Genomic DNA, 72,089 nt, shown 5'->3' with positions numbered 1-72,089 from the left:
GGTTTGCAAAAGGACCAGATAATAAACAAGTATGTATTCCTTAGCCAAACAGCCTTTGAACAATCACCCAGCTTGAGTCCCAAACACAGCTGTGAACAATATATTGATAAATGGGCATGGCTGTGCTCTAGTAACGGTGGTTGGGATTCTTTGTTTTTTGGTTTTTTTTTTTTTTTTGTCTGAGATTGTTAAAACAAAACAAAACAAACAAACAAACAAAAACAGAAGGTGAGTAACATTAACCAATTTACTGCCTTTTGGTCCAGATGAAAGTTTTCTACTCAGCCTCTCAGAGGTTGACCGTGAGCCCCTATTGCAGAAGACACCACACACTTAGAAGACAGGACCTATACCATTTGAACTGAATCTCACCTAAAAGCCTCCTTCCTCCCTGTGGTCTGGCTTCCATGGTGCCAGAAGATATTATGCCAGCTACCAAGGAGGGAAGCAAGTAACAATCCTACCCAGCAGCAACACCCATGAAACAGAACAATGACCGACACGGCAGGATATCTACAAAGATGCAGCAAGTGGCACTCACGTGTGGGGTAACCAACAGCGCTCCCATCAAACTCAAGGTCCACCTGACAGGAGGGAACCATGCCTGGTACTAGACATCTAGCCAGCTTCCTTAGGCTACTGAGGTCATGGATCTTAGAAGAGACTCCACTACCACCACTTTCCTTGCCCAGCTACATTCTATATCTTATCCTCACACCCACAGGTAAGTATAGCTACCACTCCTCATCCAAGAAGCCCCTTTACAACAGATGGAGACCGTCCCAGAAAGCCACAAGTGGATACAACACAGAGATCAATGGATTGGGGAGCCCAGCCTCCAACAGATATATATCACACCACCACTTATTGCTCAAGGGACATTGTAAAAGAGGGAATGGAAAGATTTTAAGAGTCAAAATACCAGAGAGTCTGCTGTGAAACAGTCTATCATATAAATGGATGCATAAGAAAGATCTGAATAACAGAAATATCAATAGACTTACTAATGCAGAAGGGGGGATATCTCACAAGGTCACACCCCAGGATGAGTTACTACAAGCAAGTGACTGCTGGTGGGGGGTGGGGTAGGGTTGGGGGTGGGGTAGGGTGGGAGAGGTTGGGGAGCTAACCTGTCCCTGATATGAGCCTCCTAATATATATATATATATATATATATATATATATATATATATATATATATATACACACACACACACATACATATATATATAGTGTGTGTGTGTATAAAAAACAAGGATTGAGGAAAAGACTATCAAAGGGAAAAGAAACTGTAGGGAGGGGACTTAGGAGGGACTTGGGGGAAGAAAGTGAAGAGTTTACCTCTTTTTATGCAATTATATTTTAACTAAAATGTATAAAAATAAGATTAATTAGTTAAACAAAATTGGCTTCATCACAGTGCCATATCTTCTGTCACACTTGCTCTTGAGCTATTTGCTACAGTTCAGCATCACTGTTTCTGTGGGAGTGAAGGACATGTGCACACGAGACAGGAGCCCTCCACTGCTTTCTTGGGATAGGCCGCCTACACGGACCCATCCATGGGCTACTGTCCCTCTATTTAACACAGAGAGGAGTTAGTAACATTTCAGGTGCATGTGTCACAGACTTGCACATCCTAAGGAGAGACCCTCTCTGCCCTTAGCTCACATGTCATCTTCACGAGGTCATCTTACCTCGAGAACCTGATGGGGAGTTTATCCTGTTGTCTAATGTGTAGAATCACACACTCTTGCCTTTGTGAATTCCTTTCTCCTTTATTCATGTTTGTATCATTAAGTTATTTACATGGCAGCGATTAATTAATTGTTAATGATATCCAGAAAGCCATGCAATTCCTTTCAGCAGCCGTTCATAACTCAATCCAATGTTTTGTGTTTACTCTGACTCAGATGTGCCCTTAATTGAGATTTGCTGTAACTTCCTGCCGTGATGACTCAGCCCGTATGGAACTGCCACCCTATTGTTAGCTTACGAATGAGAGGAAGCCTGAAGTGTGACTCAAAATGCAAATATTAGCCTCATTTCTGTTACTTTTTTTTTTCATTTTAGAGTTTAAATAAGTGAGTTAAGTTCTTTTCAACCCTGTCTCTTTGTGAATAAAACAGAGAAAATAATATTCCCCCTGCTTACTTCACAAGGTTAATTTAATTGTCAAACATGGGTATGTAGTTTCAGGTTACTGTTTGCAAGTGTGCAATGTATCATTTTATAGGAAGATTTTCACAATATACTGAACAGAGAAAAGCCCTTGGGATCTGCCCTTGACTTCTCTGCCTAGTACCAGTTCCTCCTTATTATTAAAAATTGTGATTCATCTCACCCACTCCAAGGCCCGGGAGACACAGTGGAAAAGGAAAAGAGAGATTATAGGAGCCAGGGGCCAGGAGGAGTGCTAGGAAACACTCTGCCTCTGTGGTCACCAGCACAACCCAGCAACTACGGTCAACTGCACACTTCTCTTGCCCTCTGTATTCACATACCAGATAGACATCTTAACCTGAATGTGGAATACAGAACAGTATTTGTAAAACTATCCCCAGCCTGGTTAGTGATTTCCCAAATATTGAGCCACCCAAAACTAAAAGCAGGCATTTATTCTAAATCTTTGTCTTTTAGTTCATTTTAAAGCTGTTCTCTACTCTCCCAGCCTACCCTTGATTGCCCTGGCTTAAGCTCTTGCCATCCCAAATCTAGATTACTGTGGTGCCTAGGCTCTACCTTCCTCCCTCCTTGACAGCACCCTTTCCCAGGTAATTCTTCTACTAGGACCAGAACAGCCTTCTAACGTGCAGATCTAATCACAGTAAACTCAAGAATCAAGCAAATTCAAGATTTTGAAAACTTGCATGCTGTGCTATACTTACCCACCCCAACCTTGCCTGTCCTTTCTCTCCTCTCTCTCCCTCTCCCTCTCCTCCCCTTTCTCCCCCAACCACCCCCCCCCGCCTTCTCTCCTGCCCTTCAGCCTGTGTCTACTATACTGAATTACCCCTCGGCAAACCCTCCAAGACGTCTCCATGCTGTTGTCCAGCATGTTCCTCCTGGGATATGCTCCCCATCTGATGACTTCCTGCCTTCTCTGTAAGAGTCAGCGCAGGAGCTCTCTTCCCAGTGAATCCATGCCGGCTCCTAGCCCACAGCATAACGTCCCCTCTGAGCCTCCGATGGATGTCCCAGATGCATCTGTCCCGTTGTTCATGGATTCCTTATGTATTCACCGAGCCTCTCATGAGGGCTGAAGTCTTATTCAACACTGAGGTCCTGATAACTTCCAAAGAGCCTAGTTAGTTCTCAGATGCTTGTGAATGATGAAGGGGTGAGTGAAGAAATGAACTGTAGCAACATCACATCATGGAAAATAGCACATAGTAGTTGGTAGGGAAAGGCATTTTGTGGCTGTAATAGTGTTGAAAGATGGGAAATACAACCATTTTCTCTGGCAGTTAACATATTTTACAGCAAACCTTTTCTGAACTGTTAAAAGTTAAATTCATCTCCAGGAAATCATGACTGCTAGTGTATAATATGTCACAAGGAGAATACTTATCATACACATGAAAGCACACATGTGGGATAGTGTCATTTAGAAGCCCGTGCCCCTCTGTTCTTCCAGACCCACATTCACAGACTTCTAAACGAGCATTCTGGCTAAGGAGCAGCCAAGACACAAAACTGGGATGTTCTTTATAGTACAACAAGTCACTTCCAGTCAGGACCTGCTCTAGCCCAGCTCAAAGTCAAAATAGTCAAAGAAAGGCTGGAGGCGGCCAGGTCTACCTGACCAGGCATGATGAACAGTGTTTTAGATGCAAAGGTCCCCACTAGAGGCCATGTTTACTATAAAGACAGAGAGTAAATTCTACAAGTGCCCATGGTGAAGCCAAAACAGGTCTTGGGACACACACTTAAGGGAGTGAGAAATATAAGCTAGAGCCTTTGGGAAGCCCCAAGGTGAGACAAAGGCTAAAACCAAAGTCCACTGAGAGAATCAACTATAGGTTTAAAGTAGTCACAGGGGAGCAGGCCAGAAGCAGCAACAGCAGCTTTCTTAAAGGTTAACTTCACACCACAAGACAATGGTGGTACCATATTGGTCCCGCAGCAATGGCTTTCTTAGTGTGGATAGATAAAGAGTGTGTGCTGGATATTTAGAGTGTGGGTGCCCCGAGTCACTTCTCCATATACCTGGCAGCAGAAATAGATGAAGGTGACACTAACTCTGCCCCTGACTTTAAGAGGCCACAAAGCTCAGACTTGATCTCACATCTTCTACAGGCTGCTGTGAGGTCCCAAGTGTCTGAAAGCCATGTTGTTGACATATCTGAAGAATGAACATGTAAAACAGATATAATGGAGAGGTGCTAAGGATGGAGACTTAGGAGCAACCTTTAACCCTTGAAGAAAAGGAGACAACTGAAGTCTAAATGGGTAGCCGCCTTTCATTAGATGAGGTTTCCCCTCCTCATTAGGTGCGGAGCTCAGTGTCTGCAGGCTCGAGTCCATTGACACTGGACCCCTCCCTAGTAGCCAAGGACTGAAATGACAGGATCCTGCTGCTGGTCCAAAGAATGGGGTCTAAATGATATGTCTGTCTCTAGGTGGAGACATGGCATTCTGAGCAGCCCAGAAGGTCTACCCAGCCTTAAGATAAGATTACTGTGCAGCCAGAGGCTTCCTGGAAAGAACAAAGACAAAGACCCAACCAAATTTGTCTACTCAGCTCCTGGACAGTCTATTCTATAGACTCTAGAAATACTCTAAAGCCTTTAGATTGTAGGTTAGAACACTGGTCCCTTTGGCCACAGTCCCTTACTAGCCCTTAGGAATGTTTTGGTCTGCAATGTCCCTCTGGTCATTACCCAAGCTCACCTATCAGGAGTGTGTTATCCTCTCTTCTGCAATCAACTCTGCCTGTCTCCAGTCTGGGCATCCTGTAAGTTCTCTGGGAGGATATCATAATGACAACACAGCAGAGAGGAGTCTAGAGGGATAGTCTGGTGATACTTAAAAGTACAGAGTCTGGAGAACACTGGCAGATGCTTGAGACTGGGTGACCCGGACTCTTGCTCTCCTAGTCTCACAGACACGCACAGGATGACCAGATTGCATTCTGCTGTTCCTTTATTTCTGAGAGGGAGGTAAGTTCCTAATTTCAATCCTTACTGTCATCCTCACCCCTGCTGCCATTTGTTTGGAAATCTTTTACACTTGTGGTTATGTTTCTGGTCAAGGGGAGTAGTTTAATGTGTTGCAAAACTGCACACCTAAAGCCACCTACCCTCAGGGTCTTAGGAGTCATTTTCTGCGTATCCCAGTCCTCCGTTCAGTGAAGGAAGTAGGAGCCTAAGAGGAAGTAGGAGCCTAAGGCCAGGCTAACTCGTGAGCTGAGAAGTCAGCACAACCCTGCTTCTCCCAGAGGGCTCAGTTTCCCTTGAAACTAAAGTTGGAAATAGCAAGCCACTTAGCCCTGCTCTCTGCAGGATCCCAGAATAGCCCCGCTAATTAGCCTGAAGACAACCCCTGCTGTTTGTCTGTCACAAAAGCAAGTGGAAAGCCCTAAAGAAGAGTGCTTATTTAGAGGTAAATAGCAAGGGAAGACAGGAAATGTTTGATCTCATATATAGATATGGCCTTTGCGGTCCCCAAGTAATTATTTTTGGTTTTCTTCCTCCTTCCTTCCTTTCTTTTCTTTTCTTTTTCTAAACGTGCATTGAGATTTGCAGGTTAGTAAGAATGAACGATAAAATTGAGTACTAAACCCTAAAGTCTCTCAGGGGATAGAGTCAAATAAGAGAAAGCCGAAGAAGGCTTGGTGCTGCTTTCCCTGCAAATTTAGACTTGGGGAGTTTTGTCAGCCCCTCTGTGACTATCTGACTTTCTCTCCTAATACCTATTAACTGAGAGGGAAAATCACAGTTTGGGTCAAAGCCTATGATTTTCAGAGAAGAGATCACACCAACTATGAGAGAAAACTCCAGATGCCCCGCATATTTCTTCATCCCAAAGCCGTCTCCGTCTGGGTTCCAGACTCTTCTGAAACACAGTTTCTGTAAGGTACAAATGAACGGGCCTGACAAAGACTGACAGAGATTTCATTTAAAAACACTGTCATACACGGAAAGGTGGTGGCCCAATTGGAGAGGATGTTTGATCTTCTTCCAAGTTTCCACGGCTGCAAGGCAGAGACGAATAGTAAATCATTCTTTATAGTCCGTCCTCCTGCTCTGAAGGAACCAGGGTTTTGAAGGCCTGTCTTTCTTTTCTTTTTCTTTCTTTCTTCTTTCTTTCTTCCTTTTTCTCTCTCTTTCTTCCTCTTTCTTTCTTCCTTTCTTCCTTTCTCCCTTCTTTTCTTTCCCCCTCCCTCCCTCCTCTCTTCCTCCCTCTCCCGCTCCCTCCTTCCCTCTCTCCCTTCCTTCCTTCCTTCTTTCTGTACAATAGCTTCATGACATCGGCATGCAGCTTATGAGATGGACCAGGAGAAAGTCCCACACCCGGAAATAATCATCTCTGAGTCACCACAATACATCACAGGCATTAAGGAGACTGAGGGCTAAATTAGTCCAATGGTGCATCATAAAAGTTATGTGAGATGTCTTAAACGGAGGTAATGCTTGGCTCGTTATACTTAAAGGCAGGGGTTGATAGGCCCCATGACCCTTCTACAGAGCAGCAGCTTCACTCCATGTCTTCCCCTGTTACCAAACTAAGCAGTGTGAATAAAGCTATTGTCCAAGGTTACTCAACATAAACCGACTTTTCTTGGTACCTACAGCTCACTGCAAAGCCCAAGGCTAATGGAGTCTAATATCTATCCATTGCTCAATAGCTTTGCTGTGCCCATGTTTGCTTGTCTAGTTTTGGAAGAGTAAATCTGCGTTTCCCTCAGCTCGTCGTCTCGTTCCGCATCCCTTTTCGTCTTGGGCTGTGATCTTTATCTCAGAGACCCTATTGGCTTCTCGTTGGGTGTTTTCACCTTTCGGAGAGGCCACCTTCATTCACTAGTATTCTAGTCTAAAAGGCACACGTGCTCTCAAGGCAGCTGTTTCTATTGCGTTCAAAAATAGGACAAATTCTACCAGAAAGAAAACAGCGTGGGCACCGGAACGTTCTTCTCAGTAATAATAATATTTAACGACTTGGAGGATGAAAGAAATAGATCCCCTTTAGCATCCCAGTTCAGACTTTCCCTTTTTACCAAGTCAGTCATCTTGTGCTCAGAAGCAACGAGAACGAGGCACTTGCGGAGATTACATTTTAAGCACCATAGAACAATCTACGGTAATTTGGCTATTTTCAACTACTCTCCAAATAACAATATTCCTCTAACACAGAAGCTGAGAGCTTATGAATTCTTTGAACACACACACACACACACACACACACACACACACACACCTTCATGCACTCTCTCACCTTGTATTAAAAGCGCAACAGAAACAAAAGCAGAAAAGACCTGAGACGACACTAGAAAAATGTTCTCCACCATTCAGAAACTCCTAGAAGAACAATGTGACTATGATGTGTGTATGCAATAGCCTTGCAGTACAGAGGTAAAGCATCTGCATTTAGAACAGTAAGGCAAGGCTGTAATTCTATATTCTATGTTGTATGAAACTCTATAAATTTGAGCAAAGTCAGGTTTTGGTTTTGGTTTTCCCCTTGACTCCACCTAGTCCTATTCCCAGGGATGAGACAGTATCAAAAGGACCTGATGGATAGAAGAGGCCAGCAGGAATGAAGGAGAACAGTTATTCTAAATCCTCAGTGTTCCCTGCAGCGTCTGACCGGTTGGGGCTGTTTTGGTGAGTAGAGTCTGCCCCCTGGTGGAAGTAGTGAGGGACTGCTCCGACGGCCCACCAGAAGCTTGACCAGGTTTGCACTGCTGGTCTTGTCCTCTGTCCCACTCCATCCTTTTCTTCTCCTCCTGTTTGTCTTCCCTCCCTCCCTTGCATCTGCTCTCCCACCACCTTTGTCTTCCTAAGTGCAATTTGGCGGCTGTGATGGTTCAAACTGATGTAGCTGCTCTTTCTGGGAAAGATTCTCAATTCTGTTTTTCAAATCCAGATCATGAGGAATGAGCTAAAGGACAAAGACTCAGCATACATCTTTGTAGATGGTGAGTCCTGAGTCCCGATCCTTAAGTGCTGCTGGCCTTGGCTCAGTCCCTGAAGTACTCAGCATACATCTTTGTAGATGGTCCTGAGTCCCGATCCTTAAGTGCTGCTGGCCTTGGTTCAGTCCCTGAAGTACGATATGGACAGAACAGGTTTGAGTGGTGGCAGAAATCTGGACATGGGTGCAGCTCTACAGAACCTGGGAAGCAGAAAGACAAGGCAGGTTCTCTGAAGACTTAGGTAGCCCCTGTGATGGGCTCTTTCAACTCTTGAGGGGTCACGACACACAGGTTGAGAACCCCTGCCCTAGAGGCTCCTAAACACCTATTTCCCTGCTGGGTATTATTTTCATCTTCTTCTTCTACGCAGAACGCTTCAGTAGTTTATCCCTTCAAATATCAAACGTGGGCCATTTTCAAGTCATGATCCAGCTTTCCTGAACATTCAAGTTTTCCAGTATTGATCTTAACACCTAATACCAAGTGACTCAGGCATTCAGGACCCTCCCCCCCCCCCCCAGCACAGCCATGACAGCCTGCTCTACTTTAGCCTCAGTTCTTTCCTGTCTGTTCCCAAATAGCCATCTTTCTCCTGTTTTTGTGTATCTGTGTTTGGTTTGGTTTCCATATGCTTGTTTCTCGTGCCTGTTTTTGATTGTTTCCTAGCCCGGAGTAGCCAGGCTCAAGGTCCGCTGTGACCTTTTGTAAAGCTTTGCCCCATCTACAGGGCCTTTTTATTTTTATAAAACTAACATCTTCTCTGGAATTAATTTGCATTAGCATAAAAAGCAAGACACGCCACTCAGGGGGTTTAAGTCAAGGGCATTTTCATACCTATATGAAAAGCTCATATTGAGATATAATACATATATTTTAATATGATTGTAATTTATGGGAGCTATTAATCTTCTATGGCAGAAGGTGGGGTGAGGATAGAGAGGGTGACGTTTTCATAAACTACCAAGGAAGGGTTCAAGTGCCTTATGCTACTGCCAGAATCGTGACGTGGAGTTACGACCCCATAACTCAAGTTTTGCCAGCTCTTGTCATTCTCTAATGGATATATTGGAAATGTGGCTTTCCGCTCATTCCTGGATATCCTAGACCTTCAGGTCTCTTCCACACACACCAAGAAGACCTTAAGTACCACACAATCTGCCTCGTGTTGTAAGTTATTTGAACAGTGTTTCTTTGGGGAAATGCCGAAGGGGGGTTCTTATGGCTTTCTCAACCCAAAGGTTATAGAGATCTGCAGTGGGGAAACCCACTTCTGCAGCAGCAGGCAGGAATGCCAAGTATTCGTTGCTTCCAGATCGGGCAGCCTGTCTCATTCCCAGGGGCAATAATACATGAAGTGCAAAATAGCCAGTGGTAGGGAGGAACTAAACACTACCGAAACAATGCATCGAATGGTGAGTGCTCACCTTTCACACGGAAAGGTGGGATATCATTCGACATACAATGCATCAGAGCTGGAAGCATTAGGACCCGAGCTCTGATCGCCGTATACCTCACATAAACTGTAACTCCAGTACTGCGGGATGAAATTCAGCAGACAGGGGTTCACTAGCCAGCCACCCTAGTCAAAACAAACAGTGAGGTTTGGTGAGAGACACTGCCTCAGAAACTAAGGTGGAGAGTAACTGAGACAGCTACCCAACTTTGACCTCTGGCCTCCACGGATTTATATATGATGAGCACACACAGGTGCATATAGGCCTATACCAAATGCACACAAAACAATAAAAATAAAGAAAAGTAAATAAGTGAAAATGTCATCCACAAATTGCCTGCAGTAGAATCACCCAGCATAGCATGCTTTGAAAATGCAGAATTCAGGCTGCAATACAGATGGACGGTCAGAATACTGCAGGCAAGATCTAGGAGTTAGAATGTGTGGTCTATACTTGGAGCCATTCTTATCCATCCCACAGATGAGGGCCTCCCTTCTGGTGCTTCTGGCTCTTCTTTGCTGTGCCTGCCTTACACAGAATCAAAGAAGAGCTAGATGTTTTCTGCCATTGTGCTTATTGCACTAAAACCCCAAAACCCATGCTCCCGAGGGCGTGGCAGTGCCCCCATGCTGCCCCTGGGCCCTCCTGAACTGTCCAGCATGGCTCATCTTGCCCTTGTGAGCCCTGAGAACATCATATCTTTCCCTCTGCTCTCCAGCACAACAAAATGTATCTCCTCTATGCCTGCTTTTCCTGGGGATTTACTATAGCTTAGTTAACCGTTAATCAGTTTAATGTACTTGCTGATCCACACCGAGGGACCAAAATGGGTCTTTCTACATTTGGGGCTGAGGTAAGGACCATGTTCTAGGACCACTGAGATGAGGACACTCAGCCTTCTTAATAATCCCAGTCAGATCCAACCATCTTGTTATTACTAGGAGGTCAAGTTCTATACAATTTTATTTCTGAAATGATTTAATAGTCCCACATTCGTCCCCAAAGTTGTCCTTGGACGACTGAAGGTGTTCAGGGCTGGCAGAGAAGGTCCTGCCTATGTCTCATCCTGCATGTTCTCCTACTTCACAACAGAAAATGAACAGTGTGCTGGCTAGTTGGTTTTGGTTTTGTTGTGGTGATGGTGGTGGTAGTGGTGGTGGTTGTTATTATTGGGTCTTAGGGGGTTGGGTTGTTTTGCTTTGTTTTGTTTTCTTTTTGTCAACTGGACACAAGCTGGAACCATTTGGGAACAGGAAATTGTAGTTCAGAAAATGTCCCTACCAGCTTGGCCTGCAGATGAGTCTGCCTTTTTTTTTTTTTTTTTTTTTTTTTTTTTGATAGTGATGTGGGAAAGCACAGCTCCCTATGGGCGGTGCCACTCTTGGGCTGGTGGGCAAGCTGATCAAGCCATGAGGAGCAAACCAGTCAGCAGTGTTCCTCCATGGCTTCTGCTCTGGTTCCTGCCCTGAGTTCTTGCTATGGCTCCCATGCCCCACCCCTGCCAGTGATAGACTTATAAGCTATAAAGTAAAATAAGCCCTTTCCTCCACAAGTTGTTTTGGTTGTGTTACTTGATCTGAGCAATAGAAATCCTGACTAAAATGCTCACACTAACCAGACCACATATACTTATGTGGTCATCTAGGGCATCCCATCCCAGTGTTTTACAGAAAGGCAACAGCTCTGAGAACAAGAGACTTTTGTGTGGCAGAGATGAGACCAGATCTGAGACCTCAGTACAGGACACCAAACAGGAAACCAAATGAGCTTTAAGATGCCCTGAGTATGTATGATTGATTGATATATAATATATCAATATCTATATCTATATATACATATACATATATACTTATTCCTGGTCCTTAAGATAGTTCCACTTTGCCTGCTCCTATCCCTTGAAGTTCTCTGGATCTTTTTTCCTAAGTTCATATCTCCCTCTGGGTAGTTTTTCCCAGGTGTCTATTTTGAGATTAAAAGCATCCACTAGGGATGACACAAGATGCCTAGATGCTCTCTGAGCAAAGCTTACAGCCTGTGTTTCCTGGCCCTTATCTGTGCAGTCCAGTGCTATTGCTGTGTCTCTGCCATCTTGTCATCTGCCTGCCTAGAAGATGCAGCTAGCAGTGCCATTCATGAGGTGGTGGCACTGCAATCCAGTCGGCATCACACTAAGCCAGATTCTAGCATGGATAATGAGAGGGGTTAGAAAGATGAGAGTGGACTGTCAAAGTCATGACCAGTTCCTCCAGACAAAAGGACAGGAAACCCTACAGGTCATGTGGCAATATACTCAAGTAGCTTTTCTAAGTATTCTGTATTTAGCTCAATTCTTAGCCATTTGGTTACCTCAGAACATGGCAAGAGATCCAACAGTTAGCCCTTGTGTGTGAATTCAGGGCATACTATTTTTTCTTTTATTAAAAATATTTTCTCAACATAACGCATCCTAACTATGGCTTCTCTTCCCTCTACTCCTCCTACTTCTTCCCCACCTCCTTCTGGATCTGATCCCTTACTGCCCCTCATTAGAAAAAAAAAAAAAAAAGAACAGACTTCTAGGAGATAATAATAAAATAAAAATAGGATGAAACAAAACTCTTCTAACAAGGTTAGACAAGACAACCAGAAGGAAAAGAGCCTAAGATAAAGCACGGGAATCAGAGACTGACTCTTTCATACACTGAGATCCCGTACAAACCTAAACCAGAAACTGTTATATATATGCAGAGGGCTCCGTGAAGACCTGTGCAGGCCCTGTGCACACCGCTTTAGTCTCTGTGAGCCTGTAGGAGCTACGTTCACGTTAATTCAGAGGGCCTTGTTTTCATGGTGTCCTCCATCCCCTCTGGTTCTTACATGCTTCCCTTTTCTCTTCCATGGGGTTCCCTGAGCACTAATGAGAGGGATTTGATAGAGCCATCCCAGCTGAATATGCCAAGGTATGTCTCTGTCTCTCTGTATCTCTCTCTCCATCTCTCTCCATCTCGCTCCATCTCTGTGTGTGTGTCTCTTTCTATTTCCCTCTCCCTCTCCCTCTCCCTCTCCCTCCCCCTTTCTCTGCCCCTGTAACATCTGGCTGTGGTTCTCTGTATGTGTTCCCATCTGCTGCAGGAGGAAGCTTCCCTGATGATAGCTGAACAAGGCACTGAGCATATTTGTCTTCCTGGATCTGGGAAGCTCAGAAGTTTTTCTAGATCCATCCATTCGCCTGTAATTTTTATGAAGTCATTTTTTAATGGCTGGGTAATACCCCAGTGTATACATGTACCACATTTTCTTTATCCATTCTTCTGTTGAGGGAAATCTAAGTTGTTCCCAATTTCTGGCTTTTATAAATAGAGCAGCAGTGACCATGGCTGAGCAAGTGTCTTTGTGGTAGGACGAAGTGCCCTTTGGGTATACACCTGAAAGTGGTATAGCTGGATTTTATTGGTTCTTAGTCTTAGAAAACTCTTGAATTCTAGAAAATGCTAGTTGAAATACAGTGCATGTGTTCTTTATCCCAAGCCAGTGGAGGAAAGCTAAGGGCTGGGTCTGCTATCAAATAAGATGCAGCAGCAGCAGCAGCAGCAGCAGCAGCAGCAGCAGCAGCAGCAGCAGCAGCAGCCATGTGTATTTGAATGTGCAGAACAAGCCTGAGAACATTTGGTAGCTTACTAGTGTGCTTGGTCTATTGTGCATCTTGTTGTCTCCGGGAGCCTTAGACAGGAGTCCACCTACTTGGGCTGGCTCAGAGCAGTTGGAAACTTCTTCCATAGGTAGGAAAGGGTGTGTCTTCAAGAGAACAAAATCTCTGGACCTTTCTACTTAGATCCCTCCAGGCAGGTAGGAAATCAGGTTTATTTAAGCAGATCTTGCAGATGCTTCAAAACTACCCCCACAACCTGGACCTTGTTTCTGCTTTATAAACCTTCAAGAGTTCAGCTGTTTTCTATCTTCTCACACTGATTGCTGCAGAAAACAAAAGTGAGATCACTGGCGACACTCTGGCGATTGTATCTTTGGAGGTGAACTACAGAGTGTCACATTTGATTATTTGTCTGAATTAGTTCATTCTTTCTATAGTAAAGCTTTTCATCAAATGCCTTAGTCAAACTTGGCAGAGCCCTAAGTTTGGCTTTGTTTTTTGAACTAGGTAATGAAAGTTTCATTCATCTTTCCCCTATCCTGCTCCCTAAACCCAGATATTTAACTTGCCTCATCCACTCAATAGAAACCCACTTATAGCTCCATATATGAAGGGCAGTAAGCAAGACATTGGGCAGCTGCCTTAAGAGAGAAAAACACTGCTATTGTTTAAAAGTTGACCAGGCGTAGCGGTGTACACTTGCAATCCCAACACTTGGGAATTGGAGGCAGCGGGGATCAGCAGCCCAAGGTCATTCTCTAGTACATAGCGAGTTTGAGGGCAGCTTGAACCTCATAAGGTCCTCGAAAGAAAGAGAGAGAAGGAAGGGAGGGAGGGAGGGAGGGAGGGAGGGAGGAAGGGAGGGAGGGAGGGAGGGACAGAGAGGGGCAGGAAGGGAGGGAGGGAAAGAGAGAGGGGAAGGAAAAGGAGGGGGAGAAATGGGGAAAGGAGGGAAGGAGGGAAAGAGAAAAGAAATTGAACCCAAACTCACGTATTTCCTTTTCTTATCTTTATCTTGGTAAATATCTCAGGATGCCGCAGTCTTTCATGGCCTTAACAACTAGAAACACACAGGCCAATTATTTTGTAGTTTATCTCCCAATTTATCTTTGTCTCATGTTTCCTCAAGGTTGGATTCAAGAGATTTTCTTTTCTTTACAGAAATCCCACAGAAGCGGTGAGTCCCTCTCATTATCCCACCACTGGGCAGCAAACAGCCCCCATTGCTCCTCACAGGTAATGGCAGCCGATCCTTTCATTAAGGAGCAAGGCTTCTCCGCGGCAGTTACTTATTTTCCTCTCTGTGTACAAAAATATCTTATAGAAAGAAAATGAGAGATGGAAAGAGAGGTTGCTCCTAAGCAATTTCAGAATCCATGGCAGTGATGTCACTGGGTCAGATATGGCCTCTAAAAGCATTCTTTCTGTCCCTTGACGTGTGTCATGTATGGGAATGAGTAGTCTTGCTAGACTGTGAATGTTGTTCCTTGATTCTTATCTCTTCCTTTGGGTCCAAGCTGACAACGTTTATACTCTTACAACATTCTCAGAACCCCTGCAGGCTGCCTGTGTGTCTCATAGAGATCCATCACAAGACAAGAGGGTCCTTTACCGATAGTTCCCCTACCTCTATTCCTGGTTTCTGCATATGTGGCTTAAGGGATCCCTGGGTCTCATCTAATCTCATCATAGATCTCTCTCTCTCTCTCTCTCTCTCTCTCTCTCTCTCTCTCTCTCTCTCTGTGTATGTGTGTGTGTATGTGTGGTATATGTATATGTTTATGTATGTGTATATGTATGCGTGTATGTGTGTGTGTGTTTGTGTTTGATTACATACTCCAGTTTTTATGTCTTTCCAAACCAATAACAAAAAGTAATCCAGACACACCCATGGTTTGTCTTTAGGCATACTTTCTAGACAATAAACAGAACTTTAGTGTCTTTTTGAAATATGGATTTCCCAACTCCTCAAGGCCTAATTCTTCTTCTAAATAGTTCTTCCGTCAATAGGTCTGCTTCCTTTCACACCATATTATTAGCAGCAGGAAGAAATAAGATTGTGCCCTCAACTCTGCCTTCATTGCTAAACTGTCTTCTACTGTTTGTGTCTCTTCTGCCTTCCAGTCATGTTCTCCTTACTGTCTTCTGCATTCTCATCGGACGTGATTCTAGAATATATGCTTTTAGCAGCTGTCTATGTATGATGCTTGAGGAATTTTCTTAAATCATAGAGGTTTAGCAATTCTTTCACAACTATCACAGGCACTCTTTAATACAAATATTTCTACTGCAAGGCAACCTAGGCTTCCACTATGATATTCTTCTAAATTCTTCTCAGTGGCGCTTTACGTACAAGAATGAAGACCTGAGTTCAAACCTCCAAAACCCAGATAAAAAGCTGAGGTTGATGCACATGTGTGCACACACACACACACAAACACACACAAACACAAACACACACATACACACACAAACATATGACCTCTTTCTGCACCCTCCAAGCCTCTTCTTTCTCCTTTGGCTTCTATTTCCACCCGCACAGCCTTGTTCTCATCTCCTGTTTTCTGCTTGCATAGACACTGGGGTTGTGCCAGAACTGCCCCGCTAAGCCAGGAGCCCCTGCCCATATTAATATCCTTAACCAAATCTGCAAATTTCCTTTTACCATGTAAAACAATGTAGTCATGGTTCTGGGAATTAGGACGGAGATATTACTCCCTCTTCCACAACCACAGGTCAGTCTGCAGACCATAATGATATAGGCAAAAGGCTTTAAGCTGCTCCTCTGGTCTCCAGTATCATTGCCAGTTGTCACATGGGTAATGTCCCCATGTACCTGCCCCTTTACTAAGCTGGAGGCAATTCAATGTCTATTCTACTCACAGGCAAACACATGGCCTGAAAGGGCCCTGTTAGTCCAGAGTGAGACTGGCTGAACTTGACTTGGAGCACCATTCCTTAGGTTTTGTTTTCAAACAACTATCTCTTTAATCACACGTTCAGTCTCTGCTGATTTTCTATCTGGCACAGCTTATGCACCAGCAAGAGAAGAGACTGAATCTGCACATCAGAGTAAAGTTGCTGTGCTGGGGGGTGTGCTTGTCAGAACAGTTCAGAGTCAATCATGCCCCAGGACCCTTGTTCCCAGGATGCCCCCTCTGGAAGATGTATAGCCCATCTGACCTGGCTTCGCTAATGGGAGAAGAACATTTTATGCCCACTAATAGCCAGAGTAAACCTTAAATTTCCAAAAGGTCCACATGATTCGGTTCACTCTTTGTCTTTTTCATCCTCCAGGGGAGGCCAAGACAAACTCTCTTTTGGGACAGCCATGTGAAGTGACCAAGCTCCCTTATAAAACATGTGTGGACCAGGAAAAGGTCATTCTGCATGATGAACTGGCAGTCACTATGCCCTTAATTCAAGCTGCCCTTTCCCTCTGGCTTTGCCTGTGTTTCTGTTGGGCCTGCCTCAGAGAGGGTGTTTGATGGTCCTGAATGGGAAAACCCCCTCCAACTACTTATCTGCAGGCATTCACAGCAGACGCCTATAACATTATGGGTCATGCACTGAGTCACAGAAACCTCAACAACGTTGTAACAACTGACCCAGAAGTCTCCTCAGTCAAGCCTTCCCTATTCCCAACTGCGTCCAAATCAGTGATTTGTTTTAAATTCAATCACTACAGACTAACTGAGTTAGGCTCTACATCAAGTCTCCAGTCCCTGCTGCTTCCCATTTGGAAGAAGAGAGGTCAGATGCTAGCAAAAGAAAGTATGTGGGGCTGGGGGTGGGGGCGCATGGCACGAAGAAGAGTTAATGTGTAACCTTTGATCTTACCTTCCAAGCCCTCCCCTAGATGGTAGCACTGCCTTCCTCTCCTTTCTGATGATCTACTCAAATACCCTGACAAACACAACCCAAGGAGTTTATTTCGGCTCAAGGTCCAAGGCACAGGTAGGGAAGTTGAGGCAGTAGGAGCTCATCTCATAGCATCCACAATCAGGAAACAGAGATCAGCACAAGCTACTTCTCAGCTCCCTTTCTCCATCAGTGCAGCCCAGGATGTCCTGCCCACAGAATGGTCCAGCCCACAATTCAGGTGGCTCTCTTGCCACATCAGTGAATGAAGATAATCCCCACTGGCATGCCCAAAAAGACTGCCTTCCGAGTGCCTCTAGGTTCTGACACTTTGGCAGTTGACCCTCACCACCATAAGTGTCTGAGGGAAGTCAGTTCTTCTTCTCTCCCATGCCTCGAGGTGTCCAGCAAGGACAAGGCACAGGCTCTCCTTTTCTCTACCTCTCTATAAGATCAACCATGCTGTAGTTCTACTGAGCTGTTTTTCAGACCCCTCAAGACCCTGTCTTCAAGCAAAGCACCCAGGCTCTCAAGACACAAATTGAGTTGTGGCCACGCCCAAGTTTGTGGTTCACTACCCGTGCCCTGTTAGGTGAGGCTTCTGAGTGGCTTTTCTTTCTGAGCACCATCCTGCCTGCCCATAGATGGCTTCAATGTGTTCATCTCATCTCCAATGATGCTCTTGGTTCTTGTAAAGCTCTAGATGCATATCCAAGTCTCCATGGCTAACATTGATTGTACCTTCTCTCTCAAGAGCCACAGATACGTCACCTATCAGCTGGGGCCATAGATACTTGCCTTTGTCCTCATAAGATCCTTCCTTCTGCCTTCTGACATCAGAGAATGAATGTTGGCCAAGACCCACTGTGCTGGTTTGCTTAGCTCTACTCGTTGGTACCCTCAGCCCTTAACTGAATTCAACTCAACTCATTTGTTAACAAAGAAGACAATGGGAAATCTTCCTTTTTCCCTGTCTTCCACACATATACCCCTCCTCCGCTACCTGGGCATGGCCATTGGCGCTCAGATCTCAGGGAGTTTTTTTGTCTCTGTGAAGCTAGCCCTTCCTCTACCAGAAAGCCACATTTTCACTATCACCACATCCTTACTAGCCAAATTTCATAGTCTCAATTTGATTTTACCTTATATTTCAATTATTTTCTTTTATTTTATGAAATCGGAATTATACGAATTCTCCTCTACCCTATCCCCTTCAAACATTCCCATATGCTCCTCCTTTCTCTTTTTCAAATCCATGGCCTCCTTTTTCATTAACTGTTGTATTTATTCATTTAAAAGATGGAGTCAGCAAGAGAGGTGCTCACTTAGTATTGCGTCTGTGCCAGGCACTGTGATAGAAATTTTATATTTCATATAGTTCACCAATCCGTTTTCCATTGCAATAACAAATGCCTAGGCCTGGATAATATATGTATTTAAAATATTTATTTAGCTGCCAGAGAGAAAAATCCACAACTGAGCAATCCCATCTGTTCAGTCTCTGGTGAGGGACTCATAGTATACAATGATGGGAGGAAGTATCGTAATAAGCAAGAGGCATCACATGGTAACAGAACCTGGAGGACGAGAAGCACCAAGTCTTGCTCCCTTATGAGAACTAACCAGGGTCCCAGAAGAACAGCACTAACTCCACCCGAGGGCAGAGCCACCACCACCCAGTTATCTTGCACAAAGGCCTTCCTCATAAAATTTTTGCCACTTCCCAGTGTCACAACATAGGGTACCATGGTTCCAACACATGCATTCTTGGGGACACACTTGAATCGGATCCAAATAATAGCACCATCTTATTTGAACCAAAATGATAGATTATCTTTTTATTCTTTAGGCATACTTAACTGCTTCTAACATTTCAACATGGTTTTGAAAAACATATCATATGTTTCTCATTGTGATCAAATGATAGTAGACATCTGGGGAAAGAACAGGACTTCATAACCTGATTCCCAGCAAATTCTACATGCAGGCCTTGGTTCCATTAGGTTTGCAATATCATTTGGAAAAATGAGGTTAATTTCGCTGCAGATTTAGCAAGAGTGGGAACGACTCCTCAGAAATGGTATGCCAGAGCTTTGGTGGTAGAAGGTTCTTAGTTTGTACTTAATTGAAAAGGCAAGACACTGTTGAATTTTAAAAACCCTGGAAGAGTTTTTAAAGTAACTTAATGTAGCATTTTATAGTTGCTTTTGTAGTTTCAAAAGCAATGGATATTGAGGGATGTATACGGCTCTGATGGCTTAGATTTAATCAGACTTCTCGCTTGCTTGCTTGCTTGCATAATGGTTTATGGTACCTTTGATGATTTGCAGCCAACCTAGCACTTTTAATAATTCACTGTAAAAGCATTTAATTTTTAATGGACAAGAATGGGACTCTTGCATTGGGAAGTGTGCTCCTGAAGGGGGGGAGGTAGGATATTTAAATTCCAAACATTATTGAAAATCATGTCTTTTATTACCCCAAACCAAATGCATAATTGAAGACTGCACCTAATCCAAAATTCTTGTTGGTACTTCACTTACCTCTAAGATAGCCCTGCATTCACAATGCTGTCATGAGAACATTCTTTTCAAGTCCTCGTCTTCCATACTGTTTCCAATATTCTGTCCATTTCAAAGCAACATAACTAACATATTCTGTTCCATCTTGCTAATCAAGAAAAGCCCAGCAGCAGAATGGATCGCAACGTCTGGTGCATAAAAGAAGTATCATTCTCTATTCCTTCTCCTTCAAAGTTTTCCTAAGATCTCCATATAATGTGCATACCTAGGAATGAGTTCATGACTAGCCTTAAAAACGTCAGAGTTTCCATGTGGAAAGAAAATTGGGAAGATGCCAGGACAAATATTGTTTTAAGACTTGATCGAAGACAAAACATATCTTGCCTTCAGAGGCACATAAAACAAAAAATGCTCCAATCACTAAATAATCCCTTTCTCAGATACGCCATCTGTAAAAATAAGAATGGCCTCCCAGAACTGCTTTCTGGGGAATGGTACAGTGATGTGAGGCCCTGAGAAAGCTGCTGCTCGGCTGACATTCCACAGCTGACTGTCCCCAAGCTTACCCTGAGATGGGCGACAGGGAAAACTCTGGTGGTCAAGGGTCCAAGTCCACATGCTCTGTTTCTGGAACACTTTTGGAACTCAAACATCAGGGCTGTTTGAGAATGGGAAACTCCTTCTCACCCTCTTGGCTTTTTGAGACTTGGGAGCTCTGCTCCGTTTTGACTCCCAGGAACCACTAGGTGCTAAGCCAACAATTCTATCGTGCTCTGACAGAATTAGCCCATCTACAGATGAAAGTCTGATGCTCCATGCTGTGCTTGGTTTCCTGGGGTGAAGCTTCCCAGCGAATGCCAGAACTGTATGGCTCCAATCTTCTGGCTCCATGGCAGACTTAAGTATGTCAGTTCTTTTTGCTATTAGCCAAATATTGACTTCTACCCACGACGAGGAACAGAAACTTCTAGATCCAGTCAATTGTGCCACAGACTTAAGGAAGCAGAAGCTCGGGGGCACCTGAGTTGGGGCACTTTAATCAATCATGGCCATACATATTTCCTTTATTCTTTTCTCCATCTCCCTCAGATTCTTGTCTTGTCCCTGATATGGAGGGTTGGAGGCAGGAAACCCTTAGGGATTGTCCTGCAGTCTCAAATGGTTTTGCATGAAGAAAGTATGGGCTCCCTGACTTTCCAAAGATTGCATGGGAGCCAGGAACTAGAAGGCACACATCTCTGTTACTCAATTTCAGTGCTTTTCCCATCACAGTGTACGCACTCACCCTTCCAGGTACTGTTATCATTGGCCTGCTTTCTGTTTTAGACCTTCTGATGCAGGAGTAATCATAGTGTCACTGGGCTGTAATATTCATTTTCATTACTTAATAACCAAGCAGGGAAGGAAGGGGGAATAATGGGTGTTCCTGCCCCCAAGCCTGCAGCAAGCTTTCTGACTGATTTCTAATCTGGCATCTCTTCAAATTCCAACACCATGAAAAGAAATAGTTCGGCCCCACTCAATTTACCACCAGGGACTGCATGGTTCTTGAGCATATTAACATATTCTTTACTTGGTGGTGAGGTTGGGAGCCTTCATTAAAGAACAGGGCAATGCAGAAAAAAATGCTGTTAATATAGCTTTCTAGCCAACCTCCATGGTGGCCTGCCTCTTACATGATCCCATATTTACACCCCCCAAATGCATAAAATAATGGTCCCTTGTTAACACCAGTCATTCTGTGAGCATACACCAGGAGTACAACAGGCCAGCAGCAATGTTGCCTTTATTCTAGTACATCTTATAGAAGTCTTACCGATTAAAGAAGGAAATGGGCTAGAAAGGGGGAGAGAAAGAAAAGAGGATGCAAGAAAAGAACCAATGCCCAAACATAGTAAAAGCCCTAACCTAACCTACAATCCATCAGGGAAAAAAAAAGAATTATAAACTAAGGAGCTAAAAGCATAATACAGTCAAGCCCATAGTTCTACAGTGCCAGGTTTTTAACGAAAGGTAGAAAGGCTTATAAATTCCAGGTTCTCACTCACAGATGTTGGAGACAGGGTATGTTCAGAATTATGGGCTGGTTAGTGAATATAGATAAGAAAAATGTCTATGTTATGAATGGCTGCTAGAATCTTGCGCGCCTGTGCATGCGCATGTGCACACACACACTCTCTCTCTACTCATGCTTGTACAAGAGGAAATAGACTGAATAACAGCCAACCTCGAACTTGTGTCACAGTAAATGATTAGCCATTTGACATTGAGTCAATCTCAACTCAATCGACTCCATGGAAATTAGTCACTCTGAAGGAAAAAGTGCTTAACTTGAAAGGGTTCATTCATTACATATCAACACACACTGCAAAGATAACCTTTCTGCCTAAGGTCCAGACCCACTCATTCTCTCATGCCTTCCTTCATTTACTTAGCAGGGAGTGTTATGTTTATATATATATATATGTATATAGATAGATAGATAGATAGATAGATAGATAGATAGATAGATAGATAATTTCATGATCCGAATATAAACAAAGATTTACTCTCTCCCCCTCCAAATAAAAAGTGACAAAGTGACTCAGTGTGTAAAGCCCTTGCCACCAAATTAATAACCTGAGTTCAATCTCCCAAAACAGGGAGTGTCCAGGTCAGTTCCAGACTGACTTCTCTATGTCCTACAGCTTATGTGTATGGTGTTTTCAGAAGGTGGGCCTTTTTCATTTAGTTATGGTGGGTGGCTAAAAGTAACCCAATGCTTGCACTTCTCTGGGTACCTCTGGGGCCTCCTTGACAAACAGCTTTCTTTATAACAGGACCCTTAAGTCTCACGTAATTCATGCAAATGAAATACATGAACTGGTGCACCTAAAGTTTGTGGTAGATACTGCCTGACAGAGACATGGAATTGAATAATATATAGAATAGCCTAGCCAAGAGGACTATAACACATTAGGAAGCAATTGATGGGAAGGTCTACTTTCCTGAGTATATACCTGCTGTCTGGCTCTTGGGCAGGAGGATGGTCTGCATTTATGGACCTATGTTCATGTGTGTTTTAGACTTAGATAATGAAGATCGCAATCTTCATTAATGTATGTTGTGGCCTCTCTGTAAGAAAGTAATAGACACACCTTGCTGCGTTGTGTTTGCTCATACCAATGTTAACTTTCCAAAAGGGTTACTATGCAACCACTCTGTTTCTGTCCAAGTTTCCAAGGCCAGAAAACTCAGACTAAGATAAGGGAGACATACACTTGCATGCAGCTGCTGATTAAATAGTAAATTATTATACCAAGTGGGAACTTGGAAACTATTACCTTCTTTGTAGAACAACCAATAAATTAATAACCAATTCTTCTCCTCACACCCACTTCATGAATATAAATTATTCGATGCTGAGTAAAACTTCTTTTATAATTGTCAAAAGGTACTATTTGAGCATATTTTGAGAATCACTAAATATTAATAAAAGGGAGGGAAATGCAGAAAGCCTAGACAGCAGAGAGAGACAAATGAGTCAGCTCATCACTGTTGCTGTGAGCAGAACGCCAGCCTTACAGACAAAGGGAGACTTCAGAACTATTACATGGTACTATTTAAAACATGTGCTACCTGTATAATAGGCTGGAGAAGAGCTAGTCAATCGATGATGGGATCTTTAGATCTATGACTTACATTATCATGATGAATCCTCTATTAATATTAAAGTTCTATCCATCATTCGGGACATGTCCCTAGAGAATTTCTAACACGGCCTAGTGGCTACCTTAACGTGTAAATCACTGCCAAGGAAGAGTCCCTGCTTAGAACTTTTTCTACATTCTACCTTTTCTCCATATTTTTTAATTGAAGAAAGAGAAAAACCACTCATCCTTCCTTCAGATTACCATGTTGTACTACCCTCACCAACGCCGTTGTTCAGCTGTTCGATATCATCTCCCCCTTTCCCCTTTGTTTGCCGATAGTAAAATTAGCAGCACTAAGGAGTCGACTCTGCAGGCTTAGGAAACTTGGCTCAAGCTGCTCGAACAAGCAATAAATGCTGGCCAGCTTTTATTTTGTAGCTCGTAAAGTGTTGGATTCCATAGCTCAGATTCTTTGGTCGGTGGCCACAGTCTACAAATGTCAGATTTCATCAAAATCACTCTAGCAACTGCTGTCCCAGGCATGCCCAGAGGAGAAAGAGGCAGTGATGCCATGCAATCAAAGCAGACAGAGGTCATGCCGGCGGGTACTGACTGCCACGCACAAACAACACTGTTGCCCAGGTTCTCGGATGCAAAGAAAATAATCTGTGCCTCTCCAAATTCAACACATCTGAGATTTGGGCATGAGAAAAGACTAGGTCAGAAATCACTCAGCCGTTTCCTCTCTGGCACAGACTCCACCAGCCTTGCCGCCGGCGTGCAACCTGACTCTTCCTCTAGCCACCCATGGCCACATTCATTATCTCTAAAAGATTGTGGGCATGATCACAGTAGCAGCAGCAGCAGCAACACAGCCAATAACCCACATGGACCAGGATCTTACTGGGCTGAGGATGCAGCCAGCCATGCTAAGCATGTGCTAATGCCCTCTCCATATGGGTCATGGAGAAGCTGACGGGGCCACTGGGCAGACAGCAGGTGGGCTCTGTGTGGCTGCCCCCTCCCCACCTCACAGCTCTGTCCCACTCCAGAATGTGGCCGGCTCACATCAGCTTCACCCCAGAAGCAAAATGTGCACCCTCTGCTCAGGTTCCCTCCTGAGGGAGGTCTGCCTGCCTCAGAGCACCCCCAAACTTTCTCTGCCAATTTCTTCAAAGTGGTCAAAAGAGCCTGGTGGAGCAATGACGGGTAGACACTCAGGGAGATATCACCTGACAGATTTTTCATTCAAAAAAACTTTATAAATTTTTAAATCTCACTCTTTCAAAATGAGCCATAAATGGGTCAAATGATATAGAATAGTAAAATGGATGTGATATGAATTCTTTATAATTATGGAAATGGTGCCTTCCTTATTGGTCACATGAGTCACGTAACATGTAATTCCCTGTCTTGGGTTATTAATAATGGATACACAGTTATCAAATTGTTCTAATGAACACTTCTAAAATACTCTCTGTCACTGGAAGCAAATATTTTAGAGCAGACAGATATGCTTGTAGGACTAAACTAGACTATACCATTATTGCTACTCCTTATTTAGGGTAAATGCTGTCAAAAACTGACAGAGAGCAATAAAGCTAACTACCAAAGGGTCTACATGTGCTTATATGTGGGATTACACACAAGACTGTTACTGTTACTATCTCCTTTGTGATCTCCACACAGCTCACTGTACACGGCAGGATGTTTTGGATTGTGTCTGTGAGGAAGTCTACCCAAGCGCTGGGCACAGACTGTCAAGTCTGCCAACTTCATAGAAAATGCAACCCTCTTGTTCAAAATAAATAAATAAATAAAGCAAGGTTTCACAAAATTACTGCTTCATAAAATGACTTGACCTTAATCATCTCAATAGGCAGAAATGAGAAAAGCCAGCATCACCACCGCAAAGGCAAGGGTGGAAAACATTTTGGAAAGAGGCCCAGGTTGAAAAGAGTTTAAGACCATTTAGGGATCAAACCATCTGGTCCTGAAATCCTCAGGTCCGTGCTGCGGATCTGGTGTGAGCATAATGCTGGAGACAGGAGCGCCTCCAAATGCCAGAGAGGACGGCCTGAGCCAGGATTTCCACCTGCCAGGAGGGAGAGAGAGCCTTACAGGCCCTGCTCGTGATGGATATATGGAGAAAGAGCTGGGAACTGTGCCCTCTGCCACCCTTGGGGAGGAAGAATCGAAAACTTGTTTTTTTGTTTTGTTTTTACCACCAAAGCCCCATGTGAGCTACAAAAATATCACACAAGAACACCTGCTTTGCTGAAACAAAGACCCAAATTGCCCAGAAAAAGCACTATCTACCTTTACCAGCAGCTGGGCTGGAGGGACTGTCTCAGCACCTCTACATAGTGAAACAAAGGAATGTGACACCAGCAACTGTTTACTTCCGCCTCTGGCACAGTTGTCACAGAGACAGTGGGGAGAAATTGTTTTTCTCTGACTGGAGAATTGGAGTCAGGGAGAAGAGATTTGTCTTTTACTTTTATGCCATCTAGCTGACGAACTTGTGTCCAGTCAGACTGCCTCCCCGGCACGGCAGTACCACCCAGCCCACTTCTCTCACAGCCCCACCCAGACACAAGGTCATTCAGAATTGGATAATTTATCTACACTGGGCAGATCAGAGTCCTTCCTTCATGTCTTGAATCTGGACTTGAGAAAGTTAAGGCAGTTTGAAATGAGGTAGCCAAAACTGTGAATATGTAAACTCATGAAATGTTGAAAAAAAAATGGATAGATATTTTCTTTTAAATCTAGAAAGTAGACAGATGTTAGGGTAGAAATGTGAATTTAAGAGAAAGACCTGAGAGTGATTTGAATCCTTGGCTCCAGGTATTCTACAGTCCCCAGTCCCATTCATAAGGCATCCCAGGGTCTTTATAATAAACTCTTGGTTTTGCTTGAAATCTCTGTAAAATGTAATCCAGGACACATGGATAAACTGTCAGGAAAAGAAGAGCTTCATTCCTCAGCGGTACCAATAAGAAACTTTTAACCACAAAGCGTTTGTAAGAATTGCAAAGTGCTCAACAAGCCAGAAGCTCCAACATGAACTTCCAGTGATATCTCTCCGTCTTTCCTCACCCTGTCACACCTGGGCTGCATAGTAGGGCTTCCCTGAGTCTCTCTGTCCTGGAACAGAATAAATTATATGTGAAGGATATAATGGAGGGATAAGAATAAACAAATCAACCTGAAGTCTATGAAGACATAGGAAGTACTCCAACTGCTCTAAGTCATGAGGTTGGAAGATGAAGTGTGGATGGATAGTTCACTTAGCATCTACATCACTTTGGATGCTCCCAGATCATGCACCACTAGCTGTCTCTGTCTCTCTGTCCATCAGCCAAGGCCCACCATTCTAAAGATGCTCTGAGTCAGTCACATCTGGATTTGTAAGAGACTCCATAGAGCTGGCCGTGTACCTAAATACGCTCTGAACTAAAACCTTTTCCAGTCTATTTTTCTTTCTATTACACCCTCTCAAGAGGGAAATAGCAACTCTCTTAGTCTTGCCAATTTAAAACCGGGTAAGCTTTAAAACCCAGTATGGAACTAAACCTATTAGGTATATTTAATGAGGATTATATTGACATTTATTTCATACATCTAATCTCAGTTAATACAAAATCTGGATCCAGCCTAGATCCAGAGGATTGTCGGGGGGTGGTGAGGGGGGACTTTTAATTGAATTTATGCCAGAGTCACAGTACACTTTAGAAGTGCTACATGCACATCCAAAATCATTTTGATTGAATTTTTCTGGGTTTTTGCTTGTTTATTTGTTTGGAATTGTCATTTTATTTATTTATCATGGAACTGCCTGACTTTCAACCAACAGATCTGCCCTGTTGTGGCTCCTGGCACATCATGAACTCGTCTTATGGAAGTAACACAGATGGGATCAGTAAAACCTTCCTCCTTGTTGAAGTCTAGTCACTATGGCTCAAGTGACAGAAGGAGCCATGAGATTTCCACAGGATTCTCATAGGCAGAGTAGAGAGTCAGGTGCAATGACCAAAACCAAAATGCTGGCAGAAGACAAAAGAGAGCCAAAACTCCAGAGTGTGGTATCCCGAGCTTTTGTTCCCACCGGAAAGAACACGCTCAGGACAACCGGAATCTTCTGCGGCAAAAGCTTTATTGCTTACTTCTTCAGGAGCAAGCGAGAGAATGGCAAAACCCCGTCCCTTTTAAGGAGAATTATCCTCTGCCTAGGACGTGTAGCTCCCTGATTGGCTGCAGCCCATTGGCCGAGTTGTCGTCATGGGGAAGGCAGAGCACATGGAGTGGAGAACTACCCCGGCACATGCGCAGATTATTTGTTTACTACTTAGAACACAGGATGTCAGTGCCATCTTGTAATGGCGAATGTGAGGGCGGCTCCCCACAGTGTGGACCCACAGTGGCCAACACCAGATCCACTTCTGAGCAACAGAGCCTAGAGAAGCATGGCTGCTGGGGACCTTTACAGAAACTCCTACCCCACCAAAGGAAGAACAGGAAGAATAGGACCAGACTAGGAAGAGAAATCCCAAGCCTTCCAGATGAAAGAGCATCTAGGAAGTCTGCGTTAGTCATGATGCCCCTTCACATTAGCTACTCTTTTGCCCTTGTATCCGTGTTTGAGACCGGAAGCCAGTTGTGCTTTCAAACGTCCTCTGCAGCTCGTATCACTGTAGGTTTAAGCTTCTCAGAGACAGCCTGGCTAAGCCAGTGAGAAAGGGTACCCTACAGCTCAGGCAAGGGTCTTTCCTACAGTATTCAAAGCCGCATCTTTTTATGAAAACAAATTACTGCTTTAAAGGAACATTCTGCATTTAGAGCAGAGCACTTCTAAAGACCACAAGAATAAATTAAACAAAATGTTGAAAAGGTAGACGCTAACATTTATTAAGGACTGGCAAACAGGTCAGCGGTTAAAGGCGCTCATTTTCCTAGCCTGAGTAACTCAGTTTGATCCCCAGAACTCTAGGAAGAAGGCGAGAACCAACTCCTCTAAGTTGTCCTCTGACCTTAACACATACCCCGTGGCATGTAAATGCACACACATGCACACACATGCACACGTATACCAATAGATAAAAAATATTAAATTACATGTGATCCCACTCAAGTTGTAATCTGAGATGGCTGCTTGCATTTATATAAAGCAAAACAGGCTAAAAATAATTCTAGTACAACTTCTATTTCCTACATTTGTGTAAAAGCTACGGGTTATTTTAACTAAACATCTGGTCTTCGTCCCTCATGGTAAAAACCCCGAATTTTCTTGAGTCTTTGGCAAGAGGTACCAGAACCCCATGCCAAGCCAGTAAAAATCACACATTCTTCCCAAGAGGAAAAAAATGTCAATAAAATGAAACACTGAAAAAAATGTCAAAGCTCAACTAGGAGAGCTGCAGTGGCTGCCTCCTAATCAGCCTTGCAAATTGTTTTAAATTTTTTACATTCCACTACTTGGAAGATCTAATACTGGAGGTTTATTCAATATATTGCTCTTCAAAAAAAATCTCCTTCCAACATGGGCATTCAGCCCATTATTCAGGTGCCTAGAATAAATCACGTGAATTAATTTTTATAAATATTTAATGTCTGTTCTTGCATCGTACAAATTGATTCTTTAGGTTACTTCAAATAGAGTTGAATTTCGACATTTCTCACTACATGGAGAAATAATCTTGGTCTCACACTCGCCTTAGCACCTGCCAGGGTCTGGCACTGGCATCTGTCATAGAGAAAGCTGAGAAATAAATACAGTCTTGCCATCAACATATGACAAGCTCATTATAACAAGAGACTCATAAATCTCAAAGCAAAGGGAGTACCTTTACATATTTAAATAATAATTTTATACAGTTTGTGTATGGCGCTTTGGAACAAAGGCAGGTATTTTTTCCTCTCTCTGCCATATATAACATTAAAATGAAATATAGCATAATACCACCTCTCAACCTGCTCTAAAAGGGCCAAAAAGTTAACAGATTTGCAAAATACTTTGGTAACATGAAACACAAAATAGGAGTCTAATACCCATAAGCTCTTCTGTGTAACTCAGCAATTGGATTTTGCTTAGGTAGGAAGAAATAAACATTGGAGAAAGGCAAATGGCCCAGAATGAAATGGCGAGATTGGGGGTTAGGAACAGAGCTCCACTCCCAGGTTCCTTTGGGTGTTAAAATTGGCCACCCTAGAGCAGACATTTCTCATAGCCTCAGGAAGCATGCAGCTATGAGTAAAGTAGGATGCCCCTTCAACATAGGGTTTAAAATATGTCCAACCCACAGCACACAAACAACTTCTTATTCAAACACTTTACTAGAAGCCCAGATAGATCAGCCCTTTTAAACTCAGGTCACTTCAATTCCCCTGGTAGGAATTATTTGTTCTCCATTGACTACTACTTGCCAGGAGTAGAAAGTATAGGCATAGAAAGATAGTAAGCAAAGAGCCATCGCCACCCCATGGGAGCCCCTGCAGCACTGTCAGGAAGCCATCCTTGGGGCTGCGCCGAGCCTTTTGTGTGAATAGAACAGATTCCCATCGACTCAGCAAGATCCACTGGAGCAGAGTGATCTTCTCAAGGTGTATGATTACTGCAACAGAGCAAACCTAGCGGATTGACAGCAGAGCTCAGTGGCAGAACATTTGACCAGGATTCACAAAGTACTTACAAGCGTTCTTGGCAGGCAGTGAATATTTAAAACACTGCCTACTATTGAGTACAATGCTCAAACCTAGAGACAACAGCGCAAGCTGTACAGTAAGATGTGGAAACAAATGGAAGGGAGTAGCCAGGGCTGTCATGGGAGAGTCTGGCTCAGATTGCTGGATGGATGGTAATGAAGGTACAAGTTACTAACTGTGGCTTAGCTCCAATCTATCTCCAGCACACGGTGTGAGGCCATGGTGCCAACCCAGTTACACTCTTTCTTTTGAAGGAGGCACATGGCGCTGGAAAGACTCTGGCTCCAGGGTCATCTGCTCCTTAGTTTTCACATCCATGGCTGCCATTTGTGCATGTGAGGGATACCATGATGCCCAGTGGAAAATTCCCAGGAGTCTCACAGATATCCCAGTTTCTCACCTACACCCAGACTGTCTCAGGCTTGCTGTGTGGACAAACACTGCCCAGGGGATGGTGGCAAATTTCTCTGCCATTTACATCTTCTCCAATGTGATCTGAGACAGTTTGCTCTCTCTCTCTCCATGTTCTGCCTCACCCCTAGCACATGCATTTTCCCTTTAAAATTAAGCCTCTGGGATGGGTGAAGTGAGTTAGAAGGTAAAGGCACTTGTTACCTGAGTGATTCCCCAAGACCTGAACTGCAGCCAAGCTGTCATCTGACCTCCATGCATGGGCTGCGACATGAACACACACACACAATTTTTTAAAAAATTAAATAGAACTTAAAAGTGAAACATGTACCTGAATAATACAAGCTAGCAAGAAAAAAAAAAACTAAATGTGTATGTCTGTATATATTATCAAGAAATCCCCAGAGTACTAAATCTATATGCACATATGCAGTGGTGCATTTCACTAAAGGTATAGCCTATAGCGTGGTTCTCTATCTGTTAAAATTCTTAATGCTGAACAAAAACTATGGTGAAAAACAGCCAACTTCCATTTTAATAGAGGCAAGCCTTGTTGGCCAAGTTCACGCCCTAGAAAAGGTGGAAGGCACCAGATGGGGTTTCTAAAATTGGATTTGTGTCTAGTCCTTTTCAAGGAGTGTGGTGCATTAACCAGGTCACCGGTTTCAGTTGTGCATAAGGTATTGGCACACTATTATAATTGCACTCCAAACATTGAAGCCTAAGCTGGTGGAGCAGAAGGGTAGTGAGTTACACAAGCTCCTCAGGATGTCACCTAGATTAACCTCTAACATGTGTGCCAATAACTCATGTATAGCTGAAACCAGAGACCTGCTTAGAGCGCCACATTCTTTGGAGAGGCCTAGACACAAACCAAGTTTTAGAAACCCCATCTGGTGCTTTCCACTTTTTCCAGGGTGTGAGCTTGGTCAACAGACTTGCCCCTTGCTTCATCCATTTCTCAAAAGTTTGGACCTACTGACCACGAAAAGGGAAGTTCCATCAGCAGTTTACAAAAGAACAATTTGGAAGAGAAGTGTATTGAATCCTAAGGGAAATTAAACCCAAATAATCCAATAACAGCATTACAAAATTAACACAAGACTATGAATTGAATTAATTGCCTCCTACTGTGGGGATTCTTGGCTACCACAGACCAAAACAAATGAAGCCCTACGAAGTCAACTGCCTTAAGAGAGGTCAAGGGCAAGTGACCATGGAGAGTTTATCTACCTACTGCTCTTCTCAACTTCCTGGCTTACTGTAGACACCTTCGGAACAGGGAGAGGTCTTCACTTCTACCGTCCCATGCCTCAGGTTACATACAGAGGTTGGCGAGAGTGCAGAATAACTGCAGACATTTTTGTCAAGTCCCCTCCTAGAACCTCTGTGTGGAGGTGGATGGATCTCCATGTAAGGTCTAGTTCTCCTGGGAAGGCAGAAGGTCAGGTGTGACCAGTAGTGGCCTCTCTGGAACAGTGGGTCTAGTGATAAGGCAGGTCTTTAAGAATACCAGTCAGCCTCTCCAAAAGAGACTCGCTGTGGTATTTCAGTAAATACACATTTATTTCTATAAATCCTCTTTTAATGCCATGATGTCAGTATGCCTGTGGCAAAGTGAGATTACCTAAATAATATGGGCTCTGGGAGCCACAAACTGAGCATAGTGTGACTAACTCATCCCCTGCTAGCTTTCTTAACTTAAGGACTTTGAGCAGGAAGGTAGGACGTGGCGTCTTTATAGAAATAAAATCCTAGTGATTTATACACATTTGCCAAATTAGACCCTTAGGGCAAATAACAAGGAGGCTGCACAGCCTCCTGAAACACCTACTGAACATTTTCTCTGCAGCTCATCTTCCACATGACAGCTGACATTTACTCTCGGAGCTTTGTAATAACTGAACAACATTTTACAAAAACAATTAATTCATGGCATTTCATTGAGGGTACTATGTGACTTACTTTTTTTTTCCACGTCCCTAATTTCGTTTGACATTTTGAAAAGACTATGCCTAACCCTTGTATCTGAATTTTTTAAAGCCCAGCTAGCGTGTATAGAATATCTTCTTTCCTTTTTAAGCTTCCCTCAAAAACTAACAAAAGCACCAAAAACAAAGGATTTCTCGTTTAAGCTCTGAGAAATAAAACATCCTGTTTGTTTAGAATCTTAATGACTGTTTTTTCCCAATCTTATCTAATTAGGGGAGACTTCATAATGAGGAAAATTCTTTTCAAAGTCAATGGATTTGCAAACACAAACATTGCTGTCTCCCCAGAATGAATTAAGCACATTCCTTGTGTGCATATTTTAGTTACACACTCTAATTATTATTACTACTTAGAATATGTGTCATTTATCTGTCACAGTATAAAACCACCAAGAGTTCCCTTCTTGCAGACTCATAGACACCCGGCTGAACATATTAACCTAATTTAGACTTAGACGAAATGGAAATTATTTCATTAAAACGATTCATTTTATTGACTGTGGCAACTTCAAGCTTCTTAACATCAAACACCTTCTGTACAGATGAGTTCATGATGCCTCATTTTCACAGCAAAGAAGGTGACGGAAAATACTCCCAGGTAAGTTTCAAAGTCTCCCTATTACAACAGATATTCTATACGTACACACACTAATATAACTGACATTCTAAATCTACACACTAACATAACTGACATCCTATACATACACACTAACAACTGGCATTCTATATACTTACACTAATCTAACTGGCAATCTATACATACACATGCCAATACGACTGACGATCAATACACATGCTCACGTGTGCACATAGACTATTTATCTTTAAGCTAATGCTTTTGTAAAGAGTAAGCAATAAGCAAGTTTATGCTTTGCTTTAGTTTGGATTTTGGTTTTCTGTCATAGTTTAGCTTTTCTGTGACAACATATGATGTCACTTTGTAAAATTCAGCACAACGGCAACTAGCCTGATGTCTCAATGACAAGTACACCCCACTCAGTGTGTAGTATTTAGCAAGGGGAAGGTGAACGGTACATATCAGTTGACTCCGAGTGCATGCCTGCAATAAAGACACATAGAAATAACATCTGGATGTACAAACTTGGTATTTTTATTTTCTCCTTAGCAATTATAAGCTGGTAAGGATTGAGTTATCTTTAATTCCTGGTAAAATGCTCATCCCTACATCAGGGAAGTGCAGAAAACTCCAAGTTATGTTTATCCTTAGTGTTCATATGTTCTGAAATTTTCTGCTTAGTATGTATCAGTCAGATTATAATCAGAAGAGAATTAATTATCTTTTTGCATGTGGTCCAGTGTTTAGGGTGGAACCAAATCTAACTATTCACTGCACGTTACGTGGCTCCTATAAAGTCAGATTGTTGGACTTTGGCTCTTCACTGAAAATGTGATTTGTAGTCTAATTAAAGTGCAACTGGTTTTTTGAAACATGTTTTTAGAGTGAAACTCTAAATGTAAGGGAATAAAGCAAGCAACTGAATGGGGCGGCCCAGGCCCATCCCCAGACCAGGCGAGATCCAGGTCTGCGGGTCTTTAAAGGGGTAAAACACAAGCACACAGGGGAATGGACGCTTTCTCTAAAGTCATAATATAAGCATATAAAAATACTTCATAAACAATATGAATCAAAAACCTGAAAGAGAATAACTGCAATAAAATAAACTTTTGCCTTATTTCAATACTTCATTATATTCCTGCTGCTTAAACATACTGCTGCACTCACTATATATTTTTTATTAATATTTTATAGTTGTCTTATAATAGTCAAGGGACAGAGAAACTAGATTGCTTTAAGAAGCTTAATACAGATTATTTATTTTAAAATTCTGCATATAGAAACACAAACTTTGTTTATAGCCAGAGCAAGTCTGCAGATTAAAGTCTAGATTTAAGTTAATTTAGGGTTTAAATCTATGGCTTGTAATAATAATAAATTATTTTAATTCTTGTTTCTAATTATAGCTGAGAGGAATCCCAAAAGGGGAAAAGGAAAGAAGTGTCAGTTTTCAAGAACTAAAAGATTGGGGGGCAAAGAATGTTATTAAGATGAGTCCAGCCCCTGCCAACAAAGTGCCCCACTCAGCAGCCAACCTGCCCCTGAGATTTGGAAGGACCATAGATGAGAAAAGAAGCCCCGCAGCACGGGTCAACATGGAGGCAGGGACCAGGAGCCATTTCCCCAGCCTGCCCCAAAGGTTTGGGAGAACAACAGCCAGAAGCCCCAAGACACCCGCTGATTTGCCACAGAAACCCCTGCACTCACTGGGCTCCAGCGAGTTGCTCTACGTCATGATCTGCCAGCACCAAGAAATTCAGAGTCCTGGTGGAAAGCGAACGAGGTAAGTATGGGAAAGCTGGTCAGCTGCACGGACAGAGAATTAAAACTGTGTATCCCGCACTGTCAAAGTGGACGGCTAAGAAAGCTAGCTTCTCACAAGGACAAAGGCAACATCCCACGTAAACAAACCCTGTACATTCAGAGCTCTTCAAGGATGGGAGCAATAAGGCCAAGCCACATGCGACCATACAATCAAGTCCATGCAATGACAAGATTGCAGATTTCAGCTATGACATATTGTGCAATGTTTCATCTCTCTAAAATAAAAGTCCCACGAGAGAGCATAGTTCTCCGGTTTAGATGACACCGCCATCTCAATCAGATGGCAAATGCAGGGATCCCCCCGCCAAGAATATTTTGGGGTGGCGAAGGAGATGAATGTGGGTCTCATGCATGCCAGGTAGGTGGAGTCCGTTCCTGCTCAATTTCTAAATGAAAGTTTTCAGTGTCTCCTTTTATACACAAACCCTCCTACAGTCATTCTTTGTATTAACGAAAAAGCACTTACTATCCAGTACCTATAAATCATAGTATCAGTTGCTACATAAGATTAGAAGATGTTATTTCTAATAGAGACCATATGTTAAGAAAAGTAAAATTCCTGACTTTGGGAAGGGGCTGAAGGACGTGGAGTTGCAGAGTCTGTGACAGTATCAGAGAAGTTGTCTCAGAATACGCCTGGCTTACTGTTTCCGAGAACTTGGGACCCTCTGACTTATATATTTAGGCTCCCTTCCCTTTAATAGACCTTCGTTTCTGTAAGCCCCTTCATTTTATCTACTGCCCTACTCTTAGGGCCTAGGCCTGTGATTGCCCCATAGTAAGTCCTGCATATTTGAGAGAATCGGTGAATGTCATAAGGGACTAATAAGATCCTGTGGAGGTGGATGCATCCGTGGGAGGGAACCCAGAGATATTCCCTTGGAGGGTGGGTAGACTCTGAACATGAAGGGATTGTGGGGAGGAGACAGGTCATTTCCAGACTAAAGGCTGGGGACGAGCTAAGGCCCTGAAGAAGCTGAGCCATGGGGAGGAGAGGGTCTTCTGCAGGAGCAGGAACATGTGAAGAGATCGGGAAAGGGCAGAGGGCAGAGGGTGAGCAAAATGCAGACAAAAGGGGTCCAGACACGGCTTAGGGCCTTAGTCATTAGGTGATGGAGAGTTGCTGTTGATTTTTGCTGAGGCCCTGGGGCATATAAAATATAATATGGGGTAAACTTTTACAACTAAGTCAATGGTTATTGTCCATAACAAATTCAGAATCCTCCAGAATCTTTCATTTCAGCTGCAACCCAAGTCAGCTAAAGTATAACTGATTAATTACAAGGATGATGGGTTTTTATATATTATATTTTATTATTTTTGTGATATCATCTCACAATGTAGTTCTGACTGTCCTGGAACTGTCTATGTAAACCAGGCTTGGCTCAGACTCACAGAGATCCACCTGCCTCTGTCTCCCAGAAGCTGAGCCAAGGGCGTGTACGTCTACATTACGCATGGGCTGTATTTTGATGTCCTTTTGCTTGCTAGTGCTCCCATAGATGAGAACACTGTCTTGTTACATTTAAGGAGAGGAGCGTTTGTGGAAACAGATGATGCAGAAAGGAAACCAGAAAAATAGGAAACCTCGAGCCCGACTTCAAGAGGCTACGGAGCCGTGACCTGTGGTCTGAGCAGCTCTGTGGTGTTGACAAGGAAGAGCATCGATGAGCGCCATTATTCCTGTCAGTTTAAGTTATGTTGGTGGTTGTTAAACAGGATCAAGGATGCTTGTAATGTAAACTGGAAGTAACTTTTGTCAGAATAAAACAGTATTGTAAATAAAGAAGTCTCTGGTTAATGAGAGGGAGGGAGGGAAGGAGGGAGAGAAGGAGGGAGGGAGGGATGGAGGAAGGGAGGGAGGGAGGGAAAGAGGGAGGGAAAGAGGGAGGGAAAGAGGGAGGAAGGAAGGGATAGAGAAGGAGGAAGAAGAGAGACTGAAGCTACAAGACTACACATTATAAAATGTATGTCCCTTCCTCCCTACACCCCAATCCAGCATTGAGCACTTCCTCCTGTTCACTAGGTCTGGAGAAGCCACCTGAGCCTGGCATTTACTCCCCAGCACCTAACGCCCAGCTCCACCTCCAGCTGCTGAGATGACAGGGACAGAGCTTGGGAAAAACCTTCCAAAGGTACAGAAATGCAGTCAGCCTAGGCCAGCTCCTACTGTCTCATGAAGCTATGAGGCCTGGGCAGGACCTACCTGGGCAGAGCAACTTCCTAGCTCCTTGGGTCCTTTCTGCATTTCCCCCGTCCTTGTAGCAAAATGCCCTGAGGTCTTCAGTGTCTGATCATCAAACATCCTGGTGCCTTTTGACATCAACCCTGGGTTGCATTTCCAGCAACATGGATAAGAGGATGTTGAGTCGGCCTTCACTGCTCTTGCCATAGAGAAAGTCCTATTGGAAGGAAAAGAAGGAGGAGGAGGAGGAGGAGGAGGAGGAGGGGAAGAGGAAGAGGAGGAGAAGGAGGAGAAGAAGAAGAGGAAGAAGACGAGGAAGAGGAAGAAGAAGAAGAGGAGGAGGAGGTGGTGGTGGTGGAGGAGGAGGAGGAAGAAGAAGAAGAAGAAGAAGAAGAAGAAGAAGAAGAAGAAGAAGAAGAAGAAGAAGAAGAAGAAGAAGAAGGAAAAAAGAAAAAGAAATCACAAAATGTTTGTATAAAAACACATATCTGAGTCTGTCTGTCTCTCACATGTGCGCGCACACACACACACAAAACACACAACCATATGCAGTTATGATTGTTTAAAAATTTAAATAAAAGGGTGACCTAACAGATAACAAGATAAAGGTTGATAGACATGTAAGTGGACCAAGGTGATGTAGTCCCTTGTGAACATGTTTTCACATTATTTCTCTTCCCCAGGTCACTTTCAGTGATTCTGTGGCAGACTAGACACCTCTTGGTGTAACTGTCCAAGACAAAGGGAACCTGAGGTCATAGCGTGATGAAAGGGAGACCACTGTGAGCTGAGGCCTTTATCTTGTGTCCATAGTCAAAAACTCACCTCCGTGTATCCCTCTGCTCCTCGTTTAAAACTTCAAGGAAGGAGTTACAGAGACAAAGTTTGGAGCTGTGTCAAAAGGATGGACCATCTAGAGCCTGCCATATCCAGGGATCCATCCCATAATCAGCTTCCAAACGCTGACACCATTGCATATACTAGCAAGATTTTGCTGAAAGGACCCAGATATAGCTGTCTCTTGTGAGACAATGCCGGGGCCTAGCAAACACAGAAGTGGATGCTCACAGTCAGCTAATGGATGGATCACAGGGCCCCCAATAGAGGAGCTAGAGAAAGTACCCAAGGAGCTAAAGGGATCTGCAACCCTATAGGTAGAACAACATTATGAACTAACCAGTACCCCAGAGCTCTTGACTCTAGGTACATATGTATCAAAAGATGGCCTAGTCGGCCATCACTGGAAAGAGAGGCCCATTGGACTTGCAAACTTTATATGCCCCAGTACAGGGGAATGCCAGGGCCAAAAAGGGGGAGTGGGTGGGTAGGGGAGTGGGGGGGAGGGTATGGGGGACTTTTGGGATAGCATTGGAAATGTAAATGAGGAAAATACCTAATAAAAAGTATAAAATAAAACAAAACAAAACAAAACTTCAGGGCTTTGATCTGATGGAAAACTGTCTGGCCACTCCTCAACTAACAGTCTATACATGCAGCAGAACCGAACTAAAACGCATGGTGATCCGACCTCAGTCCTAAGAATATGAAGCTCTTCATCACCGTAACAGGCTCACTGGACAGCTTCTTCTCCGCAGGGGACCCACAGGAAATGATTTTCTTCCCCCCAACCCCCATCAGCCTCCGCTGGGCCTTGTGAGTCTCCCACTCCTGCTGGGCAGAGATTCATTAATGATACCCTGGACAGACTCCATAACTTCTTTGGTCACTTCTTGATATTAAAAAACTTTGTCAAGGCCGGGTGAAGGCACCACCCTCATAGCGAAGGCAAATTGTTCCGTCCCTCACCGCTGGCTGGCTGGTGGGTGGGGAAGATCCACAGTGAGAATAGGCATTCAGCTCTTTCCTCTGCCTGCAAACCTCAATGCAGGTGTGGTGGGAGAGGAAAGCCGCTAGAAATCTAGAAAACAGTCTGTCCCCTTCTCCAGAGTGACCAGGTGGGCAAAGGATGATGGGAATTCAGAGTAAGAGATGCTCACACAGTCTGTATGAGGTTGCCATTTCTCACAGTCAGGAAGCGGTACAGGATTTCACACTGCCTTGGTCATCGCCCTGGGGGCTTACATGTGTGCATTTCCCAACTCCCTCTCCCACATTCTCTCTGTACCCTCCTGTTGCCTGGAAGAAAGGCTCACCCACCTTTCCAGTAACCACTTGGGGCATAAACGAGACAGACTACACTGGTCACATAAGTCATGCAAGAACAGGAAAGGCCGCCGTAGAGCTTAGGCATCCCAAGGAACTACCTGGAAGTCTTATAATCTCCTGATAAACACACCAGTAGTCCAAGAGCGCTGATGTGGAAGAGACCAAAGTCCCCTGTTCTTCTCTCTGCTACACAGCAGCCTGTGAGATCTACTAGAGCCAGAACGTTCTGAGAACATCGCCTTTTAATCCCTTGCAGCTGTGCCAACAATTCACTCCCTAAGTTGTTCTGTTTGGCTGATTTTGGACTTGGGACAAGGGACTGAGGTGCATATTTTACACACCAAAGCAGACCTGGCCTCCAGGTTCTCCCAGTATCCCTCAGTCCTTTGTCCCGGGGTCTGAAACTAAACACTCTACTACCTCATCTTTCCTGTTGTTTACCTTCCGCTCTGGGATAGACATATAGTCTCAGGATGGCTTTACTGTCCTTTGCATATGTGTAATACAACCAATTTAAACGTATCCCTGACTAGCTTACAAATAAATGAGACTCTGACTATGGTTATTTTATGTGGCTTTGACAATTACTGGGGGGTAACCCCTAATCTACTTTTCTAACTGCTGATCTGGTTACCTTCCCAGAAGTGTACCCCACATACTTGCTGTTTCTCCTGGCCATGTGCTCATGGTTCATCTCCCCTCAAGGTGGCTTCTCCCTCCTGTTCTCTCTCCTTTCTCTACTCCACCCCCAATCAGGTAACTCAAAACTCACCTACCACTAATCCCTCCAGTAATTGACTGTAGCCAATTTTATTTAACCAAGAGTTTTTAATTAAGGAACAAGGTTTGCATGACAACACTTTGCAACTAGGAGAATTTGCTTGTAAGGCCTAGACCTCATGATACAGAATTCTAGCATTATAATCCATAGCAACAAATCAAACTTAAAGTGCCCCAGTGCTATCATCTTCCCTGGGGCCTCACCAGCATGGAGCAAATTACAGTATTGTTCTCCCGAACCTCCAAAACTGTGAGTTAAACCTTCTCTTTTTTAAAATAAGAAACCGAGTTGGGGGGGGGGTCTTTTGTTATAGTAATCGAGAGTGAGACCTGCCCCTTGGAAGGTCATGACCCCTAGTACCTCCTACAACACTCCAAAACTAGTGCCAAGCATCCAGCCCATGAATAAGCTTAAACTACCCAGACCACAGCAGTTGGCTTCCAGAGAGCCAAGCAGCAGGCCCACTGCCAGCTCTCTCACCAGCAGGCCTTTGTTGTTTACCTGAGAGTGGCTTCCCAAACCTGTGACCTGTGTGTAGTCTGACAGGGTCCCAGGCTTGATGCTAAAGTTTGGAGGTGACTTAAATGTAATTCTCAAGGGCTCCTGGGATGGAGGCTAGGTCCCCATTGTGACAATATGGAGATGTGAGACTACGAGGAAGTTCATAGGTGACTGGGAGTACCACCTGCAAAGGGTTAAAGAAGTATTAATAGGACTCTGGGTGAGTTTGCGTGACCTTAGGTCACACAGACCCAAGACTTGTTTGTGATTGCCTCTTTAGCTCTCTGTCTTACAATTCAGTCACTCACTCCTGCCCAGAAAGGTCCCAACACTGTGTGTGATTGTTGTTAGGATATGAAATGTGCCCCACAAACTCATGCTTGAGCAGTGATTGAATCATGGGGTACTACCCTCATCAGTGAATTAATCCATCGTGCTGGAGAGTTGTGTGCCAACTTGACACAGGTAGAGTTATCTGAAAGGAGGGAACCATAATTGAGAAAATGCCTCCACAAAATCTGGCTCAAACTTGATAATTCAGCTATGTATACTCTTTTTTTTTTAATTATTATTTTGTGATACTGAAAAATAAACCCAGGGGCTGGCATGTGCTAGGTACATAGTCTTCCACGTGACTACATCAAGAAAGAGGGTAGAGAAGGGAATTAGAGAAATCTTTCTTTGTCCGTGGCTGAAAGCTTACCAGATGCTATAGACTTAAAAAAAAAACAAAAACAAAAAAAAAAAACAAAAACAGATCATTGTCTTTCATTATTGTTGCTATTTTTAATTTATTTATTTTATGTGTATGTGTGCTTTGCCTACATGTATGTCTGTGTGCCACATATATACCTGGCACTGACAGAGACCAGAAGAGGGCATCAGATCCCTCAAAGTGGAGTTACTGTTTTGAGCCACCATGTAGCTCCTGGGAATTGAACCTGGCTTCTCAGAAGAATAGCAAGTGCTCTTAACCACTGAGCCATCTCTCCAGCCTCCCCGCTCTGTGCTTTCTAAGTAAAAAATACATCACACTTAATTAACTTGATTTAATATTTCCAACCTTATTTTAAAAAATAATAGCACATCATTGTACCCCATAAATATACTCAACTATAATTTTTCTGTGTATAATAAAAAAGAGACTCAAAAATTGGAAAACAGTGCATATGCACACACAAAGCCTTGGTCCTGTTGTAATCATATTTCAATTGGCATTCAGAGTCCTTTAGCCCATTCGCTCTACCCCGTACCCCACCATCCCGGGTGGGGAGTGACTTTGGAGACCACAGTGTGGGTGAACTAGGAGTTTCTGTCCAGCCTCTGTGCTCTCTCTCAGCCTGGCTGCTCCCTTGGATTCCACTGGCAGGGAAGAGACTCCAGATGAGAGGCAGGGCAGAAGATAGTTCTCAGCAGGTTGGAGAGACTCTAAAAACAGAGCCCTTTGCCTGAAACCCTAGTGTCCCCATAATACCTTCCCTGATGTCCTGGGCAGAGTCCTGGAGCGTGGATTCCCATTCTGTACACACCCGTTTCTCCTCTGGGGGCCCCTAAGTAGGAAGTACCTAAAACCCTCTCTTCTGAAGCACAGGTATGGCCACGCCCAGCCTACGCTTCCCGCCTAGGCATAATTTCAAGCTAACTCTGCCCTGTCTCTCTTGCCTTTAGCATCTGGAGCCTTTGCTTCAGAAACCACACAAAGGACATTTATTTCCTCAATTAATGAGAGCCCCTCGGACTTGGGTAGGGGGAATTGATAGCAAGGTAAATAGTCCGTTCAAAGAACTTTTAACAAACCCAAACCCTCTCCTTTTATGTATCCCAGTGAGGAGGGATCCAGACTCCATATAACTAACTTCCAACCATGTCCTTCCTGTGTAGGGAATTTTACAACAATTAGATTTTGGGGTTGGCCTGCATCCCAGAGGGAGTGCTCCTGGCAAAGAGCACCGAGAGCTGCCAGGAGGAAGTTTACTCTGAAGCATCAACCAGACCAAAGGTTTGCCTGAAGAATTCAGAAGTATTGGGGGAAACTCAATTAGAGATTTTGAATTTTTGGATTATTTCAGTGTATATGCTTCCTGCTGCTTGTGGAGGTCAGAATAACCCAGGCCTTCTGCAAGAACAAGTGCTCATAGCTGCTAAGTCGTCCCTCCAGGCCCATCAGAAGAGATTTTGATGTCAAGAAGTTTAAGAATCATAGCAACAGATTTATTCTAGAATAATGGTAAGTGAGCATCTATTTCAATTAATAGATGATTGCTGTTTCTCACTGGCCCCAAGCAATATCTTTTTACAGTAGGAAAAAATATAGAAAGAGAGAGAGAGAGAGAGAGAACTCTCTTGCAGCATTTACCTTCCCTGTATCCTACCTGGATTGGTGCCACCCTACATCCCAGCAGGCCTTCGAGGCAGGGCAGAGGACAGAGGCGTCAGGAAAAGCTGGGGATTGGGCTGCTCTGATACAGCGATGATTTTCATGGAAGTGACTGTCACGTGGTCTCAGCACCTCATGTCATACATCACGCTCTGACAATGACCTTGAATTATACGGAAAAAGGGAAAAAGTGTCCTGACTCTGGGGCAATTTCTTATGAGAGAAATGAAAGGTCGGTGCTCACCTAACTGTGACCAGAGAAATGAAATAGGCTGGAGGTAAGTGCTCTGGCTCCGTGGACCCCTCTCTCTTTTCTCCTTCTTAAAGATCTGCCTGGGCCATGACACGGTTCCTCTCCTTTAGAAATTAGGAATTTTTCTCACTGCATAATGAATGAACCAAACCTCATGCTATTTTCTGCACCTGAGTCCTCCTCGATTTCTTCGCCAGGAACACCTGTTTCCTGCCTGTCAAAATGCCTGCTCAAATTCGGATGCAGATGCATGCAACAGAAAACCTAAATAGCATTGTCGCAACCAAGAAAGGCTTCTTTCTTCTCACATAAAATGGGGGGCGGGGCAGTTCTGAGCCGGTGCGAAAATTCAGTCAACAGCCAACAGGGACCCAGTCTCCTGCCATCTCTCCCTCCTCTGGGGTCTTAACAAGCTACTGGGTCTCTTTCTGAGAGCAGAAACGGAGCCCCAGCAAAGGAATCCTCTATTTGAAAAAAATAAAACAAAACAAACTGCTCTTCAAACACTAACCAGTGATTTCCTCTTTCTTTCATGCAAATAGCCACCCTGATCTGCAATCAGGACAAGGAAATAATGTTTCTTTCCACTCCTGGACATGGCCCTAACATTATTACTGTGAGAGAAAAAGGCAAGCATGTGGCTATCAGAAGGGCAACCTCTACAAGCTCACTTCCTTGGTATATAAAATACGTATCACATTTTAACTGTTCACTAGACAGCAATGAGCCATTGAGTTTGGGCTGAGGACTATTGGCTCATCGCCCATTGTTTGGCAGTACGAGTAATTTCTATCTATAGTTTTACCTATTAAGTGCCAATGGAACCATGTCTCTTGACACAACCAAATGTTACCTGGAATTCCAAATAATTCCTGACTAGGAGCCACTTAATGCAATTATTCCTTCCTAAAATTTGTGACGATTTGTTGCTGTAGGGATTATGTGTGTTTCAACATTTACTACTATTCTGTTACGCTGATTTCTATTCATGAGAACGGGGCTTAGAAGAAACAGGAGCCAACGAACCAGTTTAACTGACATTAATCTGTCTTAAAGGTAACACTCGCCTCAATCCACTGCCCCGTCCACCAGCAATGGCCTGCCCTCCAACTCCTAACATCCAGCTCTGTAACATACTGAGCATGCAGGAAACACCCGCTCAATTAAGCACCAATGATAAAAAAAAAATATAGAGAGAGGATCCCAAGATTAAACCCTTAGTGTTTTAGACTACCACACACGGATGTGGAAGGGAGGAGGGAAGGGGGAGGGGAAAGAAGAGACGCAGCAGAGCAGGAGGGAGGAAGGGAGAGGGAGATAGGCATAATATAGATTCTGGGAAAGGATTACTTTATCTCTTCCCTGAGGCATCTACCTGTAGAGAATGAAAGGAGAACCCACCTCATCGGGAACGAGAGGTAAGGGGTACAGCGTCTCAGAAGCAGAAGGGGACCATTGTTATCTCAGATCATTAAGGACAACTAATATCTTTTCTTCTCCAGCAGTAAAAGTGTTTTGGGATGCATGTTTGACTGTACACACAAGCACGCATGCACATGCGAGCATGTGCACACACACATATGCAATGTGTAAGTATGAATGCATGCATAAATGTGTACATGTGCATATGCATGTAAAAGCCTTAGGTGCTCAGGTTTTTATGTGTTTATTTTTTGTTTTCTTTTTTTCTCTTTTTTTTTTTAAAGAGAAACTCAAGTGGGCTAAGCCCCCGAACCACCATGAACCTCAAGTCCACAAGGCAGCGCTTTACCAACTGAACTATCTCCCCAGCTCCCACACTGCTCCTGTTGATGAAGACCAACCTCCCATTCTGCTTCAGCAGTGGAGCTGGGCCAGAGAGGTTCAGGAAATCTCGGTGACTGACAAGCAGAATTGGGGAGCAGTGGCCAGAGGTGATCTCTACCTACAGAGGTCATACAGTCCCTGGGCGATCTGCAGTCTGTTACAGATCTTATTCGGGATATGGAACAAGTCAGTAAGCAATCAAAATAAATCAGCAGTGCACCCTGATCCACCAGCATGGAGTATAGTAGACACCTCCACCCCTCCCCCCAGGCGGATGACTGTAGCCATATGCTCAACAGGATTCAGTTAGGAAACATTACCCAGCAAGCATCAGGCCGTCTTCACTACTCCCAGGCTCTGTGACCTTCCCGTTCACCAATTAACTCAGTCTCTGGAATGTTTGTCAGATGTTGCACATTTTACTCACTGCTGTGTTTTATAAGTTGGGGAGATATTGCTTGCCTTTTGAAACAAATTTTTATTATGATAAAAAAATCCATAATCCATCTTAATCTTCTATAAGTTTACAATTCAACTAAATATATACTTCATTAGTCTTTTTTTCTGGCATCTGATTCTATTCACTATACACACACTGATACAATGTAAGCACACCTGAAGTTTTGTCTTAATTACGCAAACAAAAACCATCCCATGAAAACAACAAAGCTAGCTGTTTTCCAGAGGCCTGGGCGCTACTACAGTGCCTTCTGTTACCCAGAAATGTTAAAACTTGTCACCTGGCCATGCAGTGGTGGCACATGCCTTTAATCCCAACACTTGGGAGGCAGGGGCAGATGAATTTCTGAGTTTGAGGCCAGCCTGGTCTACAGAGTGAGTTCCAGGACGGCCAGGGCTACACAGAGAAATCCTGTCTCCAAACACCAAAAACAAACAAACAAACAAACAAAACTTGTCACCTAACCATTCTTCTTCTACAATGTCATTAGCACATCACAGAGGATGCTATGTTATTTCCTCCCCACTTTTACTCACTCAGGTCCCAGGCTCATGGAGCACCTGGGCATGCCTGGGCGAGCACAGCTTTCCTTGAGCCTGTCAGATATGAGGAGACATTTAAGGACAACCATGAAAACAGGCTGAGTAGTTAACTTCTCTTAAATGAAAAGCTGTGCTTGCTGGTGTGCTGTTTTGCAATGCTTTCTCTTGAACTTGGGAACTCGTTCACACTCTTCGAAACAGCCTAACTCGTTACATTACTTCCTGTCTGCTTCATATTAAAGTCAATTAAAACTGAAAACTTTGCACTTGATGTCAGAAAAATCTACATCAATGATTACCACAAAATATGTCCAAAGACAACCAACAAAAAAGTTCCTCATAGAAGCATGTTCCTCTCAAAACATAACATGAATGCGATGCACATATTCCTGAATGTATCTAAGGAAATAGAGAGAATTATTACCCATACCCTCATCTTCAATATAGGAACTAAAATATGAAAGGAGCCAAACAGGAAAACCACTATTAGAATCAAGAACATAACTAAATTATAACCAGATTGATGTCAAATTAACATTTTCTTTGTAGAAATAGAAAAATATTATTTTAATCCTGAAGGAAAACTATCACAAAATTTATTTTGCTTCTTGACCAGATTTTTAGGCACTGGTATATTGTGGTTAATAAAGCAGAATCTATTGTTCCTCCTTTGTAAAATATTCAATAAAAGAAATTAGCTATGACAGTGCATCATGCAATTTTCACTTCTAAAATTAATAATGACGTTTCCCCCCTTGTAAAGTTAGAGCCAACATTGCAAAATTACTTTTAACCACTAAGGGGCGGAAAACGTTTCACATTTGTATATTACCACTCTTAAGCCAAAATGAGTCTCCACTACAACAAAAGGTCCTCCAGGTCGTCCTGTGTTCTGTACAGCACACTGCACATATAAAGGGTTGTTTAACTTTAAATGAGTATATAGTCTCCTTGACTCAACACTTCACTGATGGTGGAAGTAACCATCCCTCCAGTCTAACAAATCCTCCAGGAAACGTGGGTTGCTTAACGCAGGCTAGCAGCCTCTGAGCACAAGCAAGGTCCTTTCTATGTTACAATGGCTGCACTGCAATGCAAAGGTGGTGTTTCCCCTACAACTGGGTTTCACTGAGTTCACAGAGCTATAAATGCTCAGCGATTGACCCCGGAATCTTTGTTACATGGATTTGAGGTACCATAAGCTAATGATAGCTCTGATGTGGCAAATATGTTCTTGGTTTCTTCTTATGTATCTTGGTGACCCGATTAACATGTTTCCCTTTCAGTGAAGCCATTCCCATTTCAGTAACTAAAGAGCTACTTTGATTCAAAGATACAACCTCTTCACTTTTTCTCTCTCCTTAACTAAAACACATCATGGTAAATAGTCCCTCTTGGACTTCCATCTGAATGGTGTGACATTTTAACTACTGCTCCTTGCTCCTCCCCTCCCTGTCAGTCTTGGCCATGCCCTACATCACTGGACAGCAAGAGGGACATGGTAGCAGGCTGACAGAGCAAGGGGCTGGCAGGGAGCCAGGAGTTATCCATCACTGACGTTGGTGACTTCTGTGACACATGAGGCTCTCATTTGCCAACCGAAGCTCATACAGATCTTAACTTGCAGGGCTTTACCCACCACCCTAAATCACTTCAGTTCTAAAGTGTTTTCCTTAACAGAACAATTCTCTCTCCACTTCCTAGGTCTATGGCTGACACTCACACTAACACTAGAGAACACAGAGTGATGATATGGAAAGGCTGGGGGTGGGACAGCAAGGCAGTGTCTCCTCTAATTTTAGAGCAATCGGCTGCTAAAAGCAGGGCTTTTACACTAACAGCAAATGTTCAAAGTACAGATGTGTTGGAAAAGGTCCTAATCAGACCCATCACTTACATGGTTAACAGATGCCAACAACAATAAGGAGAGGGGCTAGCAAAATGGCTGGGGGTAAAAGTAGCTACCACATAAGCATGAGTTTGACCCCTGAGATTCACATGGTGAAAGGGGAGAACCGACTCCTGCAGGCTGTCCTCTGTCCTCCATGTGCATACCATGACACACATGTGCTCTCACAGGCTGTCCTCTGCCCTCCATGTGCATACCATGACACACATGTGCTCTCACAGGCTGTCCTCTGCCCTCCATGTGCATACCATGACACACATGTGCTCTCACAGGCTGTCCTCTGCCCTCCATGTGCATACCATGACACACATGTGCTCTCACAGGCTGTCCTCTGCCCTCCATGTGCATACCATGACACACATGTGCTCTCACAGGCTGTCCTCTGCCCTCTATGTGCATACCATGACACACATGTGCTCTCACAGGCTGTCCTCTGCCCTCCATGTGCATACCATGACACACATGTGCTCTCACAGGCTGTCCTCTGCCCTCCATGTGCATACCATGACACACAAGTGCTCTCTCACACAATAAAGAAGCTCCCTCCTCTCTAGCTCTCATTCTTTCTCTCCTGTAGGATCAGAACCCACATCCATTTAACCCAAGTTCTTCCCAAGACCCTGTCTCCAGATATAAGCTTCACTTGGGGTTAGAACTTCACCATATTAAGCTGGGGAGGGTTGAGCGTAATTCTGTCCCCACCACAATCTGTGTCTATTATCCAAAGGCAATTACCGGCATCTCTTTCCCCTGTACTAAGAATCCCCAATCAGGGGAAAAACTAGCATCCTATGTTCTGACCACACCAACAACTTGTCTGAAGAAAAGAATTTTCCTACTTTTAATAAATTTTGAGTTTGAGGCCTACCTGGTCTGCAGAGTGAGTTCCAGGACAGCCAGGGCTACACAGAGAAACCCTGTCTCAAACATAAAATAAAATAAAATAAAATAAAATGACATACCCATCCAAATTCTCAACCGAGTGTAGAGATGGGGGGATTTGCATCATAGTTGGTACCAGGCACCTAGGCCTCCCTTTAAGGCAGGACTTGTGGCCAAGCTGGCAATCCTGGCACAGAATGCCTCTACCACATCAAGCTCCATGACTTTCCTAAATGCTATTAATTAACACCAGATCAAGGCAGGGGTAGAAAGGACATCTCCTCCTGGACTGCTGTGACAGACTATGCCTCATCACCAGACGCAGTGTTAGCCGGCATCTTAGAGGGCCGTCATCACAGACAAACTTCAACATGTGCCCAGTCCTTCATCCTCTCCTTCTCCACAAGTGCTGGTCTTGTTGTTTGAGGTAGGATCTTCCATAGCTCAAGCTGGCCTTTAGACACTACCTCTTACCTCTACCGCTCCAATGCTGGCATCACGGGAATGAGCCATGATGGGTTCTTAGCTTATTCTCTCCTCTGTAGCTGTAATAAAAGCAACGTAAGGGGAAGGGGGCTGACTCTGACTCAGTGTGCGGTGGTTTGGATGAGAGTGTTCCCCGTAGGCTCATATATTTGAATGCTTGCTCCTCGACTGGTAGAACTGTTTGGGAAGTATTAAGAGGTGTGGCCTTCAATGGAGGAGGTGTGCCATTGCCAGTATGTTAAACAGTATGGAGATTTCTAAAGAAGTAGAGTTACCCTGTGACCCAGCAGTCCATCCTGTGGGCATTATTGAAAGGATTAAAACACTATCCCCAATGATATGATATCTGTACTCCCATGTTCACTGCATATGTGTGTGTGTGTGTGTGTGTGTGTGTGTGTGTAATATACATTGTATGGTCAGTACTACAGTTGGTTAATTTATATTACTAATATAAATATATGTATGACTGACTTATGTTATGTGTTAAAGTGGGATATATATAGTATGTATTGTATATGTATATATAATACATATAACAATTGTTAATATAATAAATATGCTAATTTATAATTAATATATTGTGTTAGATATACTACATATTGTATAGTATTACACACATAACATAAGCCATACATATGTTTATATCAGTGACATAAATTAATCAACTTGATACATATATGGTGAAAATTTCAGCCCTAAAAAATATTGAGATCTTATCATAAGCCAAAACATGGATAAACTTCTAAGATATTTTGGCCAATTGAACTGGCCAGATATAGAAAAAGGCATTACATGATCTCTTATATTTGAATCATGTAAATTAGGCTCTTTCTGGTCTTTAAAAATCAGCGAGTCAGCTGCGCATAGTGGCAGATGCCTTTGATTCGAGCACTCAGGAGGTGGAGGGAGGTGAAGGCTGTGATTTTGGGGGAGGCTGTTCTACATGGAGAGTTCCAGAACTGCCAAGACTGCACAGAGAAACCATGTCTCAAAAACAAGCAAACAAAACTAGCCAGTTTACTATATCCAGATATAATAATAGAAAATCGGTTCAGACAGCTCCTCAAGAGAGAGAGAAAAAAATCTCTTTAGGAAGTCACTAAAAGTGGCTCAGGAGGCCCTGACACTCAGTAAGGGATTCCTGGCCATGGGCAGTTGCTGGGAGAGCTGTCTCTTTCTTCAGTAGTGTGGGCACTGACAAGTTACCCTGTGCTCCAGTGAATTTCCTCCTAGCCATACTCACGCAAACAGCTCTACTTAAACCCAGTGGGTCACACCCAGGAAGGAGTAAAACTTGGTGGGGAGAAAGAAGGGTTTTAGTGGAAGCAGGGCATGGATGAGAGAGGGAATGGGGGTGAGGAAAACTAAATGAATTAAAAAAACGAACGGGCAAGCCATTTAATCCATTTGCAGTGTAATTGTAAAAGCAGAATATGCATGCTCACTAGTTGACTTCCCAGTGAGTAGACAGACGTCCTGAAAGCAATGAGCTACAATGTTTCGGGTTTTTAAATGCAAACTTGTAAAAAGGACTGACACAGGGTGATACTGACACAGGGTGATACTGACTGACACAGGGTGATACTGACTGACACAGGGTGATACTGACTGACACAGGGTGATACTGACACAGGGTGATACTGACTGACACAGGGTGATACTGACACAGGGTGATACTGACACAGGGTGATACTGACAGACACAGGGTGATACTGACTGACACAGGGTGATACTGACTGACACAGGGTGATACTGACTGACACAGGGTGATACTGACTGACACAGGGTGATACTGACTGACACAGGGTGATACTGACACAGGGTGATACTGACTGACACAGGGTGATACTGACACAGGGTGATACTGACTGACACAGGGTGATACTGACTGACACAGGGTGATACTGACTGACACAGGGTGATACTGACACAGGGTGATACTGACACAGGGTGATACTGACACAGGGTGATACTGACTGACACAGGGTGATACTGACTGACACAGGGTGATACTGACACAGGGTGATACTGACTGACACAGGGTGATACTGACACAGGGTGATACTGACTGACACAGGGTGATACTGACTGACACAGGGTGATACTGACTGACACAGGGTGATACTGACTGACACAGGGTGATACTGACACAGGGTGATACTGACACAGGGTGATACTGACTGACACAGGGTGATACTGACTGACACAGGGTGATACTGACACAGGGTGATACTGACTGACACAGGGTGATACTGACACAGGGTGATACTGACACAGGGTGATACTGACTGACACAGGGTGATACTGACACAGGGTGATACTGACACAGGGTGATACTGACAGACACAGGGTGATACTGACTGACACAGGGTGATACTGACTGACACAGGGTGATACTGACACAGGGTGATACTGACACAGGGTGATTCATCTTCCAGGCAGAGCAAGATCCAGCTTTTCTTCATTAAGATTTCTTTAAGAAATCTTATCTGCCAAGACATTCCCTCAAAAACTTAATTCATTTTTGAAATGCCACTTTGTTAAAGGTCTCCATAAGATTTAAAAGAAAGGTTATGGACTATAATTCAAGCTTTAAATTATTATATATGTCCTGCACATTCGTTAAGTGAAGATAAATGGTCTCATCCGGATCTGGGATTTTTGTCAACCCAGACACAATAGTCTAGGCATATCTTTTTTTTTTTTTTTCATTTATGTATCCTCTGAAAAGTTCTTAGAATTCCAAATATTACACAATCACACAAAAAGTATCTGCAGCTGGCAAAACCATGCTTCTGCTAGAGCATGAGGCGAATCACGGTCAGCTGCTGCGGACAGTCCAAAGCAGCCCCACATCCCACACCTGGGAATTTTACCTAAATTTTACTTCCATCCGTGAAGGACTGCTAGGGTAGGAAATTTAGCAAGTGAGAAAGAGATCAGACTGCCCGAGGGGGAAGGGGGTACAGGGTGTTGATGCCATCCATGGCCATTGCATTCTAAGTAGTGAGTCACTGTGTCTGTCTACAAGCAGGTCACTTGTGTTGGTGGGCTGAGGCAGATGAGTTAAGTGCTAGGGATCAAAAGTGTTGGTCAGACATACAGAGCCAGCCTGACATTGTCCTTGAGAGCCTTTCAGAGAGGTGTAGCTGGTCCCTGCTACCTTGTGGTTCTTCTTTTTCAAACCCTTTATGCCCCTGTTTCTCCCACTAACACTAGATAGAGAAACAAGGAGAGAGGGGATACAGGAATTAGGGAAATGCCTGAATCTAATGTCATTCTCTTTCTTTCTTCTTTAGCTGTGACCACTGACACGCAGCAAGCAACCTCCGGAAACAAGCAACCACCATTGACCCCGCCTCTCGGGGCCCTCACATTTATGTACCCTCTGAAAAGTTCTCAGAATTCCAAACATGACACCATCACAGGAATTATCCTAGGCTGGCAAAATCATGCTTCTGTTAGAGCAGGAGGCAAATCATAGTCAGCTGCTGCAGACAGGCCAAAGCTGCCCCACATGGGATTAAAGCTGCCATACCTGGAATTAAAACAAAAGTACACTCTTATAATATTTCTTTTTTCTAAAGAGACCAAAATTCTAAAACTCAAAAATGTCACTACGGGAATGCATTTCCAAAGAACAGGGTTGGGTTTTTTGTTTGTTTTTTGGGTTTTTTTTTTGTTTTGTTTTGTTTTTGTTTTTTTGTTTTTTTTTGTTTTTCCAAAAGATGAGATGGTGTCCCTTTCCTCTAAAGTTTAGTTTAAAAATCTCAATGTTGAAAATAATTGCCGGGCAGTGGTGGCGCACACCTTTTATCCCAGCACTTAGGAGGCAGAGGCAGGCAGATTTCTGAGTTTGAGGCCAGCCTGGTCTACAAAGTGAGTGCCAGGATAGCCAGGGCTACACAGAGTAATCTTGTCTCGAAAAAACAAAAAAACAAAAAAAAAAAAGAAAGAAAAAGTAAGAAAGAAAATAATTAAAAATTTCTACCCTTTACTTTTGAATGAAAAAGAAAAAAGAAATAAAAAGGGAAAGGACATGACTGCCCCTAGGTGTGGTGGGGGAGAAAGTTTTTATAGATGTGTGGGAGAGCATCGCCATAGGCAGAGACATCTGGGAGAGTCCACAGTGGACATGACCTGACTGAGCTGGGCCACATGGGGAAAGGAAAGGGGAGAGAAGGGAAGGGGAACCAGGTGCAGACCCAGGAGACCAGAGGTACAAAAGGCGAGGAAAAAAATGGTTGCATTGTATTGGAAAGAGCACCCCAGGCGCCCCCGGACTCAAGAGTTTAGGATAGCTGACAGGCATGCCAACCAGGAGGGCCCTGGAACAGGTAGGGCCTAAGGGACTACAGGGAGAACCTGGCAGCCAGTGTCTGCTTGGATACATTAAATAGGCACTTCAGCTGCTTGTCTCAGGTTTGAACCCTAACAACATTCACTTGAATTAAAATAAAAGCGTAAATCCAATACAACCTGGAGGTTACAGCCACATCATTAGAGGCCCACCTCTTTAAGATAGCCGTAGCTTGTAAGAAGCCAGATCCCACAGCCAAAACCAAAAACCAAAACAAAACCAAATCATGACCCATAACCCTCTGCCATTCTATCCTTGAACAGAGAGTAAAGAGCTGTCCTGTGTTGTGCCTTGACAGCTCCTAAATTACAGTCCTACCCAGTACCTAGCTTTCCTATGCTTGCTGTCACGTGCGCTGTGTTGAACTAAATCACCTGGTGTAAAATATCCAGTTCCCCTGAAAGGCTATACAAGTCCAGTATCTCCCTTGTTTGGGGATTTCTCTGACAAGGACGCTCTGGCCCGTGCCTGCCCACCCATATCCACGCAATCCTCCTATAGTGGGGCTTTCTTGATTGCTGTCTTTTGTTCTCATTCATGATGACGTTCCTTTCTAGGTTTTCTTTCTTTTTTTTTAATTAGATATTTTCTTTTTTACATTTCAAATGTTATCCCCTTTCCTAGTTTCCCCTCTGAAAACCCCCTATCCTGCCCTTCCCCCTGTGCACCAGCCCACCCACTCCCACTTCCTGGTCCTGGCATTCCCCTACACTGGGGCATAGAACCTTCACAGGACCAAGGGCCTCTCCTCCCATGGATGACCAACTAGGCCATTCTCTGCTACATATGCAGCTAGAGCCATGAGTCCTCCCAATGTGTTTTCTTTGGTTGGTAGTTTAGTCACAGGGAGCTCTGGGGGTGCTGGTTAGTTCATATTGTTGTTCCTCCTGTGGGGCTGCAAACCCCTTCAGCCCCTTAATTTATAAAATTCTTAGACAAATGGATGGATCTGGAGGATATCATTCTGACTGAGATAAGCCAATCGAAAAACAACACACATAATATGCACTCACTGAGCCCAGAAGCTCAGAATACCCAAGATACAATTCACAAAACACATGAAACTCAAGAAGAAGGAAGACCAAAGTGTGGATACTTCGATCCTTCTTAGAAGGGGAAACAAAATACCCATGGAAGGAGTTACAGAGGCAAAGTGTGAAGCAGAGAGTCAAGGAACGACCATCCAGAGACTGCCCCAACTGGGAATCCATCCCATAAACAACCACCAAAAACAGACACTATTGCGGATGCCAACAAGAGCTTGCTGGCAGGAGCCTAATACAGCTGTCTCCTGAGAGCCTCTGCCAGTGCCTGGCAAATACAGAAGTGGATGCTCACAGCCATCCATTGGACAGAGCACGGGGTCCCCAATGGAGGAGCTCTCCAGGTTTTAAAGAGAAGCTTCTCCTTGCATCAGGACCCTGACACTTTCTAATGCTCTCCCAGGTCAAGGAAGGCCCTGGAATAGCCTCACCACTGAAAGGAAACTTTATGCCAGTGTCCTTTCCTGAACCAGCTATGCATTATTTCCCCCCTCTTATTTATTATATTTAACATACATTTTAACCTAGAGTTGCTGCAACTTCCCCACTGTTACGACCACACACAGGCATAGATCGATGATGAATCTTCATCAAATAGACCTCACCCAACTGTCAGGCTCAGTTTCTTCCCAAGAACACTCAAATGACTAAATGGGACCAAGGCCCAACACAGAGAAACTTAGCACGGACCGTCCTAGAAGACTGGGTGTAAATGCACAATGAATAGCCTTCAACAAGTTGTATGTCTGAGTGTTTTTAGCCCTCGGCTGGTGGCACTGTTTTGGGCCATTATGCAACTTTGGGGACATGGAGCCTAGCTGGCAAATGTAGACCATCCAGAGCAGGCTTTGAAGGTTAGTATACTCACCCTGTCTTGAGTCCTGTTCCCTGCTTGCCAATGTTCCTGATGTGAATAAGCTACCCACAAGCTCTCTGCACTGCAGACAAAGCATCTCTAGTTGCGGTGTCTTCCCCTGGTGGGAACTACCCTCTGAAGCCATTTCTGTCTGGCATTTTGTCAAAATAACAGACAAAAATCCAGATAGGGACTTTGTTGTTTTCAATAACACAAACTCGTACCTAAGTCTGGTTTGCATTTTAGTCTGACATCCTCCACTCTCTTTGGATATGGTCTTGATGAGTCCGTGGTAGCCCTAAAGTCTCTGTAGCTGAGAGTGGCCTTCGGCTGTCTGGTGCTGTACTTCCTCCTTCTAAGTGATGATTTCAGGTGTGCACCTCCACCTCCGGTTCTGTTTTGTTTTTTAAATTAGTTTCTGTCAAGGTTGCAGTAAGGACTGAAAGATCAGAAGCGACCAAGCTTTGGGGGACAGGAAGATAAACTCCACCATTTCACTGTCAGGGAAGGAGGAGCAGAGACTCAGGTCTGACTGTGTAGAATCTCTGGGACTCCACCTTGGAGCTCAGCAGGATTGTAAATGAGGTGCTCCACAGCCCTGCCTTTCATCAGCTCAGCTGTTGCAGCTTAGGATATCACCTGACCTAGCAAGTGTAGCACAATTCCAGGATGAGGCTCACGCACCCTTTAAAAGGTCCCAGCCAGCAAGCTCTCTCCAGGTGTGTCTTTTGTCTCTTGCTTTCTTTGTCTGTCTGTCATGCCCCCACACCTTGGTTCCAACCTGCCAAGGTACCTTTGTCTGGTGAACTATCCTGGTGCCTGCTCACTCCACTCAACAAGACTGAGCCACACTAAGAACCTCTACTTTATCTGTGCCTGCAATGGCCTTGCCTTCCACAGGTCTCTGAGCACCTCATCCATCATGGACAACTGGTGAGTGATGCCTACAGGTGAGAGGAAATGCACCCCCTAAGCCTAGCAGATCCCCTGCCTCTGACCACTTACTTCCCTTGTGTGAGGTTTTAGGTTTTGAGCACGGTTTTCAAACTTTGCCTTCATTCGAAAGTCCTGGTACTGTAAGACCCCCCGAAGCTGGGTCTCTGCTCAAGTCCTGGGATGAGCTGGCCTGCACCCCAATGACTGGAGAGAAAACCACACCTGATGCAAACTGCAAAAGGTTTTATCAGCTAGCTGAGGACAAACTCCTTCTACAGTGCAGGGCAGGGGAGTTCGACCCCCCCCCCAGCAGCAACAGCAGGGGGCTTTTAAAGAAAAAGTGAGCAATTGGGAGGAGTTGGGAGGAGTTTGGCTACTGCTCTTCTCTGGCTGGGGGAGGGAGGGGTGCCCTTGGCACAGGGAGCCAGGCAAGAGCCTGGCTAGGTCTTTTTACAATTATTGCATCTCTGATTGTAAGGTATTGAAACAAATAAAGCTTTTTGCTGGCTATATAGAACAAAGAGCTTCTTTCTGGCTGTATTTTTAGAGATCAGGGAAAACAAGGTTGGGGGTTTTAGGGGCTTTACCTTTCAGGAAGAATCACATTAAGTCGGGGTCTCACAGTGCCAAGTACTAGGTATCCTCCAGCTTTTATAGTCCCTGGCCTCTGAGCAGCTCATGATGACCCTCTTAATAGTTTCTGCCTGCTTTGTTCAGTCCTCCCCAAGTCCTTGGGGTCCTAGGAAACTTGAAAAAAAAACCCCATTTGCTGTTTCTTCTGTCCTTACTCCAAACACTCCATAAACTCTGTAAATGCCCTATCTGTTAAGTTTGTTGCAAAGTGGGAGTCTTAGCAGGAGCAAAGGGTAGGTGGTGGGGTGAAGCAAGATGGGAGAATCTGCATGAGTAGGGGGTGGCAAAGGAGCAGGCCAGCTGCTGTAAACGCTCAGCACACACACCTGTTGCCTCCTGCAGTGTCTGCTCCTAACCAAGCTGCTGATCTCACCATCCCAAGATAAGTATGGATCACTTGTTTGTGACTTTGATTCTGTCTCTTCAGCTGCTACTTCACCCTCCCCAGTTGTGTCCTGCCCATGGCTCTAACTCTTGCATCCAGCTGACCCACGTGGACCTCTCTCTTCTCTCCTGCCTCCTCCGGGCTTTCTCTCACCTTCCAGCCAGACTGAAGACACTCTACCACCAACTCTCAGCTCAGGGATGGAATGGTAAGTCCTAGTCTTACAAAAGCTACTGAATTGTTGTAAGCTAGTAAGGATAGTTATGACATGGAAGTAAGTCATCTTTTAAATGGCCAAGTTCTTTCGTGTGTTCAGGACTATATTTGTAGTCATTCAAAAGCCTTATTTAGGTAGCTTGCTGTATGTTTCCAAAGTTAAGCCTAAAACAAATGGCTATAAAAAAAGCAGGTAGTCTAGTTTCAATGAGTTATAATAATGGTCCTCAAATGCTTCAGAGATCTGCAGAATATGGCATTTAACATGGTTAATAAGAAGCATTTTCTGGTAGACTTGCCAGCTCCTGGCAGCATCCCTAATCTCCAGAGAAGACTGAGGGGCTCAGAAATCCTCCTGGAACTTGCTTTAAATGTGGCATGCTGACAGGACACTGTCCAAACTGTGGACAAACAAGACACTGTAGAGTTGATTGCCCTTCTCTGCATAGACCAGGTAGGCCAATCTCTCAAAATTCCTGCTCCACAGGAAAGTCTGTCCCATCTTCTGCGGCTGGTAGCTGGAGACTCCTGCTGCCCTGTGACTTCTGCCCCTAATGATCAGAGGACCCTGGGTGACTGTCCAGATCGCTGATGAGTTTGTGTCGTTTATCAATGGATTCAGAAGCTACATGTCTGTACATTCTGCAGAAGAAAGTTCAGGTGAAAGGCCTCCTTCTCAGGTCAGGTTGGTAGTGGACAGGGTCCTCAGTTTAACCACAGCAACCAGGGCTTCAGCTGCCTCCTCTGCTCTACTAGTGTACAAGACTGGGGCCACAGCACTTGTCTGCTAGGACTACTACTACGTCTAGACACAGTTTCTCTTGTTACCAGGCTCAGAAGATCCTTGAACTCGCCAAACAGATTCCACTTCCTTTAAAGGAACTTGCATTACAGTGAATGCTGCCTGTCACCAACCAACTGTGTCTCCTGATAGTTGGATTTTTAAAACGGTGCAAATTTATTGAATGGTCTGAGAATACTGAAGCTTTAGTTGTGAGGACCTAAGAAAATGTTGTGGGGTTTGAGAAGGTGTTTTAACATGGGGCTAAATGCAAACCTAGAGAAAATCAATACAGTTCTCAGAAGCGATTAATGTAACTCTGGGAAAGCACTCCTATCACGACAGTCCTCGGTTCAAGGTCGCAAAGTTAGACAAGCTTCACCTTCTTGTTGCTGTTTCTTCCAAAGCTTGGTCATTGGCAGAAGATTGACTTTAGGCTGTATTGCAGATTCCTCTGCAAATTTGGCAGTTTGCATCTGTCAAATCATCGAAGCTGCATCTCCAGTTATATGTACCCTTTGAATAACTTGTTCTTTGGGCATTTGTCCTAGGGAAAGATGCAGTAAGCTTTATGACAACTTTTTGGAATTCAGAACTGAAAGTTGTATGTCATAGATGAAGTTTGCAGAGTTAGAGACAATCCTTGGTGATGTTGAGAGAGCTCGGGCAATCTATGAGTTAGCCATCAGCCAGCCGCGCTTGGATATGCCAGAGCTACTTTGGAAATCCTATATTGATTTTGAGATGGAGCAGGAAGAACCTGAGAGAACACGGAACCTTTACCGACGGTTGCTTCAGAGAACACAGCACGTCAAGGTGTGGATCAGTTTGGCTCAGTTTGAGTTCTCTTCTGGGAAAGAAGGAAGTGTGGCGAAATGCAGACAGATTTATCAAGAAGCCAACAGATCCATGAGACACTGCCAGGACAAAGAAGAGAGGCTTATGCTGTTGGAATCCTGGAGAAGTTTTGAAGGGGAGTTTGGAACCGTAGCAGACAAGGAGAGAGTAGACAGACTCATGCCAGACGAGGTCAAGAAGAGAAGAAAGGTCCAGGCCGACGATGGTTCTGATGCCGGATGGCAAGAATACCGGGACTACATCTTTCCAGAGGATGCGGCCCAGCAGCCCAACCTCAAGCTTCTGGCCGTGGCCAAGCTGTGGAAGAAACAGCAACAGGAAAGAGAAGCTGCCGGACAGGATCCAGATAAGGACAGGAATGGGAGTGCATTTGCTGTTTAGAAATGAACAGTCTAGAACTTTTACTTTTGGATTTTTTTTATGCATTTGCCCATTAAGGAGTTGTTTGACATCTTTGAATTAGGGTGTAAAATGCTCTTGGGTGTAACTATGTGTGAGAAACTGCAAGGAAAGGGACATTTGTGGAACCCCGAGATCCCTCAGACCCTGGACTACCAAACAGACAGCATACACCAGCGGAGAGGAGGCCCCAAACACACATACAGTAGAGGATTCCCAGGTGTGTGCTCGTTCAGAGATGACGCACCTAAGCCTCAAAAGACTGGAGGTCCCAGGGAGTTTAGAGGTCAGGTGTGGTCAGGTGGGGTGGGGGCATCCAAGTGGAGACAGGGTGGGGTGGGGAGGAAGTGTGGGATGTGGAACAATTGGAAGGGTGGATGGGGGTGGGGAAGGGTATGGTATATGGAGTGTAACAAATAAATTAAAAATAAAGTTCAATGAAAAGAAAAAAAGACATCTGTGTTTTTTCCGGCCTCTGCTTGTTATCAATAAGTTTGCTGTAACACAGTGGAGCAGGTGTCCTTATTCCCCGTTGAAACGTCTTCTGGGTACATGCCCAGGAGTGGTAAACTGTGTCCTCAGGTAGTACTATGTCTAATATTGTGAGGAACTGCCAAACTGATATCCAGAGTAGTTGTATCAGCTTGCAATCCCACCAGCACTGGAGGAGTGTTCCTCTTCCTCCAAGTCCTCAAATGCATCTGCTGCCTTGTCATGCATCAAAGGGAGGAGAGGTCATTGGTCCTATGAAGGGAGTCTCTATAGATGCCTCAGTACAGGGTAATTGAGAGAGGGTAGGTGGCAGTGGGGTGGGAGGTGACACTTCTACATAGGAGCAGAGGGAATGAGGATGGGTTAGGGGTTTTCTGGGAGAGCGTGGTGGAACTGGGAAAGGGAATAAATTCTGGAAATGTACATAAAGACTTTATTCAAATTAAAAAAGAAGAGTGGGGGGAAATGTACCAAAAAAAGAACAAAGAAGAGAAGAGGAGAGAAGAGAAGAGAAGAGAACCCTACCTTCTTAGACCCTAAAACCTTTTCATAGGTCCTCACCACTGAAACTTTCCTATTCTCAGACCTTACAAAAACTTTACACTGCTACTCTCCTCCGTCATATGACAGTTGAGGTTAACACCAAGGGGCAGGAGTCAAAGGGGATCTTAGACACTGGGATCAGGATGGACATCCTGATCTCAGAGTGTCTGTGGAAGCAGCAGTTGGTGGAGGACAGGAACCCCCTGGTGGAAAATTAAAGGTACTTCAAGCACTGAACAGTTGTCACCAAAGAAGGGGAAGCATATTGTGAAAGATGTGACTACAAGATACAGTCCAAAGAGGATAACCAGAAACCAATAAAGTCATCAAATCCAGTGATGGAATTTGAACTTTCAGAGGAAAAACTTCCTATGAGTCTTTGTAGTCAAGACGTCATCAAAAGACTGAGAGAGAGGAAGGAGAACCAATTAGACTGTTTTCGCTGAGCAATTATGATGCTTTCCAACGCTTAAGAAAAATAGAGATTCTTACACCAGAAGTGAGCAATTGTTCAAGGATTGATCTGAATGCAGCTTTGGGCAAGAAGGACCAGTAGTACTTGAATGAAATTGTGTGTGCTCAGGATGATGGAGAGGAGGACACTCAGAATGTCCTGAAAGGTCACGGGGAAAACATCACTATGGAAGAATAAGAGGCACCTGGGGAGTCCTTAGGGAAAGGTGAGGATTCTAAGGACATCGAGGGATCATGGATTCTAAGGACATCATTACCGAGATCCTGAAGTTTCTGCTTGGTGTTTGGGCCAAAGAACTGAATGCCAGAAGGACTACGTGAAGCAATGCGTTCAGGGTACACTGAAGAGTGCTACCCACCAGCAGACCGAGTCCTCCCTCAGAGTGGAATTACAGGGTTAATCAGAGCTATTACCAAGTTCTTTTTTGTTTTTTGTTCTTAACAATTTTTTATTAGATATTTTCTTCCTTTACATTTCAAATGCTATCCTGAAAGTCCCCTAAAACTTCCACCACATACCCTCCCCCCGCCTCCCTCACTGCTCCCCAACCCACCCACTTCTGCTTCCTGGCCCTGGCAGCTTCCTGGCCCTGGCATTCCCCTGTCCTGGGGCATATAATCTTTGCCACTCCAAGGTCCTCTCCTCCCAATGATGACCGACTAGGCCTTCTCCTGCTACATATGCAGGTAGAGACACGAGCTCAGGGGCTACTGCTTAGTCCATATTGCTGTTCCTCCTATAGGGTTACAGACCCCTTCAGCTCCTTGGGTCCTTTCTCTAGCTCCTCCATTTTGGGCCCCGTGTTCCATTAAATAGATGATTGTGAGCACCGACTTCTGTATTTGCCAAGAACTGGCATAGCTTCACAAGAGACAGCTATATCAGGGTCATGTCAGCAAAATCTTGCTGGCATATGTAATAGTGTCTGCATTTGGTGGCTGATTATGGTATGGATCCCTGGGTGGGGCAGTCTCTGCATGGTCCTTCCTTCAGTCTCAGCTCCCAACTTTGTCTCTCTAACTCCTTCTGTGAGTATTTTGTTCCCCATTCTTAGGAGGGCTGAAGTATCCACACTTTGGTCTTCCTTCTTCTTTAGTTTCTTGTGTTTTGCAAATTGTACCTTGGGTATTCTAAGTTTCTGGACTAATATCCACTTATCAGTGAGTGCATATCATGTGAGTTCTTTTGTGATTGGGTTACCTCACTCAGGACGATACCCTCCAGATGCCTCCATTTGCCTAAGAATTTCAGAAATTCATTGATTTTAATAGCGGAGTAGTACTCCATTGTGTAAATGTACCACATTTTCTGTATCCACTCTTTTATTGCGGGACATCTGGGTTCTTTCCAGCTTCTGGCTATTATGAATAAGGCTGCTATGAACGTAGTGGAGCATGTGTTTTTATTACCAGTTGAAACATCTTATGGGCATAGGCCCGGATGAGTTATTGCTGGATCTTCCAGTAGTACTATGTCCAATTTTCTGAGGAGCCGCCACACTGATTTCCAGAGTGGTGGTACAAGCATGCAATCCCACCAGCCATGGAGGAGCGTTCCTCTTTCTCCACATCCTCACTAGCATCTGCTGTCACCTGAATTTTTGATGTTAGCCATTCTGACTAGTGTGAGGTGGAATCTCAGGGTTGTTTTGATTTTCATTTCCCTGATAATTAAGGATGTTGTATTAGTCAGGGTTCTCTAGAGTCACAGAACTTATGGATAGTCTTTAGATAGTAAAGGAATTTATTGATGACTTACAGTCGGCAGCCCAATTCCCAACAATTGTTCAGTCACAGCTGTGAATGGAAGTCCAAGGATCTAGCAGTTACTCAATCTCACACAGCAAGCAGGCGAAGGAGCAAGAGCTAGACTCCCTTCTTCCAATGTCCTTATATTGTCTCGAGCAGAAGGTGTAGCCCAGATTAAAGGTGTGTTCCACCACACCCTTAATCCCAGATGAAAAGTTGTAGCCCAGATTAAAGGTGTGTTCCTTAAAATCGGAGATTGAATCTTCTGGAATCCATAGCCACTATGGCTCAAGATCTTCAAACCAAGATCCAGATAAGGATCTCCAAGCCTCCAGATAAGAGTCACTGGTGAGCCTTCCAATTCTGGATTGTAGTTCATTCCAAATATAGTCAAGTTGACAGCCAGGAATAGCCACTACAGAAGTTGAACATTTTTTTTTTCAGGTGCTTCTCAGCCATACCGGTTTTCTTCAGTTGAGAATTCTTTGTTTAGCTCTGTACCCCATCTTTTAATGGGCATATTTGATTTTCTGGAATCCAGCTTATAAAATTGCCAAGCTCCTGTAAGGCAAAACACAGTGTCAATAAGACAAAAAGGCCACCAACAGATTGGGAAAGGATTTTTACCAATCCTAAAACTTACAGGGGACTAATATCCATTCTGAGCAATTCTAAATTCCCCAGAAAGACAACTAGAACAACCACCTTCAGCCCCCAAGCCCAGGATCTGGGATGACAACTCTTGATAACTTCTTCCTGCTGAATACGGGAGTTGAGATATCTTTCAAGGAGGGCAGGGTAGGGAAAAATGGGAGAGTTGGGTAGGCCATAAGAAGGCCATGCCAACAATTGTTCTAGTCTCTGATGTCTAAGTTCTGATTGGATCCATCTGACAGGTTTAATGAGGCAAGGTGACCTGGACTCCATGACATTGGGAGTTCTAGAAGGCCAGTTTAGCAGGTCTCATGATGAATCTCACCAAAGCTGAACCATGTGCAGTCTACAAATCTCCAAACCAAATGGAAGAACCATCAAGGTATTTGTGTGGATTGTGTTAGTCTGTGGAGGATGTACAGAGTAGTTAGGCAAGAAATCCTGACCCTTGTGTGAGTATAAAAACGACAATCTTTTTATGGGCCAATTTTAAGAATAACTGATCCTAAGTCTTCATTCATGCCATGTGAAGGATGGCACAAAAATCTACATTTTTGATTGATTTTATTGAATCTAGTTCTTCATAAGATCTCACCGTATCATATCTGAACCATGAAACTCTGGAAGCTGTCCAGAGACTAATCACCTTATCTAAAAACACAGACACAGCTGGGAGTAATTGCACATGCCTTTAATCCCAGCACTTGGGGGGGGGGGAATCTGAGGCAGGTGAATTTCTGAGTTTAAGGCCAGCTTACTGTACAGAGTGAGTTCCAGGACAGTCAGGGCTACACAGAGAACCCCAATCTCATAACAAACAAATAAACAACAACAACAACAACAACAAAAACCAACCACAAACACAAAGCCTTTTTCCACAAATAAGTACGCCCTTTAGCTTGGAACCAGAATCAGTTTTAGCTTGACCTCTTACCCACAGGCAGATGAAAACTACAAAACTCTAAATCATCCCCATCTTGACACAAACAACGTATAACAACTAAAAAAATTTAACAGATGCTATTTAAGCCTTAATAAATTCTGGTTGATGTTTTTCATGTGTGCTTGCTTGTGAGTGCTCTTTTTCTCTCTCTTACACACACACACACAGAGAGAGAGAGAGAGAGAGAGAGAAAGAAATAGAGAGGTGAGGGAGAGAGAGAGAGAGAGAGAGAGAGAGAGAGGGCAAAAGAGCAGGAATATTCTTTGAAACATACTCAGGCATGACAGAAGTCTCCTGTGGAAGAGTGAATTTTCAGAAAGAACATTGACTGACAGAGGTCCAGGGGACTTCCTCCCTTTATCCAGAAGTGGAATGGCTATTCCTGGTTGTCAAGGTGGATATATCTGGGATGAACTACAGTCCAGAATTGGAGGGGTCCCCTTTGATCCAGATCTTTAGCTGAAAGACACAGGTTTCAGATCTGGATCTAGGCATGGAGATTAGGCCCAAGCAAGGTCGTACACACCTTTGCTCTCAGGAGATTAAGGCCTGGAGATATCAGAGTGAGTTCAAGGTCATCCTGGGATCAACAAGTCCCAGATCCAGGCGTGGTGGGTGGGACACACCCTTAATCCTGGCCACGCCCTCTGCTGGAGAGCAATATAAGGCCAGCAGAAGAAGGGCACTTCACTGCACTTCACCTGCTTGCATTTCCTTGTCAGCACTGCTGTTGGAAAGGACTTCTACAGAGAGCCAGCTGAAACAACCAGCCTAGTTGGGACCACCTGGTTTGTGTGAGCAACGACTAGATCCTGGGACTCGCTGCGTTCCCCTGCTGCTGCTGCTGCTGCTGCTGCTGCTGCTGCTGCTGCTGCTGCTGCTGCTGCTGCAGTCATGGCGTCATCCACCGTGGCCAAGAAAGAGCAGCGCCTTCCTAAAGTGGCCCAGGTCAAAAACAAAGCTGCGGCCGAGGTGCAGATAACTGCAGAGCAGCTCTTAAGGGAAGCTAAAGAGAGAGAACTCGAGCTCCTCGCGCCTCCACCTCAGCAGAAGATCACAGACGCAGAAGAATTCAATGATTACAAACTCCGGAGAAGAAAGGCCTTTGAAGAAAACCTCAGACAGAAGAGGACTGTGATTAGCAACTGGATCAAATACGCACAATGGGAGGAAAGCCTGAAGGAGCTCGATAGGGCTCGATCCATATACGAGCGTGCTTTAGATGTGGACTACCGCAATCTTACCCTCTGGCTGAAATACGCAGAGATGGAGATGAAGAACCGCCAGGTCAACCATGCCCGAAACATCTGGGACCGTGCCATCACAACTCTGCCCCGAGTCAAGCAGTTGTGGTACAAGTACACGTACATGGAGGAGCTGTTGGGCAACGTCGCTGGTGCTCGTCAGGTGTTTGAGCGCTGGATGGAATGGCAGCCTGAGGAGCAGGCCTGGCACTCGTACATCAACTTGGAGCTGAGGTACAAAGAGGTGGAGCGGGCCCGCACCATTTATGAACGCTTTGTGCTCGTGCACCCTGCTGTGAAGAACTGGATCAAGTATGCTCGGTTTGAAGAGCGGCACGCTTCTGTTGCTCATGCGCGGAAAGTCTACGAGAGGGCCGTGGAGTTTTTCGGGGAGGAGCATATGGACCAACACCTCTATGTGGCCTTTGCAAAATTCGAGGAGAATCAGAAAGAACTGGAAAGGGTGCGAGTTATCTACAGATATGCCCTGGATAGGATTTCCAAACAGGAGGCCCAAGAACTCTTGACAAACTACACCATCTTTGAGAAGAAGTTTGGTGAGCGGAGGGATGTAGAAGAGAGCATCGTGAGAAAACGCCGATTCCACTACGAAGAAGAAGTGAAGGCTAATCCGCACAATTACGACGCGTGGTTTGATTACTTACGCTTGGTGGAAAGTGAGGCAGAAGCCGACACCGTGCGGGAAGTCTATGAGAGAGCCATCGCCAGTGTGCCACCGGTGCTGGAGAAGAGGCACTGGAAGCGCTACATCTACCTCTGGGTTAACTATGCGCTCTATGAAGAGCTGGAGGCCAAGGATCCCGAGAGGACGAGACGCGTCTATCAAGCGTCTCTGCAGCTCATTCCTCACACAAAGTTCACCTTTGCCAAAATGTGGTTGTATTACGCCCAGTTTGAAATACGGCAGAAGAATCTGCCATTGGCCAGAAGAGCTTTGGGCACTTCCCTAGGCAAATGTCCAAAGAACAAGTTGTTCAAAGGCTACATAGCCCTGGAGCTGCAGCTTCGAGAGTTTGACAGATGCAGGAAGCTTTATGAGAAGTTTCTGGAATTCGGACCTGAAAATTGTACCTCGTGGATAAAGTTTGCAGAGTTAGAGACAATCCTTGGTGATGTTGAGAGAGCTCGGGCAATCTATGAGTTAGCCATCAGCCAGCCGCGCTTGGATATGCCAGAGCTACTTTGGAAATCCTATATTGATTTTGAGATGGAGCAGGAAGAGCCTGAGAGAACACGGAACCTTTACCGACGGTTGCTTCAGAGAACACAGCACGTCAAGGTGTGGATCAGTTTGGCTCAGTTTGAGTTCTCTTCTGGGAAAGAAGGAAGTGTGGCGAAATGCAGACAGATTTATCAAGAAGCCAACAGATCCATGAGACACTGCCAGGACAAAGAAGAGAGGCTTATGCTGTTGGAATCCTGGAGAAGTTTTGAAGGGGAGTTTGGAACCGTAGCAGACAAGGAGAGAGTAGACAGACTCATGCCAGACGAGGTCAAGAAGAGAAGAAAGGTCCAGGCCGACGATGGTTCTGATGCCGGATGGCAAGAATACCGGGACTACATCTTTCCAGAGGATGCGGCCCAGCAGCCCAACCTCAAGCTTCTGGCCGTGGCCAAGCTGTGGAAGAAACAGCAACAGGAAAGAGAAGCTGCCGGACAGGATCCAGATAAGGACAGGAATGGGAGTGCATTTGCTGTTTAGAAATGAACAGTCTAGAACTTTTACTTTTGGATTTTTTTTATGCATTTGCCCATTAAGGAGTTGTTTGACATCTTTGAATTAGGGTGTAAAATGCTCTTGGGTGTAACTATGTGTGAGAAACTGCAAGGAAAGAGACATTTGTGGAGCGCCGAGATCCCACAGACCCTGGACTACCAAACAGACAGCATACACCAGCGGAGAGGAGGCCCCAAACACACATACAGTAGAGGATTCCCAGGTGTGTGCTCGTTCAGAGATGACGCACCTAAGCCTCAAAAGACAGGAGGTCCCAGGGAGTTTAGAGGTCAGGTGTGGTGAGGTGGGGTGGGGGCATCCAAGTGGAGACAGGGTGGGGTGGGGAGGAAGTGTGGGATGTGGAACAATTGGAAGGGTGGATGGGGGTGGGGAAGGGTATGGTATATGGAGTGTAACAAATAAATTAAAAATAAAGTTCAATGAAAAGAAAAAAAGACATCTGTGTTTTTTCCGGCCTCTGCCTATTATAAATAAGTTTGCTGTAACACATTGGAGCAGGTGTCCTTATTCCCCGTTGAAGCTTCTTCTGGGTACATGCCCAGGAGTGGTAAACTGTGTCCTCAGGTAGTACTATGTCTAATATTGTGAGGAGCTGCCAAACTGATATCCAGAGTAGTTGTATCAGCTTGCAATCCCACCAGCACTGGAGGAGTGTTCCTCTTCCTCCAAGTGCTCAAATGCATCTGCTGCCTTGTCATGCATCAAAGGGAGGAGAGGTCATTGGTCCTATGAAGGGAGTCTCCATAGATGCCCCAGTACAGGGTAATTGGGAGGGTAGGTGGCAGTGGGGTGGGAGGTAACACTTCCACATAGGAGCAGAGGGAATGAGGATGGGTTAGGCGTTTTCTGGGACAGCGTGGTGGAACTGGGAAAGGGAATAAATTCTGAAATGTACATAAAGACTTTATTCAAATTACAAAAGAAGAGTGGGGGAAATGTACCAAAAAAAGAACAGAGAAGAGAAGAGAAGAGGAGAGGAGAGGAGAGGAGAGGAGAGGAGAGGAGAGGAGAGGAGAGGAGAGGAGAGGAGAGGAGAGGACAGGAGAGGAGAGGAGAGGAGAGAAGAGAAGAGAACCCTACCTTCTTAGACCCTAAAACCTTTTCATAGGTCCTCACCACTGAAACTTTTCTATTCTCAGACCTTACAAAAACTTTACACTGCTCCTCTCCTCTGTCATATGACTGTTGAGGTTAACACCAAGGAGCAGGAGTCAAAGGGGATCTTAGACACTGGGATCAGGATGGACATCCTGATCTCAGAGTGTCTGTGGAAGCAGCAGTTGGTTGGAGGACAGGATCCCCCTGGTGGAAAATTAAAGGTACTTCAAGCACTGAACAGTTGTCACCAAAGAAGGGGAAGCATATTGTGAAAGATGTGACTACAAGATACAGTCCAAAGAGGATAACCAGAAACCAATAAAGTCATCAAATCCAGTGATGGAATTTGAACTTTCAGAGGAAAAACTTCCTATGAGTCTTTGTAGTCAAGACGTCATCAAAAGACTGAGAGAGAGAAAGGAGAACCAACTAGACTGTTTTCGCTGAGCAATTATGATGCTTTCCAACGCTTAAGAAAAATAGAGATTCTTACAACAGAAGTGAGCAATTGCTCAAGGATTGATCTGAATGCAGCTTTGGGCAAGAAGGACCAGTAGTACTTGAATGAAATTGTGTGTGCTCAGGATGATGGAGAGGAGGACACTCAGAATGTCCTGAAAGTTCACGGGGAAAACATCACTATGGAAGAATAAGAGGCACCTGGGGAGTCCTTAGGGAAAGGTGAGGATTCTAAGGACATCATTACCGAGATCCTGAAGTTTCTGCTTGGTGTTTGGGCCAAAGAACTGAATGCCAGAGAGGACTACGTGAAGCAATGCGTTCAGGGTACACTGAAGAGTGCTACCCACCAGCAGACCGAGTCCTCCCTCAGAGTGGTATGACAGGGTTAATCAGAGCTATTACCAAGTTCTTTTTTGTTTTTTGTTTTTAACAATTTTTTATTAGATATTTTCTTCCTTTACATTTCAAATGCTATCCTGAAAGTCCCCTAAAACTTCCACCACACCCCCCCCCGCCTCCCTCACTGCTCCCCAACCCACCCACTTCTGCTTCCTGGCCCTGGCCGCTTCCTGGCCCTGGCATTCCCCTGTCCTGGGGCATATAATCTTTGCCACACCAAGGTCCTCTCCTCTCAATGATGACTGACTAGGCCTTCTTCTGCTACAGATGCAGGTAGAGACAAGAGCTCAGGGGCTACTGCTTAGTCCATATTGCTGTTCATCCTATAGGGTTATAGACCCCTTCAGCTCCTTGGGTCCTTTCTCTAGCTCCTCCATTTTGGGCCCCGTGTTCCATTCAATAGACGATTGTGAGCATCGACTTCTGTATTTGCCAGGAACTGGCATAGCTTCACAAGAGACAGCTATATCAGGGTCATGTAAGCAAAATCTAGCTGGCATATGTAATAGTGTCTGCATTTGGTGGCTGATTATGGTATGGATCCCTGGGTGGGGCAGTCTCTGCATGGTCCTTGCTTCTGTCTCAGCTCCAAACTTTGTCTCTGTAACTCCTTCCGTGGGTATTTTGTTCCCCATTCTTAGGAGGGCTGAAGTATCCACACTTTGGTCTTCCTTCTTCTTTAGTTTATTGTGTTTTCCAAATTGTATCTTGGGTTTTCTAAGTTTCTGAATTAATATCCACTTATCATTCAGTGCATATCATGTGAGTTCTTTTGTGATTGGGTTACCTCACTCACGACGATACCCTCCAGATGCCTCCATTTGCCTAAGAATTTCAGAAATTCATTGATTTTAATACCGGAGTAGTACTCCATTGTGTAAATGTACCACATTTTCTGTATCCACTCTTATTGCAGGAATCTGGGTTCTTTCCAGCTTCTGGCTATTATGAATAAGGCTGCTATGAACATAGTGGAGCATGTGTTCTTATTACCAGTTGAAACATCTTCTGGGTATATGCCCGGATGAGTTATTGCTGGATCTTCCAGTAGTACTATGTCCAATTTTCTGAGGATCGCCACACTGATTTCCAGAGTGGTGGTACAAGCATGCAATGCCACCAGCCATTGAGGAGTGTTCCTCTTTCTCCACATCCTCACTAGCATCTGCTGTCACCTGAATTTTTGATGTTAGCCATTCTGACTAGTGTGAGGTGGAATCTCAGGGTTGTTTTGATTTTCATTTCCCTGATGATTAAGGATGTTAAACATTTTTTTTTCAGGTGCTTCTCAGCCATACCGGTTTTCTTCAGTTGAGAATTCTTTGTTTAGCTCTGTACCCCATCTTTTAATGGGCATATTTGATTTTCTGGAATCCAGCTTATAAAATTGCCAAGCTTCTGTAAGGCAAAACACAGTGTCAATAAGACAAAAAGGCCACCAACAGATTGGGAAAGGATTTTTACCAATCCTAAAACTTACAGGGGACTAATATCCATTCTGAGCAATTCTAAATTCCCCAGAAAGACAACTAGAACAACCACCTTCAGCCCCCAAGCCCAGGATCTGGGATGACAACTCTTGATAACTTCTTCCTGCTGAATACGGGAGTTGAGATATCTTTCAAGGAGGGCAGGGTAGGGAAAAATGGGAGAGTTGGGAAGGCCATAAGAAGGCCATGCCAACAATTGTTCTAGTCTCTGATGTCTAAGTTCTGATTGGATCCATCTGACAGGTTTAATGAGGCAAGGTGACCTGGACTCCATGACATTGGGAGTTCTAGAAGGCCAGTTTAGCAGGTCTCATGATGAATCTCACCAAAGCTGAACCATGTGCAGTCTACAAATCTCCAAACCAAATGGAAGAACCATCAAGGTATTTGTGTGGATTGTGTTAGTCTGTGGAGGATGTACAGAGTAGTTAGGCAAGAAATCCTGACCCTTGTGTGAGTATAAAAACGACAATCTTTTTATGGGCCAATTTTAAGAATAACTGATCCTAAGTCTTCATTCATGCCATGTGAAGGATGGCACAAAGAATCTACATTTTTGATTGATTTTATTGAATCTAGTTCTTCATAAGGTCTCACCGTGTCATATCTGAACCATAAAACTCTGGAAGCTGTCCAGAGACTAATCACCTTATCTAAAAACACAGGCACAGCTGGGAGTAATTGCACATGCCTTTAATCCCAGCACTTGGGGGGGGGGGGCTCTGAGGGAGGTGAATTTCTGAGTTTAAGGCCAGCTTACTGTACAGAGTGAGTGCCAGGACAGTCAGGGCTACACAGAGAACCCTAATCTCAAAACGAACTCTTGCACGCTTTCTCACGACCGGCCAGGAAGAACACAACAAACCAGAATCTTCTGCGGCAAAACTTTATTGCTTACATCTTCAGGAGCAAGAGTGCTAAACTCAAACCCCACAACAAAAGCGAAACCCCGTCCCTCTTAAGGAGAGTTATCCTTCACCTAGGACGTATCACTCCCTGATTGGCTGCAGCCCATGGCCGAGTTGTTGTCAAGGGGAGGGCAGAGTACATGGGGTGGAGAACTACTCTTGGCACATGCGCAGATTATTTGTTTACCACTTAGAACACAGCTGTCAGCGCCATCTTGTAACGGCGAATGTGGGGGCGGCTTCCCACAGTTCCCCCTTTTCTATTAATAAAAGCAATAGGCCACCCATATTAATGAGAGTGGAGATAGAGGTCA

At 44.3% G+C, this 72,089-nt stretch overlaps 1 protein-coding gene, 1 long non-coding RNA gene and 4 pseudogenes across 2 annotated transcripts; all 6 read left to right on the top strand.

Moving 5' to 3' along the window:
• The first annotated feature begins 7,712 nt into the window (after positions 1–7,712).
• Positions 7,713–27,344, top strand: Gm38808. The gene is made up of 3 exons (XR_869066.2): positions 7,713–7,826; positions 14,381–14,455; positions 27,094–27,344. It is a non-coding gene; the product is annotated as a predicted gene, 38808 (long non-coding RNA).
• A 5,405-nt stretch (positions 27,345–32,749) lies between these two features.
• On the top strand, positions 32,750–36,523 carry Npvf (neuropeptide VF precursor). Its single transcript, NM_021892.2, has 3 exons — positions 32,750–32,939; positions 34,325–34,701; positions 36,273–36,523. The coding sequence occupies exons 1-3, from the start codon at positions 32,802–32,804 to the stop codon at positions 36,322–36,324; spliced, it is 567 nt and encodes a 188-aa protein (NP_068692.1). The 5' UTR covers positions 32,750–32,801; the 3' UTR covers positions 36,325–36,523.
• On the top strand, positions 58,856–59,515 carry Gm18765 (predicted gene, 18765; annotated as a pseudogene).
• Gm8039 (predicted gene 8039) lies at positions 60,739–61,452 on the top strand (annotated as a pseudogene).
• Gm8038 (predicted gene 8038) lies at positions 65,310–67,355 on the top strand (annotated as a pseudogene).
• On the top strand, positions 68,581–69,349 carry Gm8035 (predicted gene 8035; annotated as a pseudogene).

This window comes from Mus musculus, chromosome 6 (assembly GCF_000001635.26).
Source record: "Mus musculus strain C57BL/6J chromosome 6, GRCm38.p6 C57BL/6J".
NCBI lineage: Eukaryota > Metazoa > Chordata > Mammalia > Rodentia > Muridae > Mus > Mus musculus.
This window is presented reverse-complemented; position numbering and strand designations above follow the sequence as displayed.

Excerpts from the sequence above, each read along its gene's own strand:
- Npvf (NM_021892.2), top strand. The coding sequence starts at position 32,802 with ATGGAAATTATTTCATTAAAACGATTCATTTTATTGACTGTGGCAACT. Across the intron at positions 32,940-34,324 it reads GTGACGGAAAATACTCCCAG|CTGAGAGGAATCCCAAAAGG; the intron begins GTAAGTTTCAAA and ends TTCTAATTATAG. Across the intron at positions 34,702-36,272 it reads CCTGGTGGAAAGCGAACGAG|GAGAGGAGCGTTTGTGGAAA; the intron begins GTAAGTATGGGA and ends GTTACATTTAAG.